Below are 72,089 nucleotides of genomic sequence, written 5' to 3'. Positions count from 1 at the left end.
CTTTCGCAGTTCGATAGCGTCGCAGCCCTTGCCTCGTGGACTGCGACGACTAGTTTTCCTGGTCGCGTGAGCCCGGACGTGGCCGCATCGGCGACAGTGAGCGACGTCGTGGAGACGGTGAACGGCGGGTAGATGGTGCGGGGCGGGACGTCGGTGACATAGGCGGCGCTTGGTCATAATAAGGGCTGCTTGATGAGCTGGTCAGGGTTGATGCGACCCGAGGCGGCTGCACGCGATTGCAGTAGCGTGCGACGTGACCGGCGCAACCGCACGCAAAGCAAATGGGGCGGTTGTCGGAAGTGCGCCAGCGGTTCGCGGGTCCCATCCATGTCGCAGAACGGGATGGAGGAGGCGGCTGCTGATATGAGTGCACTGTGGGCAGCAGTTGGGGCCTGGGGACGACGTCGACGTATGTAGGCGGCACAGCCGCGTCGAAGGCCTGTGGTCCGACGACGGCTTCGGCGTAACTCCGCGGGCCAGCCACAGGAATCGCTGGGGGCGGCCTGGCTACAGCTTGCGCGTAGCTTAGTGGCGCAGGCACTGAGGCGGCTGGTGGTATTCAGGAATGACCTCCGCGATTTCTTGCTGAATCGCTCGGCGGAGAGGAGGCAGAAGTGTAGTTGGCGGCTGGTCAACATGCTGCGGTGAAGTGAAAGCCAGCAGAGAGACCTGGCGGGCAATTTCCTCACGCACGAACGACTTGATTTCGGCGAGCAAGGTGGAGTGGTCAGGAATTGCCGACAAGCCTGCGAGATCAGCATCGCGTGATGGCGGTCGACGGGTCATCAAGCGCTGCCGGCGCAGCTCCTCGTAGCTTTGGCACAGGGTAATGACCTCCGCCACTGTGCGAGGGTCTTTGGCGAGCAGCATCGTGAAGGCATCGTCGTCGATGCCTTTCATAATGTGCCTCATCTTGTCAGATTCCGACATGGTGGCGTCGGCTTTCTTACACAAATCGAGGACGTCTTCAATGTAGCTGGTAAAGGTTTCGCCGGCCTGCTGAGCTCGTTCTCGCAAACGCTGTTCGGCCTGCAGCTTACGAACGGCAGGGCGGCCAAACACGTCGACGATGGCGGTCTTGAAAGCGGACCACGTCGGGAAATCAGATGCATGGTTGTTGTACCACATGCCTGCCACACCCGCGAGGTAGAAAACCAAGTTGCTCAGCTTGCCTGCTTCGTCCCATTTATTGGGGAGACTCACCCGTTCGTAAATCGTGAGCCAGTCCTCCACGTCGGTGCCATCCGCGCCGGTGAAGACAGGAGGGTCGCGGATACGGGGGACACCGGGACAAGCGGTCGGGGCAGGAGGCGGCGTTTGCTGAGCGGCGTCTTGCGGCATGGTAGATGGCACGGTACGGGATCGAAGCTCCAGGGGCATCAGATGGAGAACGAAGTTGTGGGGACGGTACAGCACTCTCCACCACTTTGTAAAGGCGTTTATTGACGGCGGGATCGACGGCGACGATGCGCAGCGACGACAGTAACGACAGAGCGCAGACTCGCAGACTCTCACGAGCAAGAGCACGAGGGACGTGCTCTCCGAGAAGAGGCGAAGAGGGCGACCCACTGGAAGGTGCTCAAGAGGACGGCCCATTACAGCGTTCCAATGCTTCTGTACAATATATATATATATATATATATATATATATATATATATATATATATATATATATATATATAAGTATGAGAGGTGGCACTTCAAGAAAACTTCATTTATTACGTCGACGTTTCGGTCAGAGCCTGACCTTTCTCAAGACTAAATGTTCGTGCATATTACACGGAAATATGCACGAACATTTAGTCTTGAGAAAGGTCAGGCTCTGACCGAAACGTCGACGTAATAAATGAAGTTTTCTTGAAGTGCCACCTCTCATACTTATACGGCAACCAAAGGCAACCACTCCTTCAACTATATATATATATATATATATATATATATATGGTGCAAACATCAGGACTGGAGTTCATACAGCACGACTTGGACAATATAGTAAAAATTGCCATAATAATAATCTTTCTAACCATAACCTTTAATAACCCTTCAAATAACACGCAACCAGAACACCTCGCCAGAACTTCAGCAAATTTGGGTGTCTGCATGGTTGGATTACAGCATACCTTGAATGAAAAAACATACGAGAGGACAGAAATTTCCTTTGAAGTATTGCATTTTCGCCAGAGTTTCTATTTTGCTAAAGGTGCAATGCTCCAGCTTGAAATGTGCTACTTTTGACATGCTTGCACTGTGGTTTTCAAGTTAACAGCAACTGTTAAAAACATTTTACCTTACAAATTCATTTAAAAGTTGGTGTTTGTCACTTTCAAACATATTTTCCCCCCACGCGTTTCACAGCAACAGTCATCGAGAAAAAGATTTGTATTCGCAGTCCTAAAACTTTTTTTACTCACCTGTGAAATTAAGCTTCCAAGGTCACCCTTGCAATGCGTCTCCACAGAATTCAGCACAGGCACAACAGCATCTCCTGCATACAAAATGCATTGCAATACTGCCAGCAAACATTTCATTCAAAGATGCTTTAAATATATGTACTAACAGCATCCACAGCAAGGAACAAATGTTTGCAATTTAGCAGACCAAGGTTTACTCGTCTTTAGGAATGCTAGCCTGTGCCACTCATGTCCATGGTGGCAGGAGTGCACGTTAACTCGATTCAAGTTTGCATGCCACATTCATGCTGCAGTCAGAAGGGTGTGCCACCCTCTGCCACAAGTGGTAATGGCTAACACTTTCAGTGACAGACATAACACATACATAAGTACAAAAGAGAGTGGACGAGAAGACGGCTGGTGCTGCCATAGCTGAAAGGGTAGAGCAACACATGCATTATGTGGAAGGCACATCCAAGACTTCTAAAGGCAGTGAGCTGTCTTTTTCTCCACCTCACATTCTTTTTCTTTAGCATTTGCACAATTTAAATTAAAAAGCTGCAGTAGTTAACTTTGTTTACTTTATTTTCATAGCCTGTTCCCCTTCTGCTAATCTATGCTGCAAACACATGAGTTCGGTGCTCAGAGAACGCATTTCTGTATTTAAATGCAAATCTTGCAAATAACTGGGTAGCATCCAAGGGATGGAAGATGGAAAGATAACCATGGCAAACGTATATGTAGCTATTTCCATTCAGTCCCTCCTGTGCTCTTTGACGTTACACTGCAGATCCATACTAAATGGACCAGTCGCAGTGCTAACACCCCTTTCACTTTCCTACTGTTCAATCACCACTCCTCTTCTGTTTACACATGCTAAAACACATTTGGTTATGCTTTTTAAGAGCGAACAGGTTAACTATTTCATATTAAGAATATTTTTCTACGAACTTCTTTAAAGGGACTGTCTACCGTCCTTCATCGCTTTTCTGTTTTTTACCGCAATAGAAAGCATACCGTCTGAAGTGTCGAACTTTGCAGTGGTTTCTCTGGAACGTGAGTAGAAATTTTTAAAACATCATTTTTTCATCTGCGTTCGGTCTTCTTCCATTGGCGTGAAACATGCCCACAACACTGGTTGGTGGACGCGACGACCATTGTAGTGCCAGTAAAAATTAAAACCGAAAGCACATGTGATTTCTGTAGGATTACTTTATTTTCGCTGAACACTATTGCAATGAATGTAACAGTCGTTTTCAGCGCACTTGTGGTTAAATGAAACCCTATTATACGATTACAGAACACTTGTTTTGCTTTAAGCGCAGTCTATGCGTTTATTTTAGCACTGCTGCCATAATCCAAGCCAAGTCACTTCATCAAAAAGAGACTATAAATGCGCGCCTTCACAGCCAGCACGTGTGAGATACCCTAACAATACAGCGGCACAGTACGACCAGCGCAGAGGCCCGCATGGCATAGCGCATGAGTTGAGGCAGACAAAATCGCAGACGGCGCCGCAAGCAGCGCCACCGGGCGCCTTTTTGGACGCGTGAGAAAAAAAAAAGCAAAAAATTACTGTCTGACGAAACCGAAAAGTGCCTCAAGTGCGTAAAATGCAATTTCAAGTTATACTTGTTTGTGTTTAAGAAAAATGATTCTACCTGCGAGGATTTCTTGTCATACCAGTATATTGAACCACATCGCCGTTGGGTGACGCTAGCGGTCATTCCTTCACGATTTTCAGCATCAAATTAAAAATATGCCTTTTTTATGGAGCAAAAGCGTGCTCGTTGCCGCCGATGTGACGAACTATCTTCTTATTTTCAGCACAATGAGAAAAAGTTTTCCGAGCGGTAGACAGTCCCTTTAACCCTTGATGTACTGCTGAACGAATCTACAATGAAGTTATTTATTGGAAAACCTATGGACATATTCAAGAAGGCTCTGCAATGTCTGCAGTGCCTTTCATGCCTTTTAGGAGGTGTACATACAGACGTTGTACACCGTCCAGAATAAAAGCGAACAACTGTTTTTACATCTACAGTTAGCATAATCTTGCAGTCACCAAGTTCTTATCTCTTTTCACCACAGAGGAATGCCATAACATCTTGTTCAAGCTATGTCTTGAATTTTAAAGTGCCAATGAGGAAAATTTCAGAACTTTACAGATGCTCAGGATAAATACCGAATAGTCGTACTACATCAAATGCTAAGAAATGCTGAAATGTTCTTGTGCTTAACAGTTCATATGCAAACTGTTAAGCACAAAGACATTTTAGTGAACTTGTTAATGCTTTTTTCTCTTTTATATAGTGGCTATTTGTCTTAATGGTATTGAGCTGTAAGCAAATGGCCTTATACCAACTTCAGCTCAAAGCTGAACACTTTCTCCAAGTGCAGATGTCCTTGAAAGAAAGATGTTGAAAAACTGTTGAGACAATGAATTGAATTCTGCAAAGCTGCACATGTGGTGAAACAACATAAAGAAAAATTAGCTATGAGGTAATTGTTACATGACTGAAGTGCTAAAGATCCTATACATCGCGCAAGAGATACCTATTTACCCGGCACCACTGCATGATACTTTCTCAACTCTTCTGCTTCTTCCCAATCTGGAACAGTGCACTCAAGCTACACGTGGTGTCTACAATATATATTCGAAAAAGCAGAGCCATGAATGAGCCAATCATAGCACTGGTGACAGTCACTTCTTGTTTGAATGCTTTTTAATCATGCAATATATTTGTGCGATAAACATATACTCGCCAAGGTTGAAATAAAAACGAACAAGGCATTGACGTTTCGGGCCCCATACGGGTCCCTTGATCACAATGAAGATGTCAGCGTGGGCATGAGGCTATTTATGGGTCAGGTGGCGTAACGTGCGGGTGTATATCTCTGGTAGATTGCCCTCTGTCCTGTTTATCATACGGTTAGTCGACTCAATGTAAAAAGGTTCTAAAAGCAGACGGGTAGATAAATGTATTTCCGTTGCGATGATAGCTGCTGCGTCCCAGTCAATATTGTGGCCAGTTTCGTTGTGGTGTTCCGCCAAGGCATTCGCAGTTGTGTGGCCTTTGGCGACGTCATTTTGGTGTTGTTTCAAACGCCGTTTGAAATTCCCGCTCTCGCCGATGTACGACACGTCACAATCCCCGCACGGTATGTTGTAGATAATTATCTTGTAGATAACTTGTAGATATCTCTAGGAATCTTGTAGATAACAGGTTTCACGTGGCCGTTGCCTTAAGTCGGCGCCGGAACTGCCGGAACTGTACAGCCGGAACTGTAATAATAATAATTGTTGGGGTTTAACGTCCAAAACCATGATATGATTATGAGGGACGCCGTAGCAGGGGGCTTCGGGAAGTTCGACGACGTGGGTTTCTTTAACGTGCACTTAAATCTAAGTACATGGGCCTCAAGCATTTTCACTTCCATCGAAAAAGCGGCCGCCACGGCCGTGATTCAATCCCGCGAACTGCGGGTGAGCAGTCGTGTGCCGTAACCACCAGACCACCGTGCGGTCCGAGCTGTGAGCGCTGTCTAACGTATCGGACATTTCAACATATTAGTATTTCGCGACTGCCCTCCCTTCACGTAGAATGGAGGACAGTCGCCCAGACGACGGGGGCCTCTAGGCTGGCTGACGTGGGAGTGCAAGAATTAGCTGAAATCTGCATTTCTCCCGAAATATGTGACCATACTGTATTACCAAATGCTACAAGGGTATTTTAAATGCGAAGCATTTCTTAGCGAACTTCTGCGACTTTGAGCGTATCTATCTATCTATCTATCTATCTATCTATCTATCTATCTATCTATCTATCTATCTATCTATCTATCTATCTATCTATCTATCTATCTATCTATCTATCTATCTAGCCGCCTACGACTTTGTGCTCGCCTGGCCGTTTCGTTAATCTGATGACACAATGTTATGACACAGCAAAATTGGTGTGTCATAACATGGCCTTATTACGAACATAAATGATAGGTCATATCATGAAAATCATGACACGCAAGTCATGAACAGCATGATTTACATTCCACGGCCTTAGGCTCTTGCGGCCGTTCCGTTAATTTCATATACACCAAAATTGGTACGGCGTGACAAGAATTCATGACGAACATAATGACAGGTCCTAATGTGCAAATCATGGCGCGCATGTCATGTGCAGCATGATTTACATGACTTGGTTGGTCTCTGGGCGCTCGCGGCCGTTTATATGAAGGGATATGTACGAAAACTGGTGTGACGAGACATTTCTGCATGACGAACATAACTGACACGTGGTAACATGAAAATGATGACATGCATGTCATGTACGACATGATTTACATGCCACGCTCATGGCGCACCAGCGGTCGTGTCGCTAGATTGATATACACCAAAATTAAAATTGTGCAATGTGACTGTACGAAGAACATGAATAACAGGCGGTAGCATGAAAACCATGACATCCATGACATGTATGTTGTTAAGCGGTTTATTGGACGGGACTCCGCGACAATTCGCTATGGCGACAGTCAAGGCAAGAGCACGGGCTCCGAGAGCAAGCGGCGTTATAAGAGGACGACCCACTAGGAGCCGCTGGAGAACGCAACCGTTAAATAGTACCAATTGCTTCGCCACAATTACCCCGGGTACGAAGAGGGATCCGTCTGGCGACCTAGCAGCTGGTCACTATGAGCGGGTCATGGTAGGGCTTGAGGCGCTCCACGTTGACAATGTCGCGCCCTCGACGGCGCATGGTTCGATCAAGTAGTCATGGGTTCGATCAAGTAGATGACCGGGGATGTGCGCTCGACGACCCGGTATGGGCCTTCGTATTTCGGCAGCAGTTTCGAAGAGATGCCACTTGCAGTGGTAGGGACCGAGAGCCATACGAGCGCTCCAGGGAGGAACGTAGGCTCAGAAGTGGTGGTGCCATCGCGAATGCGCTTCTGCAGCTCTTGTTCCTGCGTCGTAAATGTCTTGGCAAGCTCGCGACACTCTTCAGCAAGCCTGGCTGTGTCAGAAATAGGCGCACACTCAGATGGATCCGGCTTGTATGGAAGTATCGTGTCGATGGTGTGCGACGGGTGCCTTCCGTACAGTAAGAAGAAGGGTGAAAAACCAGTAGTGCTCTGAGGGGCGGTATTATAGGCGTAGGTGACGAAGGGCAGAATGGCATCCCAATTGGTGTGATCGGCGGCGACGTACATTGACAGCATGCCGCCGAGCGTGCGGTTAAAGCGTTCGGTTAGGCCATTCGTCTGCGGGTGGTAAGCAGTAGTTTTGCGGTGAACAGCATGGCACTCTTTTAGAATGGCTTCCATGACTTCTGATAAGAAGACACGGCCTCGATCGCTGAGATGCTCTTGGGGTGGACCGTGACGCAGTATGAATCTGTGTAGTAGGAAGGAGGCAACATCGCGCGCTGTAGCCGCTGGGAGGGTGGCGGTTTCAGCGTATCGCGTTAGATGGTCAACAGCGACGATGGCCCAGCGTTTACCAGCCGAAGTCAGAGGAAGTGGTCCATACAAATCGATGCCCACGCGCCCAAACGGACGGTTAGGGCAAGGTAATGGTTGTAGACCTGCTGGCGACACGTGCGTTGCAGGTTTTCGGCGTTGGCAATCGAAGCAGGAGCGAACGAACTTCTGCACGTAGCAGTACATCCCACGCCAGAAGTATCGTTGTCGAATGCAGTGGTAAGTTTTGGATACCCCAGAGTGCGCGCAATGCGGGTCAGAGTGGAAGGCTTCGCATATTACAGAGCGCAGACTGCGGGGTATCACTAGTAGCCACTGGCGGCCGTCGGCGTTGTAATTGCGTCGGTGCAGGAGGTCGTCACGAACGGCGAAATGGTGGGCTTGAAGACGCAACGCGCGAGTGGATGGTGTTGCCGACGGATCAGTGAGCCAGTCGATCAGCGACGTCATCCATTTATCCTTGCGCTGTTCGGTAGCGATGGTGTGAATGTTGATTGAAGCAACAGCCATGTGAGGTACTGAGCAGGGGGCATTGTCGTCAGGCAAGGGGGAGCGCGAGAGGGCGTCGGCGTCAGCATGCTGGCGTCCGTTGCGGTACAGCACGCGGATGTCGTTGTCCTGCAGGCGAAGTGCCCAGCGCGCGAGACGGCCTGAAAGGATCCTTCAATGACGACAGCCAGCATAGTGCATGATGGTCGGTGACGACATCAAATGGGCGACCATACAAATAAGGTCGAAACTTTGTAAGGGCCCATATGATCGCCAGGCACTCATTTTCCGTGACTGAGTAATTGGTCTCGGCTCTGGTAAGCGTACGGCTTGCGCATGCCACACATATTCGGGGAACCCTGGTTTGCGCTGCGCAATGACAGCGCCGAGGCCTACACCGCTGGCGTCCGTGTGTACCTCCGTTGGGGCCGTAGGATCGTAGTGGTGTAGTATGGGAGGAGACGTCAACAAACGACGGAGCTTTGCGAACGCGTCGTCACACTCGGACGACCACGAATTTAGGGGCCCGTTACTTCCAAGGAGCTTCGTCAGCGGCGATATGATGGTGGCAAAGTTTCGTATGAAGCGTCGAAAGTACGAACACAGTCCTACGAAACTGCGCAGTTCTTTTACGGACGTAGGTTTGGGAAATTCGGCCACGGCCCGAAGCTTGGCCGGATCGGGAAGGATTCCGTCCTTGGACACGACGTAGCCGAGGATTGTCAGCTGCCGTGCTGCAAATCGGCACTTCTTCAGATTCAGTTGGAGGCCGGCGTTGCGCAAACGCGTCAAAACATGCCGCAGACGTTGGAGATGCGTGGAGAAGTCCGGATCGAAAACCACGACGTCGTCCAGGTAACACAAGCACGTGTGCCATTTCAAGTTGCGCAGAACGGTGTCCATCATGCGCTCGAAGGTCGCGGGCGCATTACACAGACCAAACGGCATGACGTTGAACTCGTACAAGCCGTCGGGCGTGACAAAGGCCGTCTTCGGTCGAGCGTCATCCGCGATGGGTACTTGCCAGTACCCCGAGCGCAAATCAAGAGACGAAAAGAATTCGGCTCCTTGCAGGCTGTCAATTGCATCGTCGATTCGCGGCAGCGGATAAACATCCTTGCGAGTGACCTTGTTGAGCCGTCGGTAGTCCACACAGAACCGCACGGAACCGTCCTTCTTCGCAACATTCTGCGATTTACTTGTATGACGCACGTGTTAGCTAGTTAGAACCAGAACTCTGATCCTTCAAAACGTACGTCCGCGATGCTGTGTTGTGACGACCAACTCGTCGCGGTGTGCGTATCACGCGTCTTCAGTCTGCCTCTAGCTGCTCACTTCGTGTTACACGACAAGCACCGCGGTCAGAGCCTCTTCTGAGCTTCATAGTCAAGGTTACTATGGTTCTCCATCAGGGCTACGCAAAACAACAGCAGAGCAACATTATCACACTTTCTCATGCGACCGGCTGTGGAGAACGCGGGTACTTCGCTTACCCAACACGCTCGCAACATCCCGTATCCAGCGCTCTCGCCTTTCTTCTTCGTACGACAACTATGGAAATCGGTAAAACTGAACGTTGTTATTCAGTCTTTTACGTCCGTGGCAATTCACAACGCAACAGTGCGTCTTTTGCGGCGTTTCTTCGTAGCGTGCGGAGGGGTCTCGTCTGCTGCTGTTTTCGCCGTCGTACTGGCGAGTGTTCCAGCAAGCACTTCACGACGGTTCGGTGGCGCGTCCGACTAGCGGAGAGCAATTCACAGCTTTCGTTCTGAGTGTTAAATGCGCAAACACACGCGATATTAAGCTCAATCGTTGTTTCGCACTCGCTAGTTGCACCTGGTCCCATAGCAAACTGTGCGAGGGAGTCGGTCTATGCACTACTCAATACTTCTCCGACAGGTGGCGCCACACGTCTTGGAAACGCCAGAGTCTGACGTCTATGGTGGATGGCTGTTGGCTGCATACCGAGATACTGACAACTTACCTGAGAAGGCGTATTTGTGCCTTCAGGAACGGGGTCTTCAACATTCTAATTGTAGTCATACCACCTTTGTTTAGAGCAGGCCCGTAGCCAGGAATTTTTTTCGGGGGGGGGGAGGGGGGGGGAGGGCCCGTTTGTTGAAAGCCTTGACGATTTGAGAAAAACGCCTATTTTCATTATTTATTTTCGGTAAAACACCATGTATCATCAAAACTTCGGGAGGAGGAGGCGGCCCACAGACCCCTCCCTCCCCCCCCCCCCCCCGGTGCCTACGGGCCTGGTTTACAGGATAACTCTTTGCACGTTTCCTAAGGGTTTCCGTCGCTGGCTTCGAGTACTGCTTACCCATTTATCACACATCGCAGTCTTCGTTTTCGAATCTTCTGTGAACAACGTCCACACCGCGCTCCTCTTGCGATTGCTTGGCATTATGACCTTACAAAGGAAACAGTAGATACACCTATGTGAAATAACGCAATATAGCACCCAAGCACCACGTGTACTTTGCCGACGGTTAAACAGCGCACGATAGAAGAAAGGTCGGGGTGGGGCCGCCTCCTGCCCGAACTTGAAGCCTTGGGGAGGGCTCGGAGGCAGACGCCGTAGGCGATGGAGATCAGGTCGACTTCATTTCTGTCTCTACGGGGTATGGCCCCCGCCGGCTTCGGGTTCGTTCTACTAGCGTACAAATACGCGCTGTAGTGAAAAAGAGGAAATTCGCTCGACTTCAGCGTCTCGACATCGCTTGCCTCACAATCATGCGCTCCGGCCAAGGGGCGGTGTTGGAGGTGGGGGTGCGGTACTCGATTAATCGAACAGTTTGAATCAATCAATTCGATTAACTGAAAGGCGGACGTCGATGACGATTAATCGTTTTGCGGCGTACTTTTAATTCATTAATCGTTCATCGATTTTACCATCCCTAGTGTTGCGCGCCGGGCGAACGAAACACCGAGCGCTAACAGCATCAAACAAAAAGAAACAAAAACAATGTAAGATTTGTGATGATCTCATATTGCGATTATGACACATCTGGCTAGGCAATCGATTTACTAACTGCACATAAGCGCTGCACACAGTGCAATCTTTGCACGTACGCTCACACGATCATAAGCATAGTTTTACGCATTCCTCATTCTTGACTCCTCTCGGACACGGCCAGTAACATGTATGCGTTTGTAAAGCGCATGCTGTTACGGAGGAAGCAAGTATTTCGGCCATGCCTTCGTAACGGTTGATCATAGATCGAAGCTGAGTCTGCAGCGAGCTCAATAGCGCGCACAAACACAAAGAAATAACGCACAAAGGTCATTCTGAATAACTTGCCATAGGTCCTTGGCTTCAAAAGTGCAGTGACCGACGACTCCGCAATAACTGCGCGGCCGCCGGCCAATATGGCTACTGCAAGCAACGGAACGACGCCGCTCGACACGCACGCTCCCAAGTCCGGATTCTGACGTGCTCCTCCGCCATGCACGTAGTTCGGCAGGCTCTGCGGTGCTAATGCGTGGTTACTACAAGCAAAAAAGTGGAGCGATGACGCTACGCGGGTTACTTCAAATGTGTGTGCAGAAATAGCTTTTGCGAATTTGACGCTTAGGCTGTTCGTCATGTTGACCATGGCTAAGGGCTCTTTTCGCTGTTTAGTTCGTGGCCAAGTGGGCGTGCTTCCCCAATCTGCTGCTGACCCGAAGGCCGCGGGATCGAATCCCGGCCGCGGCGGCCGCATTTTCGGTGGAGGCGAAAATGCTTGAGGCTCGAGTACTTAGATTTAGGTGCACGTTAAAGAACCCCGTGGTCAAAATTTCCGGAGCCTTCCACTACAGCGTCTCTCATAATCATATCGTGGTTTTGGGCCGTTAAACCCCTACAATTATTATTATTATATCCCCTATCTGCCTCACATCATTATTTTTCATTCTGTTACCCCTATTTTACTTCGGCGCAACTCCCATAACTTCTAATTCTTGACGATCAGGAAAAAATAACGGTTTAAGTCCTTCTTTCCCACTTCGGTGAGTGTTCGTATTTCGGGCTTGGGTGGTAAAAGGGCATGTCTTAACTGCTAAAAGATTCTACATTGGCGAATTTGTGTTTACAGTGTAGCTTGCAAAAACACGCCCTCCGAGATCTGTAGCTTCACCTTTTTATTTATTCTGTTTATTTTATTTTTTCGTTTTTCTGTGAGCGGGTTCACGTAATGTTGCGGATGGGGCGAGAGTATTAGGGAGAAAGGAGAGCAGAGCACTGATCTGAGTAAATGAAAGCAATAGAAACGGAAGGAAGAAACGGGCGCCCGCGGTTCGGCACCTACCGCGCGTCTGCGTCTCCGGGATGTCCCGTGGAGTCGTTTACGGCCGCGGGGGTGCGACCGTTTGTTTGCGGATATATACGTCTGCAACCGATGTTAAATTACCTCTACATAGAGAGAAAATTCCAATTGGCGGTGCCAATCAGACACAATTTTTGTTGGGCAGACAAACCGCGATATTCAGCTCGGAACAAGTTGCAGCGATCGTAACTGCAGACATATGTCGCGAACAGGCATTTTGTTTAGGAAAACAACAGATGTTTTCCTAAGCAAAATGCCCTTCAGATGGCGGCGTGTTCTAAAGCGGAGGATGCGCACATCACCTTTCTTTTGAATCCTAAGGCATCTGTGATTTATTAATGCCTTAGACAAAATTGGAAGTTGTGCTAATGTAGGCAGTGGGGTTTTACTTTTCTGTATGCAAATAACTGAAAAGAAACGCCACGCTTTATCAATCGGCAGCCCGTAACAACTGAACCACAAGGTTTAAGAACGAACCAGGTCTGAAGAGCATGCATGAATGGTGGTGTTTAACACAATGTACTGTAGCACTGCATGAATGGGAGCACCTGTCCGTAGTTTCCAGAAGGTTTCACTGTATTTCTTTTCTGCTTTTTGCCAGTTCTTAGCAAAACCAAGAAGTCTCTGAATTATTACGCGTAGAAGTTTTGTAATGCTTCAAACAAGAGCAGCTTCTGTACCGTCGCGAAAAGTTTTGCGGTTTTCTTCAAACAGAAAAAAAAACTTCCTTGGTGTTTCCTGCATACTGCTTGTAAAGATACAGAAATTTTTTAGAGTGCAGCCAACCTCGAAGTTATGAAGCAAGCAACGTGTGTGAATCTCTCTCGACAATAACCCCAGACAGATGATTTTATCTACTGTAAACACCATGAAACAGCGCCTTCATCTGTGCGTCGGAATGGACAGAAAGCAATTAGAGCACATGATTCGGGGTTGTCGCTTTGGGACTCCCTTTCATGGGTTCCACTGCGAAACTTGTCAAGATGGGCGTAAACAACACCTGCTCCGCGATACTTCAGCAACGGAGAAGCATGGTTTGTCTGGCGCCAACTATACCAGCGGAAAGTGGTCAAGTCTATATTACGCACTTTGAAGCTCTATAAACAGCTCCCTATACACCTGCCAATTTCTGCCTTCTTGGAGTGAGCGCGCGCCGGCTCGCGTGTGGGTTCAAATGGCCATTCCTCGCAAATTGCGCCTGAGCTACGCGCGTGTTGAGAGGCGTGCGCGTCGTTCCAGCTTTAGACATTCCGTGTCGGGATAGTTCTTTGAGCTATGTCGCGCCTGTGAGCTGCGGCGCTAATGCTTTCCCTTCGCGGACGACGCCGGCGGACCACTGTTTTCTCTGTGAAAAAGACAGTAAGAGAAAAGACCGGCGGCTGGCTTCACTGGAATGCGAGCAGTGTCGCACCTGTCTAGCTGACCGCGCAATCGATGGATAACATGTGGGTCGTCGGCCCACTTTCCGGTGCCCTATTTATAGCTGGACCGTGGTTGTCCCCGAAGAGAAAGCCCGAGCCGCTCGGTTGCGCCGGAACCGAGGGACATTAGATGCGCCACCGGTAACCCCAATGGGCACTGGGCCGCGCACCGGAAGCGAGCCACGCACCGCTGAACCGAGTACCGTTATTGTGTGCAGCACTGTTCATTCACCAAGATCTATAATCAGTAAAGACCTGCAAGGAATAGTTCACTTTTGAATGCGAGTGAAGCAGAAAAAAAAAAGATCTTTTACTAATACACAAAAAGGGAGACGTGCAAGGCTTGAACTATAGATAGAACATCGAGAAATCTGCCGGATAAAAAAAACGCTTGATATGAAATTCATATATTACGGAAAGCTATTTTACTCGGCAGACATACCAGCGGTGCTGAAGGCATTGGTTGGCAAGGAGTACTTGAGGCGTATGTGAATACCATAGCCAAGATATAGAGATTTCACAGTTACTCTGCTCCCCTTGAAGAAACGCAGGAACATGCCGATCGATAAAAGGGTCCGTCAGTGAAACAAGCCCTTCATTGTTATTCAGTGCTTGTCTAGAAGTATTTAAAAGACTAAATTAGGAAGCAATGGGAATAAAGTTTAAAGAGTATCTTAGAAATTTACGGGTTGCCGACGACATCGTACTCTTCAGAATGACGGCAAAGAGTAAGGTAAAGGATGTCCACAAGGGAAAGCGAGGTCGGGCAGTCAAACCCTAGAATCAGCAGAAGAGTACCCAGGTCGAATGTCAAACAGCAGATTCTGCGGTGGAAATCCGCCCAGGTATTCTCAACTCATGACCGCCGAGTACCCCACTGCCATTTTAGTGACTATGGTATTGGTCAGTGGGTACTGCTAAATGGCCAGTCATGAGTGGAGAATATCTGCCGTATGCGCGCGAGCTTAGTAAAATGTAAAACCATTGCATTTTGCCATTTTTAACATATGGGCGGAAACCTGAAGAATAAAAAAGAAACTCGAGAAGGACCACAAAGCGTGCGGTGGCACAAAAATTCATAAAGCCATAAAAACAGTGGATCAGAGAACGAACAGGGGTAGACGGTATCCTGGTATAGAGGAAAAAATGCGCCTCACGTCTTGAGGACGGTCAATTCGAGAGATCGAAACGGATTCCAAGAGCTAGGAGGACGACGACAGTAAGGCGGAGCGATTAATTTAAAGGACCCCTGAGAGCCAAATTTTTGTTTGTGACTTCAATTACTACCTTTGTGTGCGAAATCAACAAAATCAATCGTGAACGCCGTTACTTGTTGCATAAATAATGCTATAGCGTCGTTACTTATAACCACTTTTGGTCACTTCAAAATGACCGATGAAGTCATAAGAAACTAGCACCCCACCGCGGTGACTGCCGTAAGATCACGGGCGCTCATGATTTGGTGACGTTCAGGACTGGGCAGAGTCGAAGATACATGTATCTTAGATACTCTCTCAGATAGACTTTGGGTATCTTGTATCTGTATCACGATACCTTCCGCTGGTGGGGTATCAGTATCTGTATTTCTGACAGATCGTACGAAGTAGCGTGTATTTTACTATACAAGATACATCTTTCGCATAAATGACTAGAGGTAATTAAGTGACTTCAGGCGGTTCACCGTTAATTTATTTTCATACTCTCAGGGCCCGAGGGCGATTACGCATTATCGCGTATTTTTTTACAACCGAGCAAACACGATGACTTTGGCACATTATTGGAACAGTAGTAACAGTAATTGTAAAATGTTAGTAATTAGTGTCTGAAGTATACTTCTTATGGGGAATGTTAAAACTTGAGAAAAATCAGACGAGCCAGTGCTCATAGCATGCCTGTCACTTTCTTTGTGCTCACGCAAAGGCTCCGTGCTGGAAGTGACGCTTCGAGGGGGGGGGGGGGGGGCATATTGATGGAGCTGCGGACACGGGCAACGTGCGCCTGTTAATAGACAGTGTTAGTTGAATGTCTGCACCAGCTCTGCGGACGCAGCCTGCTAATGGCTGGCAGCATGCGTCCGCCGAGCTGTTGCGGACGCCCACCTAAAACTGTCAATCAACGAGTGGAGACCGTTACGCACGTCTTTCTACAGGCTCCCGTTATATGAGCGATGCAATAAATTATCAAGGGCGATTGTTTGCGGACTGTAGGTTGTGTCTGCACTGCTGGAGGCACATTATGTCGCTTTGAGATTCGGTTTCGTGTAAGCCCCAGTGACATTTGCAGCGATATTCAAGGGTCAGCGTGCGTCCACTTGCGGAAACGTGAAAAAAAAAGTCAGTCCGCGTGGAGAACACTTCGGTGCACTAAAGAAATGTAATGGCTTTTCTTTATTATTGATTATAGTTTGAGGCGCAGATTCAGTACGACCATTCCAACACGTACGCGGCATTCGGTTAAATTGGACACGCCTCGTCGGGAAGGTGAAGAGCTCTAGATAATCCGATTTTGACGAAGCGCGTTGCCGGGCCACCGCCGTGCACGCTTTTACCCCCGTTTCTGGTTGATGTTTTCAGGGTTTGGCTGCATATGCGTTGAGGTTTTGCGTTATAATAGAACAGAATGAGCATAGGTGGCTCTGTGGGTGGTATGTACGGCGATTCTATATCATATGATATGTCTGATCTCAACGCAAACGGCGTCCGCGAGCGTTCGGGCGCGCGCACTTGCATGTGTTTATCTGAGTTTTTAAAGGGCCCCTAACCAGGCAACATATAAAATTGTAGTTAGACGCTGGAAGTTGTTATGTGTCGAATGAAAAGCATTATGCCGCAAGAATATGTCAAAGCGGTTCATTACGAGCTGAGAAAAACAATAATTTGTAGAGGCGCAAAACCATGATGCGAGGACGCGGTATGAAACGGCACTCGCCCCGTCTAGCCTTCGCAAGCCAAAATCTCTTCCCTGCCCTCTGCGGCGTCGGAGCCGGAGGATCACATGGCGCATACGCATCAACACGTCATGCGCATGCAAGGTCACGTGCGCATGACGTGCCCGAGCCAGCCCGAGCATGCGAACAGCGTTGTGTCGGCGTCCTCCTCTGTGGTGTACTGCCTGTTTCTGCAGGACAGGCATGAACGCTGCAAAATTTGAACGTGCTCGAGACTAGCGGTATCAAGAACCAGTGCCGCATGAAAATTTAGGTACGGGTTATGATAAATGAGCCTAATGAGCGCTGCAGCGAGGTAGAAAATGACAGAGTTTCGTTGTCAGGGCTGGCGTCTGCTCGACGCACAAACCGCGAGAACACGAACACATGCGAAACGGAGGTAGATTAGTCCCTCATCTCTCTGCGATTCGCAGTAAAAAAAAAGAAAAAAAAACACCAGCATATTCTGTTTGTGTCTTAGTATTTCTTTCAAATTTCATTAATCTATTCAAGCAACAAATTACACAAGCTACACATTTCGCATAAAATTATTAGCACAGTGTCACGTGCTACTGTGGGCAACGTCAGAGCACAGAGGTCTACGTAGAGGAGTGACGTCAAAGCACTGACAACAACGTAGGGCCCTTCCTTGTTGTACGTCATCCCCTCCTTCCCGCGCGCCCGCCAGACGAAGAGCAAGCGGCGTTCAGCTTGAAATTTCACTCATTTCCGCAGCCTTGGGAATTTTGGCAGACGTGATCGTAAACGCCCAGTGTATGCATTGCGCTCGTCAGCTCAAAACGGTCAGACCTGGTTAGGGGCTCTTTAAGGACGGATTACGTTTGTGAAACACACGGTACATAACCCCTCACGGTGTGCGAATTCCTTCGACTGTTGAGCGCCGCCAATCGAGATCGCCGTCGCCTGGCCGGTCTACGTCATCTTGCTGCCCTCATCGTCTTACGCTCCTTTCAGGAGCCGGTTACTGTTTCCTCGCAGGGGAAACTAGGAACCGCGACTTGTGGGCTGAAGTCGCTGTCCGACGAACTTTCAAAGAACCTCCCTCGACGCAACGACCCGACGACGACCATTCCGGTTTTTCAAGGTTTTCCGACAGTAAAAAGATCGTTTCTGCCGACGTCGCCGTGTTCGCAGACAATCATGCTCTCACCGCCCTCGTTGACACCGGTGCCGACTATTCTGTTATGAGCGCCGCACTGGCATCTGAACTAAGGAAAGTTACCACACCGTGGCAAGGACATCAGTTGCGCACGGTAGGTGGCCATCTGGTGATACCGACTGGAATGTGCTCGGCACGTGTTCGAATACGTGCGTCCACATTTACGGGGTTTTTGCTCGTGTTGCCTGTGTGCTCTCGGCCAGTAATCCTGGGAATGGACCTTCTTCGTGAATACGGCGCAGTCATTCACCTCCGTGAATTACTTGTGTCATTCGAGGAACCTCTTTGAGCTGCAGCTGAAAGCACCCAATTCCCGAAGACAGCGCTACGTGTTGCCGGTGATTCTGTGACTCTTTGTCACTGTGGAACTGGGACAGGACGGGGCCAACGCTGTAATTGCGGAGGCATATTTGTCTTTCCTTCTTTCACGACAAATCTGCGTTGTGCGAGGAATCATTCTGCCTAGCAAAAGACGAGCACACCTGCTGGTCCCGAGCTTCAGTAACGAGTGTCGTCACCTTACCAGACGGACTACCATTCTGGTCAAAACTGCGTAATAGGACGGGACACGAAGAAAAGCAAGACAAACGAGCGCAGAATGAACTCGTTCCAACTAGCCCAACTCTCCACGCTGCGGACTACCATTGCATACTTTGAGGAAATTGCCGACGCCCAGGGTTAAACATTAGCTTCACTTTCGTCGGGCGACCATTCTGCCGAGGCCTTGACGAGCACTCTCGACGTATACAAGGGTCTACCCTCAGAACAACGAGAAAGCCTTTTGCGTATACTGGGCTCATATCAAGACTGCTTTGCTACAGCGTCGAAGGTCAACAGACACCACTTGCTCAGCATCGTATGATCACCGAACCCACCGAAAGACCCATTCGACAACATGCCTATAGGGTGTTGCAAAGGAAACAATACGCTATACGCGATCAAGTTTAGCATATGCTTAAAGACGACGTCATCCAGCCATCGACCAGTCCCTGGGTTTCACCAGTTGTGTTAGTAAAGAATAAGGATGGTACGTTGCGGTTTTGCGTCGATTATCGGAAATTGAAAAAGGTCACCAAAAAAGATACCTCTTTATATCTGCGTTAAGTAGCCTTAAGCCTTGCTGCAGAAATTTAGGGAATGGGGATTGAGGTGGGTGGTAGGGCTGAGGGGACCGCAGTCTTCATTGATGTCTGTTCGCCCTGTCGTCCTTTCGGCGAAGTACTGGCCGGGCCCCTCTGGTTCCCGGAAGAACTCGAAGAAAGACTGCTAAAAAATACTTTTATTCTCTACCCCGAGTAGATGATTCCTTGGACCGTATACGCACCGCTAGATATTTTTCCTCCATGTATTTACGTAGTGGCTACTGTAAATCGCAGTTGACGAGTATGACCGCGAAAAGACGGTTTTTATTACTCCTGACGGCCTCTACGAGTTTAAGGTCCAGCCTTTTGGTCTATGCTCAACGCCAGCTAATTTTCAATGGATCGTGGATAGGGTTCTGACAGGGCTGAATTGGAAATCATGTCTTCTTTACCGTTAGCGCACCATGAGCATGGCATGTAAGTCATACTGTACATGAAATGCATGCCATGATTGTCTTGTTACCACCGGTCATTTCTGTTCGTCATACAGTCACGTCACGCCATACCAAATTTGGTACATATCAAGATAGTGAAACGGCCGCAAGCGCACCATCAGCGGGGCAAGGATGTCATGGCGTACATGACATGCCTGTCATGATTTTCAAGTTGCCACCTGTCATTTATGTTCGTCATACAGAAATGTCTCGTCGTGCCAATTTTGGTATATATCCATCTAATTAAGCGGCCGCGAGCGCCCCTAGATCGTGTCATTTAAATCATGCTGTACATGACATGCGTGTAATGATTTGCATGATAGGACCTGCCATTTATATTTGTCAAACACTCTTGTGACGCCATACCAATTTTGGTGTATATTAAATTAACGAAACAGTCGCAAGAGCACCAACAGCGTGGCATGTAAATCATGACGTTCATGAAATTCGTATCACGATTTTCATGTTATGACCTGTCATTTATGTTCGTCATGCAGTCATGCTATGCCATACCAATTTTGGTATATGTCGCATTAAGGAAACGGCCAGGACAGCACAAAGTTGTAGGGGGCTAATAGATAGATAGATAGATAGATAGATAGATAGATAGATAGATAGATAGATAGATAGATAGATAGATAGATAGATAGATAGATAGATAGATAGATAGATAGATAGATAGATAGATAGATAGATAGATAGATAGATAGATAGATAGATAGACAGACGCTCAAAGTCGCAGAAGTTGGCTAAGAAATGCTTCGCATTTAAACCGGTTATTAAAGTCACAAAGGTCCACCCACCCGTAAAAGTAGGGTCTCGGAATGTTCCTCTAGACTTCACGGATCCTAAAATGTACAAAATTGAGGCGTACGCACTCGAAAAACCTCCGGAAAGATGGCACCCCGCAGGGGCGTCTGCGCGAGCAGGGGTTTGGTGTGTAGCGATACCACGCACCCGAGCTAACGGGGGGTTTCGACCCCTCCCACGCCCTGCCGTACGTGGCTTTGCCGTGTCCGGGGAAAATCGGATCCTGGCGGTTGAGTCGACACTGAGTGATTGGACCTTTAAACCCCCCCCCCCCCCGGCAGAGGCAACACACCCCTCGGCTGACCCACCCAGGGGAAATCGGTTGGATGGTGGGTGTCCACCATCGCCGCCGAATTTCGAATGTTTATACGGCACACTTTTCCCTCACTTCGTGATCGCCGCCTCAAAAGCTGGCGCACCGATGAATCATTCACGTTTGCCCAGCCAAAGCAGTCTTTCCCCAAATACCACGTGATACACAGCGAGCACGAAACGAAAACCGCCTGAACTATTTCACCATTCCTCGTGTCAAAGTCTCTCACGGAAGGTATCGGTCTAGGCTATAAAATAACGAAGATGGGAAGCGGGGATCTCCTTCTCGAGGTTTCTCGAGGAGCCCCAATACGACAAACTATGGAAACTTGTGGCTTTTTGGCGATATTCCTGTTTCAGTTGGCCCACACTGGTTAATGAACACAGTACGTGGTGTCATTTTAGAAGACGCCCTTCTTGAACACAGTGAAAGTGAATTACTGGGGTGCTATGCAGGATGGCCCGAGCTTCTCGGACACACGAGTTTGCTCCGAGCTTGCATTACGGCGGTCATGACAGGAAGACACTGCTGAGCACGCGATAGCAGCGTTGATAAAAACGGTTACAAGAACAAGAATGGCATCACAAACGCATGTGCGGCATTTGCGGCGGTTTTCAAAGGAACACCGCGTGCGAATGCGTCAGCGCCGCCACTCAGTCAACATTTTGAGAGTGCTGCGACGTCAGCGTGATTGTCGCGCTATCTTTTTGCGAACCGATCATCGCGCCTCCCACGGGCGTGTTCGTGGGCGTTTGTCCTCTTTCGGAGAATTCTTTCGTTCCACCTGCAGCATGGAAATTTCCGCTCTGGAAGGCAACAAGGGCGCACACGCAGCACTCTGGTGCAGCTCGTTTCGCTTCTCTGGAATATTACAGATAAATAAATGTACAGGTTACTGCTATACTGACATCACACGCCTGAAGATTTTTCTGTAGTAGCGAATCGCAAGAAAAAATGTCTCCACAAACAAGTAAATAGTAATATTTCTTGCCGCAAATCCCACAAGTGGCGCTTGCTTTATAGCTGTGATTGGTACGTGGTGAGAGCGGTGAAATTGAATGCGAGGCATCGTAGCCACGTGATGATATAACCTTTAGTTCTTCGTGCGTGTGTGCATAGTCTGTGCGGTTAAGCTCATAGATGAATCGTGCCGCTCGCTAGCGTTATGGCGTGAGCACTGCTCCTCGGCAAGAGGAAGCGCGGTGGGCGGACCCGCTCTTCGCCGCGGGCGTCTGTCAATCAAATTGATCGACGCGCGAACTCGGGCATAAACTCATTGATTTTGAAAAGGCCCCAGTTCAACTCGTGACTGTCATTGTGCCGGTATGCCTGTCAAGTGTTTCATGTGGTGGACGCTACTGAGCAGCTTCTTTGCATATAAAATAATTTGGTCAGCTTGCACTACTCCTGCAAGGCTGGAGCCATCGGATGAGCTTGTGATCACCTAGCTTCTTCCATCTTTTAAATGCGGAGCATTTCTTAGTCGCACCTGCGGCGTCGGCGGCGCCGTCCACACCCCCACTGCGCATGCTCGGCTCGTCTCGTGCCGGCAGCAAGCCTCTCCTCTCCCTCCCTCCTCTCCCTCGAACGCGGGCGGTGTGTATATAAGCGGCGGAGCGCGCGTTCGGAATTCAGTCAAGGGCGTCTTTACTTGGCTTTCGCTTGACTTGACGCTTTGCTTGACTCGAGTAGATGCGATGGAAGCAACAGCACCTTCAATCAGCGTCCCACCACTCGTTGAAGGCAACGTTACCCCACCCTCACCATCGTCGGCGTCAACAACAGCAAGGAACGCAGAAGACAAGGCTGCGAAGAGACGAGCATACGACGCTGAACGCAAGCGTTTGAAGTGAGCTGCGGACCTGGAACTTCGTGCACGCTTGAGCCGTTCAAATCGTACTTGGTGTGCGCATCGTGTAACAATTCAGCATTCCCAAACCATACCCAATTACGCAATATTCACGCGATACCCCCCCTGTAAGGCCGCTCTATGGCTGCGAGCCGTTAAGGAGAGAGGGCAGAGGCCCTCTAGCTAGCACGCCGATGGTGGCTGCGGTTTTCGCGCCAAGGAATGAACCGCGAGTTCGCGGAAGGCCGAGAGGGGTCTGCGCCGTCTCCCGCTGTGTTCGGGAGCGTTCAGGACGGACGAGCCGTCTGCGGTGGCGCCATGCGGGCAAGTGCGTGCTGCCTCCCGTTTGGACGTGACATCTGGCCCAGAGCCGCGGCGGCCTGGTTTTCGAGCTCCAGGAATTCCGGTCAAAACACGGACTGGGTCCGAGGCGCTGGCCGCGCTGTTTGAAGGCATCTGCCGGCCACGGGGACACACTGCAGAATACCCCCTGTGGTGTCATGTTCGCGCCGAGTCGCAGGCGACGGTCTGCTTGCTGGCCGAGGAGTGGAATGTGTAAGCGATAAATTCTGCGCACGTGGTGTTGGCTCCTGACACCGTGAATGAACACGCGTGGAAGAGAAAGGAGGAAAGCAGTGTTTCTAGGAATATCTGGGCTTTCCGTTTAGGCCCTGCCCGGTGGGCGGGGGGCCAAGAAATACTTACGCTCTGGTTGGCCTCCGTGGTCAAGGGATGGACAAAGAGCGGCCACCGCCCATTTTCTTTGTTCTTGGCAGGAGATATCGAGCTGCACGAGTACGGCAGGACAGTCTGGGCTGTAATCAGCGTTGCTGATAGATCGGTGAGGCTCCGTACTATGTACGTAAGGCTAGCCTGGGCTGAAATCATGTGTTGATAGATCAGTGAGGCTAGCGGCGAACGCAACGTAAGACAGTCTGGGCTCTAACTTCTTCAATAAGTAGAAGAGTGAGACTGTGTGTTATTCCTGTTTAATCTCTTGTATATTTCTAGCTCAGTTGTATCCATTATTTTACGTTCACATAAACTACTAAATTCATCTAACCACCACTGCTGCCTACGTGTGAATGCATCATCGCTGCCGATCATCAACGAAGATCTCCGTGATCAACGACGACGAAGGACCATCGAAACTTTACTGGCGCAGCCCGACAGGATCGGCAAGCCACACGAAGAGCAACTGCAAGGTGTCCATCGAGCCAGAGACGCCGACTGCAAGGAGGTGCCAGCGAGTCCCATCGCCATCGAAAGTCGTCGGGAGCCGAACCACAGCGGAGGCCCCCAGCAGAAACGGGTGAGCGGGATTCCTTACGCTTTGTCTAAGTTGGCATGGCTGTTGCTCTGTGAGGCTAGAGATGATCACGCGCAGAATGGCAAGCGCTGTGGGGTCTAGTGTGGGCGAGGATGGTGCATCTGAGCAGAGAGAAGATCAGAGACAGCAGGAGCTACCGAGCTTCAGAGAGACTGAGTCTGAGCGGTCGGTCACCGGAGGTGGTAGTGGGGCGCTAGGCGCTCTACAAGATCCGGATAGGTCAGATCCAGAGGGAATGGCAGTACGATGCCTGCAGCTCGAGCTCGAAAAAGTACGCCTACAGCTTGAATGTGAACGCGTAGCCCTACGCAGAGCAGAGATTGAGCAATCGAGTAGGTCGCCTTCGATGTCGGGAACGAACGACCGCCGCCATACCGGCATTGACGGAGTAGCACAATGCGATAAGATGCTGAAGGCATACAGGTTGCCGTGCGACGCGGATGTCCCGATGTGGTTCGATGAGGTGGAAAAACTGTTTTCATCCTTCCAGGTACCGGAAGAGAACCGAGTACACTTGATAATGCCTGCGCTGTCTGAGCGAGTCCGCTATATGCTGTGTAGCTTGAGTGAAGAGGAGTGTGTGGATTATGAGATCGTGAAACGTGCGGTACTAAATGAACTTAAGCTCACCCCAGCTGAGTACTTAGACAGGTTTCAAAAGGTGACGAAGAAAAGAGAGGAAACATGGGCTCAGTTCGCTTCTCGGGCCAGAACGTACTTCGCGTATTACCTGCAATCTCGTAATGCGGATACTAAGGAAGCGGTTGCTGAGCTAATGGTCGCTGACCGAATGAAGGCGAGTTTGGGCCCGGAAGGTCTAGAGTATGTTCTTTTGCGGGAGGGCGAAAAGTGGTTCAAACCTGTAGAGGTTGCTAAAGTTCTCGAGACTTTTGAACAGGCGAAAGGAAAGGGTCGAGCAACTAAGACGGTTGGAGTGCCAACTGCTCCGCCGTTAGCCAGGCAGACCGGCATAGAAAAGGCCAATGTAAGGTGCTACATTTGTCGCGGTCAGGGTCACGTGGCTAGGGATTGTCCTCAGGCCTCAAGTAAGGAGCAGCAGGCGAAGTTGACCACTGTGCCTAAACAGAGAGTCCACAATGTCGCCATTGTTGGTAAGTTACCGCCACCCGAGCAGGAAAGGGTGCTGAGTGCGAGGGTGGAAGTATTCGAGCGAAGTGCTGGCTCGGGCCGGTCGAAACTGGAACTTATCCCGATCACGTGCGGTGGCATAACTACTGAAGCTGTGCTGGACACAGGCAGTGAAATAACGGTGATACGTGAAGGGATACTTCCGCAAAGGGTAAAGGATTCATCGGGCGCAGTAAGGCTCCAGTCGGCGTTTAGAAAAACCATCCAAGCAACTTTGGCTACATTGCCAATAGCTTTAAACTACCCGGGAGGGGTGGGACAACCACAGAAGGTTGATCTGGTGTGTGCTATTACTGACCAGCTCGCGGATGGAGTTAACTGTCTGCTGTCAAAAGAGGATTGGGAGTTACTGCATGCACAGGAAGACAATGGGAGTGAACGGGAAAGTGTTACGCATGTCGTCAGTGCAGTGGGACTTCGATCAAGTGAAATGAAAGACAGCGATACAGCAGTTTTAAACTGTGGCCGCAGTGAAACGGTTGATGAGGTTCAAGAATCGGGAGAAAGTGGTCCCGCTTTTGCCGATCAGGTCACTAATCAGCGAGAGCAATTTAGAGCTGAGCAGCTTTCAGATGATAGTCTTCGAAGGTCATGGGAGGATGCAAGAAAAAAGAAAGCTGGCATGTTTGTGGCAGACGGGCTCTTATACCATCAGGACGCTTTAGCGGGAGTCAAGGTCAGACAGTTAGTCCTGCCGGTTGAAAGGCGCAGCGAGGTGTTGGAGCTGGCGCATGAGTCCTTATGGGGTGGACACTTGGGGTCGAAAAAGACCAGGCAACGCATAAAGTATAGTTTCTTTTGGCCAGGAATGGAAAGGGATATTGTTGAGCATTGTAAGACATGCCATCAGTGCCAGACGCGGTCTGATAGAAGGCAAAGTGACAAGATACCCATTACGCCACTCACGCGGCCGGAACACCCATTCCAGGTGGTTAATGTAGATGTCATCGGCCCTATCGATGTGCCGTCGGCGAGAGGCCACAGATATGCCCTGTGCCTCGTTGATCTTTGCACTAGATGGCCTGAGGTGGTGCCACTCCGATCGTTGACTGCAAAGGCCACATGCGAGGCATTACTGGAAATTTTTAGTCGCACCGGTGTTCCGGAAATGCTCTGTTCTGATCAGGGCACAAACTTTAAGTCACAAATGACACAGCTGATGTTGGAAAAATTGGGCTGTTCACCAAGGTTTTCCACCCCTGAACACCCCGAGAGCAATGGCGTGGTGGAAAGATGGAACAGGGTTCTCAAAAATATGCTGTATCATGTAATAGAACGTGACCAAAAGAATTGGGACAAGCTTGTCCCATTTGTGCTGTGGGCGTACCGCGAAGTGCCACATGACACCACAGGGGTGTCGCCATTCAGGCTGTTGTATGGCAGAAACCCGACCGGGCCTCTATCAATTTTGCAACAGACCTGGACGGGTGAAGTAATTGTGCCGGCAACTCTAAGAGAGAAACCATCGAAGTATTTGCAACAACTGCGTGAGCAACTAGATCTTGCCGCGAGCGTAGCGGAGTTGACAAGCACTGCACACCAGGGCAGATATGCTGAAGTGTACAATAGGAGGGCGCGAAGTAAAGAATTTAATGTTGGAGACCAAGTGCTGCTATTTGATACAGCTAGGGCAACAAAGATGGCGGCCAGGTGGTTGGGGCCGTTCACGATAACAGGTAAAGAGCGGGAACACTCTTATCGCCTACAAATGAATGACGGAAAGTCCTCGGTGGTACATGCAAATCGGCTCAGGCCCTACTATGCTAGAGTAAGCCACGTTGGGGTGGTCTTCAAGGAGGACGAAGAGTTTGGTGACGTGGAGTACGCGCCACAGGCGCTGCCTACTGCAGATAGAGAGAGTGTGATACCCCCCGAAAAGCTGGATCACTTGCGTCCTGACGCGCGGAAGGAGATTGAGAGGGTATTTCAGAAACATCGCTGTGTTTTTGATGGAAAGCCTGGGATGGCTCAGGTAGGTCGGCATCGTATTGAGTTGGAGGAGAGTTGTAAGCCCAAAAGGACATTCCCTTACCGAGTTCCAGAGCTGTTAAAGAAAGTGGTTAGTCGGCAGGTTGAAGAACTTCTTGATCTGGGGCTCATATACCCAGTGGAAAGTGAATTCGCACACCCGGTTGTGTGTGTGGGTAAGAAAGACGGGTCAATGCGCATGTGCATTGATTATAGGACGTTGAATGCTGTCACGCGCGTGGATGCCTTTCCAATGACTAATCCGCGAGAGCTAATTTTCAGAGTGGGGCGCGCAAATTTCATAACTGTAGTTGACCTCAGGAGAGGGTACTGGCAGGTGCCAATGGATCCCCAAAGTGAATATCTCACGGCGTTCGTGACACACGATGCGCAGTACGCGTGGAGGGTAATGCCCTTCGGTTTGAAGAACTCAGCAGCTACCTTTCAGCGGATGGTTAATGCATTGCTGTCAGCACACCAGGCTTATGCATCAGCGTACCTTGATGACATAGCAATTTTTTCAGACACATGGGAGGAACACCTTCGCCATGTGGACACCGTGCTTAGGATTCTTGGTGATGCCGGTCTGAGGGCAAGCTCTGAAAAATGCCAGGTAGCGCAGACACATATCCGTTATCTAGGACATGTGGTTGGCTCGGGAACTCACGGCCCAGACCCAGAAAAGATAGCTGCTATCAAAGGCCTTGTACCGCCGCGCACAAAGAAGGAAGTGAGAAGCCTCTTGGGGCTTTGTGGGTATTACCGCGAGTATGTGTCGAACTACGCGGACGTCGCGGGCCCGCTCACAGCGTTAACTAGGCGGGGGGTGCCAAATGAAATCCCATGGGGAGAAGATGCCCAGGAGGCGTTCGATAGCTTAAAGACGTCGTTGTGCCAGGCTGTCGCCATGAACACTCCTGACCCTCATCAGCCATATTGGCTCTTCACGGATGCGTCGGCCACGGCAGCCGGAGCCTGTTTGGCTCAAATGTCGGCAGACGGGAAAGAAAAGCCGATAGCGTTCGCTAGCCATCGATTTAACCCGACACAGGGGCGCTGGTCAACGATAGAAAGGGAGGCGTTTGCGATAATATGGGCGCTCAAGAAATTTGACTATTGGCTCTTCGGAGCAGTGGTGAATGTGGTCTCTGATCATAACCCTCTCTCCTACCTGACCACCAGCACTCCGCAGGGAGCAAAGCTAGCTAGGTGGGCACTTTCATTGCAGCGATACAATGTCACGGTGCGCCATCGGAAAGGCGCGCATAATGCCAATGCGGATGCACTGTCAAGGCTTCAGAATGGCTCATGGGAGCCAGCTCAATAACGAGCCATGCTAGCTTGGACGGGCGTGAATGTTCCCGTTCACCTCAAGTGTGGTGTGTGCTGAACTATAGAACTGCACGGTACTCTTCGTGGTGCATTGGACTCTTTGTAGATATATGTAGCTGTATCTAGAGCGCTTGTGCCACGTGCATACTAGATTTCTTTTTTGTTTCTTTGCGAGTGTTGTGCTTTATAGTGAAATGAAATATGTCGTGTTACCTTGCCTGTATAGCCCATTTTACATGTATGCTTTATTGAGTGGATCATTCTCAGCGTTATTCCGCACGAAAGGGCTGCTTTTCATGGATCTGTAAATAATTTTTCATGGAGCCCGGACGTAATGCTTCCGCGGCCTTTGTTTAATTTGTAGTATAGCTGAGCACGTTTAGAGCCCAGTATACTCTTTAGGAGGGGCGTGTAAGGCCGCTCTATGGCTGCGAGCCGTTAAGGAGAGAGGGCAGAGGCCCTCTAGCTAGCACGCCGATGGTGGCTGCGGTTTTCGCGCCAAGGAATGAACCGCGAGTTCGCGGAAGGCCGAGAGGGGTCTGCGCCGTCTCCCGCTGTGTTCGGGAGCGTTCAGGACGGACGAGCCGTCTGCGGTGGCGCCATGCGGGCAAGTGCGTGCTGCCTCCCGTTTGGACGTGACATCTGGCCCAGAGCCGCGGCGGCCTGGTTTTCGAGCTCCAGGAATTCCGGTCAAAACACGGACTGGGTCCGAGGCGCTGGCCGCGCTGTTTGAAGGCATCTGCCGGCCACGGGGACACACTGCAGAATACCCCCTGTGGTGTCATGTTCGCGCCGAGTCGCAGGCGACGGTCTGCTTGCTGGCCGAGGAGTGGAATGTGTAAGCGATAAATTCTGCGCACGTGGTGTTGGCTCCTGACACCGTGAATGAACACGCGTGGAAGAGAAAGGAGGAAAGCAGTGTTTCTAGGAATATCTGGGCTTTCCGTTTAGGCCCTGCCCGGTGGGCGGGGGGCCAAGAAATACTTACGCTCTGGTTGGCCTCCGTGGTCAAGGGATGGACAAAGAGCGGCCACCGCCCATTTTCTTTGTTCTTGGCAGGAGATATCGAGCTGCACGAGTACGGCAGGACAGTCTGGGCTGTAATCAGCGTTGCTGATAGATCGGTGAGGCTCCGTACTATGTACGTAAGGCTAGCCTGGGCTGAAATCATGTGTTGATAGATCAGTGAGGCTAGCGGCGAACGCAACGTAAGACAGTCTGGGCTCTAACTTCTTCAATAAGTAGAAGAGTGAGACTGTGTGTTATTCCTGTTTAATCTCTTGTATATTTCTAGCTCAGTTGTATCCATTATTTTACGTTCACATAAACTACTAAATTCATCTAACCACCACTGCTGCCTACGTGTGAATGCATCATCGCTGCCGATCATCAACGAAGATCTCCGTGATCAACGACGACGAAGGACCATCGAAACTTTACTCCCCCCAATCTGCGACGCATTTACTCGAGTTCCCCCCGTGGGAAGATGCGGGCGATTTTTTTTACGTGGCTCGTCTACTCATTATGCTTGGTCTGCTTCGGTGTAATGACCGTGTCAATTCGGTCTCAATATTGTGCTATTGATTAGCAAGGTCTTAACATGATATTGAATAGTCCTTTCTTAATTGTTCATGTTTTAATTGCCACGACATTAATTACCCTGGTTTAATTGGCAATGTGTTCAGTAGCACAGAGGTAATTAGCATAATACTTATTAGCACGGCAGCGGTGAGTGAGATCTTAATTACCTTGTTTTTATTTACGAGTCCTAAATAACGCCTTGTTAATTAGCATTAATTTTCGATGTTTTAATTACCGCGCCATTTATTACTCTGGTTTAATTCGCAAGGTCCTCAATAGTACAGGTGCAATTAGCATAATCCTAATGAGCACGATCCTAATTAGCCCGTCCCTAATTGACGTCGTGTTAATCACATTAATTGATAATGTCTTAATTACCACAGCATTTATTACTCACGTTTAATTCGCAAGGTCGTGAATAGTACAGAGGTAATTGGCATAATCCTAATTAGCACGAACCTAATAAACACGATCTCGGTGAGTAAGGTCTTGATTATATTGGTTTTATTTACCCGCTCCTATTTAGCATCGTCTTAATTAGCATGATCCTAATTACCTTGTTCTTGGCTTTACACGACTTCATTAGCATGGTCTTAGTAAGATATGGCTTAGTTAGCTCGGTCTTAGCATGATTTGGCCTAATCAGTTTCGTCATAGCACGTCCTGACTTAGCTAGGTATACCGCCCAGCCAATTAGCTAATCAACCGGTCGCATGTGCTCGGGGAGCGAGCAGACCATGAAGAGAACGGGCGCCGGCCGAACAACGTGCTAGAATGTACAGGCCGACGATGCTGATTATGCACGTGGCCTCGGCGATTAGCTCTAGCCGCGATGTTGTAAGGTGCTCGGTCGGAAGTAATCTCAGAGGCCACGGTGCTGATTATTCTAAAGGATGCGTGCTGCAGACATTAAACGCTTGAAAATGAATTCAAACGGCCCGCGCACACAAAAATATAGTTAGTAGAACTTTCTGCCACTTTTCCTGCATGGGTGCACTTCTGCACTCAGTGGAACGACAAACAAATGAAAGAAGCTGCCTCTAGTTTGACGACATCACCCAACCTTCTCGACCGCCCTTGACGTGACGCCGCGTTCCATCGTAACTAATGGAACGGAGCGTGCGCTGAGGGATGGATTTCACCTTCTCGTACTGTTAGCTCGTTCAAAAAGGGGTGTCGCCAGAGCTCGGAAAGGTCCCGAGTTTGGCGAAAGTCGGGCCATCCTGCATAGCACCGCTGGAAGGATGGCAAGAGCAGAACGTTGTCTAGGTTCTAAGAATAATGATAAGGTGAGACGATAAGCAAATCCCTACCAAACACATAGTTATTTCTTTCTGAATCAGTGATTTACCTGAGTCACTCCAAACTGGTTACTTCAAGCTTCGGGTCCGACCGTGCATACCTAATCCCCGTCGATCTTTCAGGTGCCAACGATTTCGACATGGGTAACAGGGCTGCAGAGGGCGTGCTACTTGCGCAAAGTGTACGTCCAACGACCACTTATCTGACGCTTGCACTTCAGCAACCCGCTGTGCCAACTGTGAAGAAGACCACCCCGCCTACTCGCGATCGTACCTCTCGTGGATAAAAGAGAAACAAATCATATAACTCAGAGTTAAATTCAACCTATCTTTCCAAGAGGGACGTAAGCGCTTTTCTCTGCACAAACAGGCCTCTCCTTTCTACAGCGATGTGAAGCGTCGGGGCGCAGCGCCACATCTTTCGGCGGCTGCAACGGCCACACGTAGTGTGACTGCAGTCACGCCATCCGCGCCCCTGGTTGGAGCAGCAAGTGCTGTTCCGCCCCTTGCCAATGAGGGCCAGCAGACTACCACGTCTGCCGGACCCAGGGCCACTGCTTCTGCAGTTAGGCCCGAAAAACCCGGAAATGTGCCTCCTGAGCTGGCGCTATCTACCTCCTCAGAAGTAGGGATGGATACCTCTAGCTCTACTGCGGCGTCTCAGACGCCCAAAGAACGTCGATGCTCACTCGAGCGCATTAGGAAAGAAAAACTCCGCATCATGGGGCCTGACACGGTGTCGTGAGCGATAGGTCTCGTTAGTTCACCTTCCATAGATGAACAGCATAAAACACATCAGAAAAGATACCAAAATACTGGGAATGTTGGAGGCTTATTCCACAACCTAGATGACACTAAGTAACTCCTGCATAAGTTCAGTCCAAGGGTGCTGCGCATCCAAGAAACGCACCTTAATTTTTCACACACGAACTTTCTTCGGCACAATGCCATTTACCACAAAGACCGCGATAACGCCCTCACTTCGTCGGGTCGTGTGGCAATAATCGCAGATAAGGGAGTCGCTTGCCGGCATTTGCAACTTCAAACGCCCCTAGAGGCAGTCGCAGCCAGCGCATTACGTACTTTTTAACAAGCTGATAACTGCTCACTATTGCATCGCTATACATCCCCCCGAACTATGCTCTGTCAAAAACAGAATTTGAAAGTTTAATGTGTGAACTACCCGAACCTTATATTGTCGTAGAAGATTTCAATGCTCACAACACGTTGTGGGGAGATGGGCGTTGGGATGCCAGAGGACGTCTAGTAGAAAGCTTCCTCTTTTCTACAGGTTGTGGGGGCGCTCGGCGGCTGTGAGCGCATAGAAGACAACGACGATCGCGTGTGCCCTCGTGTCACGCGGCAGCCGCTGGCAGCAGGCAGTTGCGGCCGAGGCTCGATGCAGTAAAGACGTATCTCTTTGGGTCTTGGCCTCATCTCTTAAGGGCTCAGGGCTAGATGCAGCCGCAAAACCCTACGTCTGGCGCCCAACGGGAAGGACCCCGCCCCGCCATGTTCTACCCGATCATCGCCTGCCGGATCCCAGCAGCTCCTGATTTCGGCCCCCTGCACGGCGATATCGCCTTCGCGGAGCTATGGGCGCTGAAACGGGCGTTCCTGGGCATGGCCGCCTACGGGGTCTATGACCTGGTCCTACTACATCAGCCGGTCGAGACCATCGTGTGCCTCTGCCTTTCCGGGAAAATGACCCCCGACGATCAGCGGCGTGCCATCAACGCCCTGGAGCACCTTGGTGCTTCCTTCGGCGTCCCGCTGGCCGTGCAGGTCAAGGAGGCTCTGGCATGCTCGTGCGCCGCGGCGACACCTGGCGCCGACGACGAAGGCGGCGACGACGCGTGCGCTGGCGAGGGCCCGGAGAACGTGAACGCCGCGCATTCCGCGGCGGCGGTCGAGATCTCCGGGAACGAAGCCGATGACTTCCGAGGCGGCGAGGAGGAGACCGGTGAGTGTCGCACCGGCGAGCGGGAGGTCGCCGAGGTCGGCATGGCGGCGCACGCCATGTGTGCAGACGCCGTGCGTCGAGACGACGTTGTGGACCAGGAAAGAGCAGCCAATGGCGCAAACAGTGAGGTTGAGAAGAAGAAGAAAAGGAAGAAAAAGAGAGACCACGATGGGCGGCGCAGTGATGTGGAGGCCACGGAGAACGCAGGCGACGAAAAATGCGCTGAAGTGGACGAGGTGAGCGTTGCTTATGCGTACGTTGACTGCCACGACGGCAACGAAGAGGCGGAGGAGTCCCGGGATGGCGAAGTGGCGGCCGTGGAGGAAGGGAAAGACGAGGACAACGCAGGAAGTGACGACGGCACTGGAAACTGGGAAGGAGTAGCCAATGGTGATGCAGTGGACAAAGAAGACGAACTCGCACAGCATGGAGGCGTCAGCGGCGAGACAGCCCCAAATACGAAACGCGAACCGAAGAAGAACGTTGAGAAGGATGGTGGTCAGGAAGAAGAGGGTCAAGAAAAGAACGAGGTAGGGAGTAAGAAGGACGAGAGTGAGGATGACGAAGAAGCAGCAGCCTCTGATTAGGTGACTCCAACGGCAGCCGCCAACGAGGATGAGTCAGCTGACGGCAAGGACAAGAAGAACGCGGAGGAGGCTAACAACGACGGGGATTCAAGCAAGGCTCGGCAAGCAGATACCGAGGATGCCGACACTGATCACAAAAAGGAACCAGACGTCAACAACAGTAAAAGAGCAGGCAACCACAGACAGCGGCAACAAGGCGACAAAGCGTCGGACGCTGAGGACAAGACGGGCGGGCAGAACGAGCTCAAGAAACGGAGGTCGCCAGCATTTAACGACTACCACCTGGAGGAGTGGCCGCCACCCCAACGTGACTGGTCCTGGCGGCTACAACGGAAAAACACGACACAGCGAGTGACACAGCGCAACATCTACGACAACGGCACCAGCAACAAGCAACAACATCAGCGCCAGGAGGTCTACCGTAACTACTCTGTGCCCGTTAGCTCGGTGGGTGTGTGCTGCACCGGGCTCTCGCGGTCCTGCTCTCGCGGATGAACGTGGTCGTCAACCTGAGCGAGTCCGGTGAGCCTGCACAAGTCAGCGGCACAACCGCTGCACAAGTCAGTAGTTATGACATCCGACAGCTCATGAGGTCCTACAAGGAGTTGTGGACGGACAGTGCTGGCAGGTGGTCGTGTGTGCCACGCGTAGTCCGCCGTGGTCAAGGATAGCCAGGACACTTGCGCGGGCTACCTTTGTGAAGTTCGCGTCCTTTTCGCTCACCTTTTTCCGAGGGAAGGGGGCAGTATGGGGGCGCTCGGCGGCTGTGAGCGCATAGAAGACGATCGCGTGTGCGCTCGTGTCACGCGGCAGCCGCTGGCAGCAGGCAGTTGCGGCCGAGGCTCGATGCAGTAAAGACGTATCTCTTTGGGTCTTGGCCTCATCTCTTAAGGGTTCAGGGCTAGATGCAGCCGCAAAACCCTTCAAGGTGCATGTTTACTGAATAGGAAGGAGCCAACTTTCTTTAGTATGCAAACAATACATCCTCATCTATCCATTTAAGCATTGCATCAAGTTCACTCGTGCCATATCTACACTGGAACGTGATTAAAAGCACATATGGGAGTAACAATTTTCCCAATATCATAACGTTAACAAAAGACGATCAGTGCTCTCCACGCGTTCCGCACTAGAAAGTGGAGTCAGCCGACTTGAAGAGGTATAACGAACTCACTCACATGACCTGGAAAGACATCTCGGCACTTCTTACACCCTTGTCACACGGGTAGTCTAACCACAGTTAAGTACGGCGGCCGTTAAGTCTAACGGCTGTTGTACCTTGTCACACGACATCCCTAACCGCAGTTAATCCGCTAACGACCGTTTTCGTAAACGGAGGTAGGCAACCCCTGTTAGCGCCGTAAACTGACAACATGGCGGCCCCATGTCGGACACGAGCTGCTCGGCTCCCAGCGAAATATCGAGCCAAAAGCCTGTCAATTGGACCGTTGCGACGACGGAGGCGTTGATGCGAATTTGGGAAGATAAATTACCGGCTTTGAGGTACGAGTTTGTCCGTGCTGCAAAAATCTCGTGTGCATTTCACGAGATTGATACATGGCTGCGTTCGTTCATTGAACAGGGCTTCACGCTATTTGATAGACGCGCATCAAAACACGCTGCTGACGCGTCCATAATCAAGCATGAAGCCCTGTAAAAGGCGGTGTTATAGCGTTGTTGCACGAACGTAACCATGTATCAACTAAAGAACGCTTGGAAGCGCTGCAAACGTGTGACAGCGCGTCTGCCTGGTTTACGGTAACTGTGGTTACATCCGCTAACTGCGGTTGGGTATAACAGCTGTTAAGCTTACCCGTGTGACAAGGGTATTATTGATGATGCAGTTTCACATTTGACGGCGTTTATCGGTGATATGGCCTAAATCTGCATCCCCGGAACCAATGGATCACCTTTAAAACGACGCGTTCCCTGGCGGAATGATGAATGTAAGGAAGCTCGCAGAAAACAAAACAAGGCTTAGAATGTTTTTCGCGACTCTCCAACAGCCGAAAACTTGATCAGCTTCCAGAACATAAAGTCAGAAGGTAGAAGAACGCGCCGGCGTGCCAAAAGAGAAAGCTGGCAAAGTTATGTCTCCAGCATAAATTCGTATACCGACGAAAGAAAGGCCTGGAACAGGGTAAACAAGATAAAAGGTCGAGAAACCCATCTTTTGTCACTAGTAGATACGAAGATGACGCTCTTGAAGATCAGGCTAATTCTCTAGGGGCACATTTTTAATACATTTCTAGTTCATCTCATTACTCAGACACATTCTTGAGGTACCAGCGAAAAATGAAGCGGTTGCCTCTCCATCGGAAAGGAAATAAAAATGAACCTTATAACCGCCCATCCAACATGACGGAGCTACAGGCTGCACTAAAGTGCTGTAATATATCAGCCCCTGGAAAGGACCGAATAGTCTACAAGATGAACTGCCACTTACACCCTGCCTGGAAAGAAGCAATAATAATTGATATTCTTAAAGAGGGTAAGGACCCGTCCTCCGCCAGTAGTTATAGGCTTACAGCTTTCACAAGTTGCCTATGCAAACTCTGAGAAAATGATTAATCGGCGAGTGCTCCATTTTCTTGAAATAAACAATCTAATAGACCCATTACAATGCGGTTTCAGGGAAGGTAGATCCAGAACACATCACCTTGTTCGCATTGAGACTAGTAATTCGTGATGCCTTTGTGCACAGCGAGTTCTTCTCATCGGTGTTTTTAGATATGGAGAAAGCATATGACACAACCTGGCGTTTTGGAATTCTCTGCGATCTGGCAGCAATGGGAGTCCAAGGCAACATCCTAAACGTGGTTCATAGTTGCCTGTCTCGCCGCAAGTTCCGTGTTAGAGTTCCTCCTGTCTCGTCCATTTGCGCAAGAGGTGGGTGTATCACAGGCAGGGGCGTAGCCAGAAATTTTTTTCGTGTGGGGGGGGAGGGGGTTCAACCATACGTTATGTATGTTAGTGCGTGCGTTTTTATGTGTGCGTATATATATACGCAAGCAAAACTGAAAAATTCCGGGGGGGGGGTTGAACCCCCCAACGCCCCCCCCCCCCTGGATACGCCCCTGATCACAGGGTGGTGTACTCAGCTGCGTTTTATTTATTGTGAAAATGAGGTCGCTCCATAGTGCAATGCCAAGCACAGTGTTTTATTCTGTATATGTGGATGACATCCAAATGGGTTACAAGTCATGTAATCTCAGGACAAATACAGCTTGGCTTAAACAAACTGTCTAAGTGGGCAGATGAGAACGCTTTCAAACTAAATCCTAAAAAAAGTACATGCGTCCTCTTCACAAACAAGAGAGGCGTGCTACAAAGCCATGAAATAAATCTTCATGGCGAAAGGCTATCTGTGAGCCTCGAACATGAATTCCTGGAGCTCATTTTAAACTCGAAATTGACTTTTATTTCACACTTGAAATATCTAAGAGCAAAGTGCCTTAAGACAATGAATCTTCTGAAGCTCTTGTCCCGCACATCTTCGGGAAGTGACAGAAGGTGCCTTTTAAGCTTGTACAAATGTCTCGTACAATCGCGCCTTCACTACGGGGCTATAGCCTATAACTCTGCTACGTCTAGTATACTGAAAATATTAGACCCTGTTCATCACATGGGTATCCGTCTCGCTACAGGTGCCTTCAGGACTAGTCCGGTACAAAGCCTGTACGTCGAATCTGATGAATGGTCGCTACATTTACAAAGAACATATTTAAGCCTATCTTATGCCTTCAAAGTAAAATCAGATGTACATCGTCCATGTAACGCAATTATTGAGGACTTATCCACAGCCAGGCTGTTCTGCAACCGACCAGCTACTAGACGTCCACTGTCTCTCCGTTTAAAAGCAGTGGCAGAATAAACGGGTGTCTCTCTTCTAGATAATGTCCTAATAGCCCCCACTTGGCTTCCACTGCCATGGGAGTGGCAGAGTATCCAGTTTCTTAGCAATGAACCGCTTTTTGATTCTGAAACAGTACTAAAGTTTTTACTAGATGTAAACAAGGTACAAATAATCTGGCCTGGTCATTCGTAGCACAGCCTCGCTTAGCGAGCTGAAGCTTTAGTTAAAGAAAACTTTTTATAGCACAAGCCCTCATCTTCAGACTTCAAGTACCCCCTCGAACACGAGTGCTTTCCATAGATTTTAGGCTATCATCTCACTGTAATGGAGATTTTATGCCCATAGCTCACATCATTGGTCATTCTCATAGTTATATTACTTGGATGACTTCCGCAATTCACAGCAACCTGTTTTAGGCCCTTATACGGCCACGTCGCATCTACCATTTGCAACTCATTCATTGATCGCATAGACTACACTGTAAATACACTACCACATGACATGGCGGTCTTTGGCCATAACTGGCCCTTCGGCCATTAAACACAACACACCATCACAAAATTAGCAAAAAGCTGGAGCCGAACGCAGCACGTGCGCAAGCATGGAACGCCCACCACGTCCCCAAGTGGCGCATTTTGCCATGGCGATGAGCCGTGACGTAGCACTCTCCCGTTGCGCGGCCAGTTGCGCGCCTGCAATTCCTTCCCTTCAGACTTTCGAAAGTGTTCCATGGATATACGACGCACGGTTAGGACTGCCGAAGAGCATCGTGCGTATGAGCTGCGAAGGGAACAGCAACGGCAGTATGTACAACGACGTCCTGCGCAGCTTGGTCAGGACACAGCATTTCGTACCTTAGAGACCGAGCGCAAGCGCCAGACGAAGTCAGACAACGAATAAATTCGGGAAGCTACAAACGAGACAGAGGTGTCAGTACGATGAAAACTAAGTTAAAAACTTCAACGCGGCCAGTTCCAAATTCAAGGGACAGTTTCTGCACTAAGCGTTTGTATTCACGTGTGACGTGCACGATCACTTGTGATTCGAGAAGGATCTGTCTTCGATCGCAAACGTCAGAGACGAAGCAACGTGAGCGCTGCACTCGAAGGGCTAGCGGAGCCGTTTCATAGACAGGGTGATTTTTTTTTAAACACTACAGATTTTTTTATAAAAATGACATGACTGTCGGGGCCCTGTCATCTTCCCAAACGAACTCTATGCCGAGGCGTAAAAACTTTGCCTGTGCTAAAGTCACACTCAAAAGAGCAATTAACAAAATTTGTTAAGTTTTTAATTATTAATTTTAGGGCAGTTGTTTATATGTAAGAGCTGTAGGACGTGACAATTTATGACATGCCCATTTTTTTAAAAATTGCGAGAAACGCACGTAATTTGAGATAATAATCACCGAAATGCAAGGCTACGATCTAGGCGAAACTGAAACAGCGCGGACCGAGTGCGCAGGAAATCTGTCATCCCTGTTACGTCACACCGGTAGCTCACGTGATAATTATTGAAAAAAGGCACGTCGCAGCAGAAAATTACTCCATTGAATGTAACTTTAGGTGCGGCAAAGTATTTCCGCCTCGGTGTAGAGTTCCTCTGCGAAGGCGACAACGGCCTAGCTGTCATAGCATTTTTATAAAAGATCTGTATTATTTATAAAATCACCCTGCATAACATTGAAGAGCAATGGCGTAATGGGTGCACACCATGTGATCGGTGTTTGACAACGTTGCCCTACGTGAGGCGTAACTTACACAGCTTCGCTGAACAACATCTTTAGAGGGTGCATTGGCGGTAGATTTTCTACCTGAAAGGCACAGCACTTTTGTGGTGAGGCACAAACGAGGTGGAGCTCACAACCTGGGACATTCGCAAGCCCAAGCTTCGAGAGAGAGGATAAACACATTTACTCCGAGAATATAGATTCGGAGAAGCGTCCTTAGTTCGAGGTGCCTTGAGTATTAGAGGTACAGTGCAAGGGTTGCAGACTGAGGTTGGTAAACCGACGGTTAGAAGTGCGGTTCGGTGCATTCTAAGAAAAAAGGAGTGCATGCGCTACTCTTTTCAGCGAGTCCTGACTTACCGCGAAAGAGACACGCCTCCCCTCTCCCACAACTCTCCGATGATAGTGTAGTGATCTCCAGAGAGAGCTGTTCCTAAAAGAGTCAAAGGACTTTTTTCTCTTTCATACAGTGTGTAAATAAAATCGTGTTCCTGAGGTGCGGGTAGTTATAATACAGTTTTTGGAAAAGTTAAATCTTACGACGACGTTTGAGACTAGGCATGCTGAGGGATGATTTAATATAAGTTGTAGGCCATTCATAGAATGAAGCGATAAAACCAGCCACGCGATTCTGCCGTCAGTGAGGCTTCTAAATTACTCAACATTGCGAAAAAAATAACCAACACGGTTATCCATTACTGCCTAATGTACACTGTAAGCGAATGTCAGCCGATATGGCAGTAAAACGACATGTCCTCTAGCGCATTCCCCGATGGGAGTTTCATATACTCCTGTCAGGTGGAGTAAAAGGTTTACTCCCTTATTGCACGGAGCTTTTGGGTGTACTAATGGGAGTATTTATTTACATCGACCAAAGAGTGCATGTTTATATCTGTGAAAAAAAAACAATTTTTTGACGTCGCGCCAGAGATTGCGCCAGGTTATGGCTAATTAATTTAGATATCGAAGCACACACCATCGAACACAGATCCAGAAACATGCACACAACGTTTCCTAACTATTACAATACACATACTGAACACTACTTGCACTGCAGAACCCTAGATTGGTCACGGGGTACATATAGGCACGATATTTTGACCTCCCGTGTAGCTCCAGTGGGACACTTCTGTTCCGCGTAATTAAGGAATAAATATTCATGGCATAAGTGTAAATTTATAAATTTACAGTAGGCTTATAGATAGCCTTGAAGCGCACTCGTCTGTTAATGTAAACACCGCCTAACTTTAAATGCCTTTACGGTGAAGCTGTATACCTCTCTTTGTTCTGAAAATTTCGTGGCGTCAGCACAAACCTCCTGTAGCGCGTGTGTGCTACAGAAATAAAGCAAATCCCACTACCCACCAAAAACCTTCGCGTGCTCCTCTGCTAGCAGATGCGTGCGTTCCTTGCGTGTTCACCTCGGACGCCATAGCGTTTCTCACAATTATCTAGAGGGAAAACTGGCGCTGGTAGCTGTTGCACGCATGGGAATGCTGGGATATGTGAGCTATGGACTTGGCTCGAATTGGTATGGTTCATGAAGAGCCCGGACACCTCGAAGACGCGTCTGGCTTGAACGCGTTGCTTGCGTCAAAATGGTTGATTTCGTACTGAAGGAGCACGTAGTAAGCTATTTCTTTATCATTACACAGGAACAAGTTTTATTTAACTTTGGAAACTTATGCTTTGATGTAAAATTTTTCGAAGCATAAAAAGTAACGAACGGCCACTAAACTTGGAAGGCAGACGACAGGGCCAGCGTTCACTCTGCGACTGCTTGTCGCCTGTTTCTTTCTTGCGTCGCTTGTTTATGCCATAAAGGTGAGTGGACATTTATTTTAGAATATAGGCTAATACGCGTGATTGAGATGCACTTATAAAAGATTTGTTTCAGAGAAGCTTTATTTGCGCAGTTGTATCCGCTTTTTAGACGAAGCCTCGCTCAACACCAGCCAACACAAGCCTCGCAGACACACATACCGTCATTCCCATCGCGCCAACGGCGCCCCTTAAGAAATTTGCATAGACAGTGGCGCCAGATTTCCCTCTAGGTATTACTGTGAGAAACTCTATCTCGGACGCTCAGGAAGACCATTCGCAGGGGTGGACAGATGAGCCAACGAACGCAGCGCAGCAATAGAAAGAGCGAAACGAGCAAAAGCGTGTAACTCCGCTGGCGTTCGCTGTATACTCGTCCACAACTGCAACGCCACAACTAAATGTCGACCTCCGAGTGATTTAGGGGCCATTTAACAATTGAAGGCAAACGGCATATCTTTCTTTGTATTCAGGCATACACCTAGCATATAGCTCAGTATTCGTTTCAATGAAGAAAACCGCAAAACAAGCATCAAAACAATATGATGAGTAATAAGGCGCCTGTGAACAATCGGAACACCCTCCCACGCGTTCCCGGTAAGATGTTGCAGCTGCTTTGCACTTCACACGAGGGCTTGAAATAACGTCAAACGGCCCTTCCTTCTCCACGCGTGATTCCTGCTTTCATGTATAAAAGGGAGACCCGTCTAGCAACTCACTCCTGAGACTGCTATGGGTAGACCACGGAAATGAAAGGCACCAGATGAATAGCGTTATTACAATGCTCGACGAAAGGGGCAAATTCGTCTTGCTGAAAATGGTCGCGGAATCAATCATGGTCTACCACAGCGACCACAAAGCAATTATCACTACCATTACCCCCCCCCCCCCCCAATCAGCATGTGTGGTCTTCGATAGAGCTGCGCTGGACATTCACGTTGGCAGGGCGGGATGGCGGCCAATTTTTTAATTAGTGAATTCGAATTATCCGCTGGCACTCTGTCGTATGGGCCGAATCCGCACTAGCAATGCTGTGCGCGAGTCCGTAAAATGCACCTAATTGTGCAAAATCACAAGCGGCCGTGCACAAACATTTCAGCGGCACACATTCAGCAACACCGGCGACGAACAGTGGCGCCCCGCCGCGACCGGGTTCTTGCGGACGGCGTTGCTAGGCCTCTCCCAGGAGCCCGGCTACACGACGAACGACCGCTGGTGATCACCATATGCATGCTGCTGTGCAGTTTTCGTCGTTGCCATTGTACTCTCAAATAAAAAATAGGTGGCCGCTATCCGCGGTGTCTAGGCTACGGAGTGATGCACATCCAACGAACGAAACGGCTCGCATTCGCGGTTCGCTTTGCTCGCAGTGCATCGGCGGCCGCACCCCAATGGACCACAAACAATCCCCAGTACATCCACTGGATGATCATCGCCGGATGTTCGAGAGTCGGACATCCGTACACATCCCAGTGATGTACGGCGGACATCTGACGGACCATCCCGCACAAACAAAAAGGCGTTAAACTGGACGTCCTGGACACGTCTTTCACGGACATTGAGACGTCCGCCGGACTCAAAAATTTGGACATGAACGTCCAGGGGACATTTGTCAGATTTTAAATGCGGACATCCGCGATAATCCGGAATTCCTGAAGCCTTAATAAAAGACTTCCATGCATCATTCAGTTCCACATTAACAAGCCTAATATCTAAATTAACAGTTATGACTATTCACGTTAATATACAGTGCCTTTATCATGCATATCTCGGCTGATTTGGTGCATGTGGAAGTAGTTCTCATATATTTATGATGACTGCACACCAATGTAACTTACATTAAATAGGTTGAATGGGCTCTTGCTGAGGATGTTGTGTCTTGAGGTAATATGTTTACACCCACGCAATTTTTACCAGTAAGAAGGTCTTTTAGTTGCTTTGAGGGCACATATTAGTGAACGGAACAGCACAGTAAAGAAAGTGAAGCATGGTGCATATGTTGTTGGGAGTACAGCTTCTAAAGCATTGAAAATGGAGAAGTATGAGTTCGTTTTTGTTGGTGTGTCGCTTATCATACTTCAGCTTTTGCCATGCTTTAGAGGTTGTAATGTATTCAAGAATCAGAGCACCAATTATATGCGCCATTCTTCACTTGTTTTACTGTGCTGTTGTGTTCACTAATAAGTACACCAAGGCAAATATAGGACATTCTCACTGGTAACAGTTGCATGAGTGACAACATGTTAGTACAGGGCACAAGATCCGCAGCAGAAGCACATTCAACAACACCCATAGCATCCCCAGCAAGTTCAACATAGTTAATGTTAACTGCATTGGTACACAGTCATCACAAAATTATATAGCTTGCAAATGCATGAAATAAGCTGAAATATGCAATATAAAGGCACTGTGTATTAAGTCAAATGGTCATCACAGTTAACGTAGATATTAAGCTTATTAATGTGAAACCAAATAATGCATATAAGCCTTTCAATAAGAGTTGTGCAGCTTTTTGTGACGATCTGACTGAGGCATAGACTTGCACATAAAGCAGATCAACAGCATTTTTATTAAAAAGCGTACTGCAAACACATCTCTTGTGTGCATAAAAACACCTGGCACAGCAGACCCCGACATCTGAACACATTCGCTAAAGGCCGATAAGGACCCACAAGAATTGAAAATAACAAGAGAAAGTGTACATGTTAATTTCAGCATCAGTAGAGTAGCGAAGAAGAGAAATAATAAATGCACCTTGAAGTCACTTAACACAAGATAAAGTCTAGTGTTCCTTTACTAAGCAATCTGCCCTTAACTTGTTTTACTTGTCCACCTAAAGTAGTTATGTTAATATGTTTTTCTGAAGGAAAACAAAATTACTAGAATAAATTGACTACGCTTATACCTGAACTGCAATACCGCAACCTAAAGGAACAGAATAGAAGAGAGGAAATATCGGGCACAAGGAATACACACACATTTTGTACAGACATGAAATGGCATGTTTCCAACAATGAGCAGTAATCCACATGATGCAAAAACAGATGGGCTCTTTCAATGAATGTCATGAATATAGACTGATTGCAATGACACGTTATCTGTAGGCATATCCAGAGCAAGGACTCCACAGAAAAGTAAATCTGTATAAAGTAGAACTATGGCATGCATTATACAGCAATGTATACACAATGTCGAAAACTGATTGGGATACTTCGCTAAGGCACACCTTTCCTGTAGCAGGAACATGTTTTTGGTGCAGCACATCAGGGTGTCGCAACGAAATGTTTTTGTTCCGGTTTTAGTTTCGTTCCACCGCAAAAAGTTCCCTTCCGTTTCTCTTCCGGAATGAAAAAAAAAATGTTCCTTAACGGTTCGTACCGGTCTTTTGTGCATAAATTCGAAGTTGAGGTAATCATAAAAAAAAACATTGGATTTGCGATGTTGTTACTTGCTTTCTCTTAGGAAAGTGGGACAAGGGTAAAACACGTTCTTCAGAGGAGCGGAAGTAACTGTACCACGAATTCCTACCAACTTGCACAAAGCGGTATTAATTTCAAAGACATAGTATTTATTTTCTCAAAAGACAAATACGATTTCATTAGTGGGCTCAATGCTTTGTGTCAAGGGAGTGAGCACGATATCAGAAGCAGCACGTCATTGAGTGTACTCTCTGATGTCCGAGACCGCTGTTCTGATAAAAGGATCGCCAGGCCTGCGCGGAACACGCAGCACAGTCGTTGCGAAAGCTGGAAGAGCGGACTTTGTAGAGCCCGTTGTAGAGTCTCTTGGGGTAACTAATACAAGTACACATGCAAGATACCCACTACGCCATAAATCATCGTAATTTTTCTGAACTAGCGAAGTTCCCACTGTGCAATGCTTCGTCATTTTTCGGAGTATCGTGGTACCCGCCACACATCTGTAAGGCTTATGTGCACTTTGTGCTGTGACTAATGATTATGAAGAATTATGGCTGATCACTTTGCAGTGGGTGGGAAGCAGTGTTGCGAAATTGGAGCCTTCATTGCACTCCAATTCCATTCCAGGAAATTAGGACTTGCCGCAATTCCATTCCTTTCAATTCCTCCGCGAATGGCCGGGCAGTTTAATTCCGTTCCTGTAATTCCTCAATGTAGGAGAGGAATCTTGATAGCTTTATCGAGTTAAGAATGAACGCCCCATAAAGCTGATGCCATCAGATGCATTAAGAACTGCAAAAGTACGCAAAACACGTTACCAAGGTCGAGGGATAGTAGCTTGGTCACATACTCGTGCAGTACAACCACCCTACTAAATTCCCATAGGGGCAGTTCTTCCGCTATCTATAGTATTTGCATGGTCAGCATGTTTGAACGAATGGTGATGTTTGAATAATGTTTAGGCTTAAATGTGTTCATGCTAGAATGACGACATAGCCTATTTTTATGCTGAAAAAAGTAGTGTTCAAGAAGACTAAGCAGTTTTGCCACGCGTCTAAAGCGGTCGTGAATATGGAAAAAAATGTTTGGTTAATAGAAAACAGAACCCTCTAAATCTGCTGGTATTAGTTGGAACAGTGCACCTGTCGGGCACCTTGCGCCTTTGCATCGAATACGGAACACTGGGCCGCACTGCTCATCAGCACTGACGCTTGTCAAGCGCGCCTCGTAAGCATGGATGCGGGGATAACTTTCTGTGTTCGGTTGTGCGATGGTATGCAATGTCTTCCTTGTCGCAAATGTTATTTACGTGTGTCAGGTACTAAACTGCTCGTGAGATAAAGATCAGGCGGTGCATAGAGTATTCGCCACTTTTGTGTGGGGGTATCAATGGGAACCAACGCGCTGGGATAACTTGTTTCTCCATTGAGTATCTGCTGGGATAATGCATTTGTTTGTAGACTAACTTATGCCTCGGTTTGTAGTAGGCACGTTGCTTATAAATGTAATGTGCTTTTAATCAGCTAAGTCATGTTAAAAATACTGCTTTATTGTTAAATTTGAGGCTCTGGCTTACTAATGTTTGAAGTTTGAAAAACAGCACGTAGGACGAAAACGTGCTCTATTTTCGGAAAAAGACGTAATTCCATTTTCATTCTATTCTATTGCGTGCAGAAGGCGCTTAATTCCATTCCAATTCCATTCTTCCGAGCGTTGTCCCCATTCCATTCCGAGGTCGCGAAAATGTGGAATGATTTCGGAGTCATTTCAATTCTGGAGTGGCAATTCTGCAACACTTGTGGGAAGCATTAAACCACACACTTTGCGCTATTATCATTGTGTGATGACTGGTTGTTCTTTTACTCTTCTGCCACGCTATATTACACATGTTAACACGATTCCTTGCCCGATATGACGCCTGTATAGAGTATTTTTGCGAAGGAGTTACAAGCACCAGCGTGGAACTCTGGTGGAAGACCCGACTTCCACGCAGAGGGCGCTGGTTATAATCCCATCCGATCCTAGAAATTTGTCTCTTTTTTTTTAATTTCGCGCGATAGCGGTCACGGGACACCGGCGGCGGCGGACAACTATGGCGCCAAAATCAGCTGTGATCTCATAACAGCTTTCGCTGTAACAAACTTCAGCGCCGACAATGCCCTCTCAACTTTGGGCTACGTGACAGGCGCGCAAAAGTCCATTTGCTTTAATATAACCATCTCTGGTTGCCACTGATTTCGTTTTTCGCACAATTTCAACATGTCTTTGCTTTGGAATTCCTGCCTGAGGTACGCGCTAACACTGTACCGTGAGATATGCTCACATTGCACGAGCTCAGTTGTTCCGGATTGCAAAGTTTTCTCGTGAACCGAAAAACGATTGAAAAAATTTCGGTTTCACTCCGGAACGAAATAATATATAAAGTTTCGGTTACGTTTTCGTTCCGATCAACAATATCGTTTTTTTTTTTTCGCTTTTCGTTTTCGGTTTTTGTTCCGTTCCGGCACACTGCAGCACATATACCGGGTGTCCCAGCTATCTTTAAGGCCCGAACACACGTTCGCGTTGCAGCGCGTCAACGCGTGCCTTTTTGACACGGCGCCGCGCCCTCTCCGAGGGCGCGCAGCTTCGCGTAGCCGTGCGCCTTCTTTCCCCATAGGGTGAGGGCGCGGCGCCGCGTCAAAAAGTCACGCGTTGACGCGCTGCAACGCATACGTGTGTTCAGGCCTTTAGCCGAGGGTTGAAAAATACAATATTAGAGGCAGGCGAGTGAAATCAGTTGCGAATTCCTGACAGCCGCCTTGCGCACCACAGATGATTTTGTGTTTCGGAATTGATTAATTTGTTATTTAGGATTAATGAATTAAATAGTTAAAATTGACTTTTGGGCAAGAAAGGCGAGTTGAAAAGTTCGAGAGCGTCTTCAGAAACCCCCATTGCATTATTTGCGATGAAGAAAGTCTCACGCATACCATTTTTTCCAAGCTGCAAAAAGAACCACGTGATTAGCGCATTCGCGCGCAGCAAACATGCTACTCTCAGCTGTGGTTTGAGTGAACGAAATCAGCTGCGGCAGCGACTCGCCGGCTCCACTGCAGCGGTAGGCCGATAAGTTGGCGGTGGTTTCTTGGCCCGCGTCATCCAGTTGGCGCGCGTGACGGTGCAAGTTGTAGCGATCGCGGTTGATATCCCGGTTGTCCGCCAGTGTAGGTGCAGTCGCGACACTTCAACACTCATGTAGATTGTCATCCCAATAAGTTTCAGTACCTCTAGTGGGAGTTACTTCCTCGCAGGAGCTGTCACGCTAAGAGTAGGTATCTGAGGCTGAGAGGATTTCTATCCAAAATATTCATCAAGGAGTATATGTCAGTGTTATCAAACACAGTCTTGGCAATTTCTGCAATAAAATAAACGTAACAAATCTAGCGCTCATCAGCTCCGAGGCATGTCAATCCATGGGCACCAGGTTGTCTCGTGCGAGAAAACATCACACGACGCGGTGCATTAGGCGAAATATATTGGGCGTACTTTGTCGAGGCTCTAAACACAAAAATAAAGCGACAGTCCTCAAATACAGAGCACGTTTTATATATCGAGCGCAAAGTCGAAAACGAAAGTGACATGGGAGCGCTTCTTGAAGCTGAGACATCAGAGCTGGCGCGTCTTTTCCGGAACTCAAAATAGATGATCCCCCGTCCTTACTCGAGTCATCACCACTGCCGGGATTGAAAAAGTCCGCAGCAGAAGCGGCCCAAGTCCTCACAGCAGCATTCAGCACATAAGGGGCGCGCCGCCCGCGACGCCAGTCTCTCGCGCAACTCTAAACAACCTTCGGTTCAATTTTCGCCTGCAGCACGGTTGGAGAACGCAAAATGCATACAAACTAATTGAAACTGAAAGAGCCAGTTAATGAGTAGGCCAGATGGCGTTTGTGGTTTGTAAGGCGCTGATTTTACATTTAGAGGGAGATTTGAAGTCATCGGAACTCGGTGTCCGATGACCTATGGCACCGTACTGAAACACTTAAAGGACTCGTCTTCATTGCACCTATTTTTTGTTCATTATCAGTCATGCAATCGCCAGTACAATTTTTGAAAGAGCACATGCCTTTACGAGACGTACATTTAACGACCTAAGATAATTTGAAAACGTTGAGTCTCTGCACATAATTACAGGACATTTACGCTTTATTGTGGTACCTCTGTGCCTCTGTCTGATTGACGCGAAAAGATATTTACCTTAAAGAACTTGCCTATCCTTATAGTATGAGGCTGTGCACATAGACGAAATTTCTGTATTTATTCTTTGCGGCTTGCTTTAAACTGTCAGCTGTTAGTTCTGAGCTTGGAAAGTATTGCTGCTGTTAAACTTGGCCACAATTCTCTATCGCTGCCATGATAACTGTTTACATCTTCAATTATGAGTATTTGTTGCCCTCCTTGTCAATGCTTCCTTCACGAATAATTTGCGCGCTGAATGTCAACTTTCTTGCCGAATTCCGAACATGAATAAAGCATCTGCACACGTTTGTGCCTGCGCGCCCAACATAGCGAAGCCAGAGATATTTGTCGGGGGAGGGGGGATTCAACCATTCTTTATGTATGTTCGTGTGTGTTTGTATGTGTGCGCGTATACATACACATGCAAAATTGAAATATTTGGGGGATGGTGCTTGAACCCCCAGCACCCCCCCTGGCTACGCCACTGGTGCCCACCATCCATTCTGTGTGTCTCAAATTTGACGATGCGGTATGAACGCACTCAGGCACAAGAGTGTGCCATGCTCAAGAACTGTAGAACAATACGAAAGTAGAGTAGGTGCCTTTAGACACGTGAATGACCGAGACTTTTCCTGTTGCAGGGGAGCCGCGTTCCCGTTACCCTCGCCTGGCCTCATATGTTGCAGTCCTTGTGCCCAAGCATTTGGTCCTGGGGGTCGGATCCCAGGAGCTTTCTGAGGAGCGCTATACTCGTCGGCGAGTCGGCTCCAAGCAAGAATCAGTCGAGGTTCCTGATAGGCCAGTCGGATCAGAGCCGAACGAGTCGTCGGGGGAGTCCACCGAAGAAGGCCTTGGTGGTGGAGTGACTCGGGGTCAGCAGGGCCTTGTACACGCCCACAGACTTCGGCGACCAGCTATCGCTCTATCGCAGGGAAATACGGAAGCAGGGACTCTCTGGATACCACGCGCCTCGAGAGGGGTAGAGCCACCGCTGACGACCACGCACTGGCGCGGTATGGATGGTTATCCACAAACTAAAAAGGACGGCACAGCCTGGAAAATTGGCAACCATGATAGGCCCGCCAACTTTGTTGCCCGTGCACGTATACGCCGGGCCGTTACCAAAACACTAGCGCCGTCGAGCACGACAGCCGCCGCCACGGGCTTCATCCCCATAGCGGGCCCATTCGGCGGCGGTCAGGAACTCGCCTACTCGGCCTTCTTAGATGGCGGCTCTTCCACGCCTTTTCCAGCAGGCTTCTCGAGCTACGCCAGCCCCAGCCGGCAACAAAACTCCAAGCAGGCCTACGGCGGCGGCTTCGACTACGGACGCTCGACCACGAGCGCATTTTCCGCCGGCTACGAGTCTCTGGGTAGCGGAAACTTCCAGCTAATCCGCGGCGGAGTCTACGCTGATAACCAGGCCAGCTCTAGCCATGTCCCCTACTATGTGCAGGGACCCAGTAGTGGTTACCAAGCCTATTCATACGATGAAGACACTGGTGGGCCTGTTCTGGGCTTCCAGGGTTTCGAACATTTCGGTAGCCCACTGCACAACGCCCTCAGCAAGAACACTCACGTAGTGGGTGCCTCGACAGAGCACAGGACACGCACATCAACACCCAAGCCACTAGCTACAGGCGAAGACCACTTAAGGGCCATGGAATAGCTCAGAGTATAGGCGATAATTCTGCGGCCAGAGACATGTGATCGAGGCACCTCAGACGACTTCTTAGAGGTCCGCGGTAGCTGCTGTGATCACACTGTCCTGCGTAAGCGTCGTAAGCACCATTTTAGGCCCATTCCTGCAGACCTTTTAACCAAACCAGGCTTAGTTAATTCATTTGGGGGCTTCAAACATTCGGGACAGCAAGAGAATTGTTCTTACTCATACCAGGAAGTGTCTCGTGCTGCGCGTCCTCGAGGTCTGCCAAGCTTGTCAGCCTTTTTTGTAGACTGGCTATAGTGGCTGAAGCTTCTTATGTTTCCAGACAGCATGGCTTGAGTAGCATTTAGAGAAGAGTATCGACTTCCTGCTCGTGCATTTTTCTTTGGAGTTGAACTTAACGAGACGCCTATATGGAACTCTGCTACGTGACAGTGTACGGTTGTGCTATATTACGGAGACATGTGATGGCTGCGGCGGACGCTGACCTTATTTTGTTTTGTGTCATAACATATTTTGTGCTGTTTACTAAAGAAAACAGCCCGGACTATGCGAGCCATCTGTCGTGAATTGATATGAGACATGAAACTACAACGTCATATGCGTTCCAAACAAGGCAACAAATTCTTATTGGTAACAGCTCACGGGTGGCTCATTGATGCCATAGAAAATGTACGAATCTATTGAAGCTGCTTTTAGGTAACAACTTTTTGGTGTCAGCAGTGTATGAAGTTCACACAATCACATTAGATGTCGGGCGTTCTGTATGGCATCGGCACCGCGTTTACTTTACGTTGGATACTGAAATGCGCAAAAAACGGATTTTAAGCGGCAGTCACAATTACAACCCCGTTGTTAATTTAGTTATATCTTGTTTTCTTTGGAATAAAATTTCGGAGTTCATTTTTTTGTCTCCATTGTTTGGCAAGTGCTTGTGCGACTATTGATCACTCTACAAACCTAAATATGCCGCAACATGGCCGTCCTCACTTTTGTTTATCATTGTAAGTGAGAGTGGGGGGAACACAAACAGATTTGGGCAGATTTGAAAAGGAGCCACAGCTCAAACTAAAGGTAGCCAGAAATAGACATTATTTTATCGCGAATTTGTAGCGAAATATAGCAGACACGCCATTATGAATAGAGTTTTTATTATCGAACAAGAGATATCATTTTGAATAAGCAAATACAAAAAAAATAATAGCCCAATATTTCCCCTCTCGCTGGGTCTTAGAGCTACTAGTTGTAAATGAATGACTTATAATCAGTTTAGTGCGTCTGTATTTAGTTTATGCAGAGTATATAATCTTCTTGCCAGAGACAGAGCAATTTAGAAACAATTCAGCCAACAAGTCAGTAAGAAAGTGAAGCGTGGAAGCAGTTTGTTTTTAGAAGCCGCAGAGCGAAACAGTTACCGTAACACAAGTCCTACTTGAAGTAGTGAAATCTGGTTGAGGATGAACAGACCAACTTCACTTTGTTGCAGATATCTGTCCTTGCCACGGTCACAGGAAAACGCGCTGCGCATCTGCATTAGAAACTGGCGCGCAGCGTCAGACGGGAGCCAGCGTCAGTAGCGTGCTAGCCTTGACGCGTTTGCCGACAGGCACGCAACTTCGTCACTCTGTCTTTGCAGGCGCACAGGGCCCGTATTCTCAAACGATCGCAAAAGGCGATAGTATCGCGTTTGGTGACGTAGAATTTGATGCGTTCGATAAGTAAAAAAAAGACTTGCCTGTGACGTCATTGTTGCAACTGGCGGTTGGTACTACGAATGTCTCACAACACGGGAGTGAGCGCACTGTACGAGCGCAGAGCAACCCGAGTACGGCGTTTTCGAGCGTGTGCTGCTGCTTCTACGCAGTGGCCAGGCTTGGCCGGCTTGGCTATGGCTACTTGAAGTGTAAGACGTGTTGAAAGTGCTTTCAACGTTTTTTTTTGTTTGATTATTTAATGCACAGTATAATATTTAAAGAATGCAACTTTGCGTGAAACGTATTTTCGTTGAGAGTTTAACACGGCATGCTCGGAGAGTTCAGCTGTAGCGTGCAGCCGCAGCGACATCGTCTCAAGATCTCAACATGTTGCCGGCTCGCGATAAGCCACGCGAGCAACGCACGGCTCATGCTCCTGGGACGTTCAAACCACGAAAAACACGCGCTGGCAAAGAACGAGTGCTGATAACACCCCAAGGTAATGCTCGATGAAAGCTTCAGCGTAAAAAATGCTGCGTATACACCTTTTCAAATTCTCACGCCAGGGAGGCGCCATATTGAAATGCGCGCCGTCTAACGTGCAAGATTGGCGAAATCGCCATCTTGGGCTGCGCGTACTCGAACCGGCGCTAGCCGGCGTGCTATCCGTTGGTGTGAGGTCCCTGCTAAAGCCTGTGTTTGCTGATTTTTCGTTTCTTTAAGCTGTTTTGTTTGGTATCGTCGCTGCCATTGACTTATTCGTCGCTGTCTGAACCGTTCAGCGGCGCGCATTCGCCCGTGCGACGCAAGAATTAGCTCCGCGTCTGCGAACGGCAGTGCTTCGTCGTCGGTACCAGTAGCAGCCAGCGTAGTACCAGGTCGATCACGGCGTGAAGTGTTAATAATCGGTAACTAGAGCGTTCTTGCAGCTGTCTACCGCTTTCCTTTAGTGGCGTACTAAATGTCTACGGATTATTCATCAGTTTCAAACCTCCGCGCATACTCGTTCGCGGCGCGTAAGTTTGTCAGCTATAAACTGTAAGCACCGCACACTCCTTCTTCACAGATACAGTTGACCTACATTCACCCCGACGACGTCGAAGACTAGGTCGAGGAGACCTGTGAGTGGCCAGAAATACCGCGAGCGAACATTGTTTATATCTCGTTGAGGCGAATGCGTGGGGTCTTCGCCAGGTGTGCAACTACGAGGCACTGGAGTCGCGCAGCTACGTGCAGTTTGACTGTGTGGGTCAGTTGCTGGCGCACAATGTGAAGGAAACAGTCGTGCTGGTGAAGGGGAATGTGACACCGTCGCAAGCCGTGAACAGCAGGCCCCATCGCGCGTGGGTTTCCGCGAGGCCGTCCGCTGAACTACGGCGCGCGCAGGCTGCACATGCGTAACCGGGCAAGGCGGAGTTTGCAGCCGTGTCGGCCGCTGTGTTATGGACGATATGAAGTGTGAATCCGCAACATTCTCACGAGTTAGTAGGTGAGTCATCAGTGGCTTGCGTACCGTTCTTTCCTATCTAGGATGCTGCTTGGGAACGTTGTTCTCGTCGTTTTTCTCGCTGCCAACGAAATGCCGGGAACAGAGGCGTGACCAGGGCGACACGCGCAAGTTCTTACTATTTAGTGAAGCCACCCACTGCTGCCGCAATTCAGGCGACGAAGGAAAACGATGCTTTGGGACGTTAAACCCCAGATATTATTATGAAGGAAAACGATGCAACGCGAACATGCCACGCTTGCACTCATCGCGTGGCGTACATGCGCTGCAGACACACGATTGCACCTTAAATATTTCTCTTCCGCTGCTTGTTCGTTCACCCATACACGACACAGTGATGACCAGATGACTTGCTATGCGAATGCAGTAAATTTTCTGCCATGGTAGCCACTTCGTATCGGACACAGGCGCATAACACAGTCACACAAACGCGTACCGAAGCAACACACACACAGCACTGGCGCAGCCCAAAGCACGGAAGTTTTTCCGATTTACCGACGCCACCCATTTCTTCTGCAATTCCGGCGACGACGGAAAGTGATACAGCGAGAACATGTCACACTTGCAATCCTCGCGCGGCGTGCTGGGCTGCGGGCACACAATCACGCCTAAAATGTTCCTTTTCCGCTGATTGTTCGTGCACCCGTGCACGACACAGTGATGGCCAGACGATCGGTTCTTTGAATACGCACCATTTCCGGCCATGACAATCGCTTTTTATCGCAAAGAAGGGCCTAATTCACACACGACATCCAAGCGTACCAAGCGTACAGATACAACATGCGCAGCCCAAAGCGCGATGGCAACACTGAAAACATACCCTCGACCCCTGCAGCGCACTGGTGCGAGCATGGGTGCGAGAGTGCTCCTGTGAAAAGGTGTATATCCACCGAGGATTGAATACTAGAAGCTACCGCCTACGTCACTGAAATGCTAGACTTCACCACGAACCGACGGTTAACGGTGCCTTCGCTTATTGCAAATATGTCGAGAGCACCGTCGAGCACCATGACGCAAAATTGACGTCGGCGGAATTACCAGATGGCGCCCTAACTTTTCCGGTTTGCTCAATAGCCAATCAGCGCGCACCAAAGGCGATACTTTTGCGATTGTCGCCTTTTGGGAATACGGGCCCAGCACGTTGCATTGGGAACTTGCGGCATAGACAATCCTACTTTCGCAAATAGCGGACGCTTCCCTAGGCTAGAGTGTACTAGAACAGGGCAGTGCTCGGAACGAGCTTCCAAAAGTGAAGCCCAAACAGGGTCTATCCGCTTGCAGCGCTGCGATCGGTAGTCTGCAATGCGTCGTCGTTTGTAGGGACCCTGAAACGTTTTTTTTTTTTTTTTTTTGAAGTTTTGTCAGCGTTTAGGCAATAGCATCCCCAAATCATTCGCACCAGAAATTAAGGGACGCACCGTGTACCAAGGCCGCTACAGAATATATATCTATACCCTCCTCCTCACCACTGCCTTGCACCCTCAACTCACAGACACGCTGGCATCGCCGGCGATCGCAGCGCTCTCATGAGCTCACTCGACGGTTTCAGCCACGGCCGGTCTGGAGGAACGCGCTCGCTCCTTCCTTTACGGCCTGCGCACGGGGGGCTGTTTCTACATATGGCCGCAACGTCGTGGGGGCGCTACGAGCCAACCCGCTCTCGGCCGTTGCGGAGGCTGGCGCGCGCAGGGAGTGCTTGGCTTCATACGTACTGTGGCACTTTCTGAAGTTACTCTATATGGCATGCATGGTACCAATGCAATAGAAATATGGTAGCAAGTATATATGACAGTGACTCTGGTAAATTCCGCTTTTCAGAAGGGGTGGCGCAGGCCATTCATACGCCCGCTTCTGTTGCTCGGCAGAGCATCGACGCGGTTATAACAAAGCCTTATTTTCGTTTTCTGTAATTTCGAGAATAAATAAGAGGACGAATATTGCATTTGGTGCGCATGGACGATCGTGCGTCGCGCCAGAAAACTCGGCCGTATGATCCGTCACCTACCGGCGTAAGAAATGACGCAAAACTTATTCTTAGGGACAAAGGGTTTAGGAAACCTTTATTTCAAATGCACATACCGGTCATCGCTGTACGTGAAAATCACAAAATTGCACATTTTTTGTTGAAGGCATCATAATTCGTGCTTTAGTATTGAAATAAATATTTCAAAAAGATGAAAGTCACTGCATAATGGCTACGACCACTGTTTTCCGCAAGTAGCTTTGAGTCGCAATCACAGTAGCAGGAATAATAATAATAATAATAATAATAATAATAATAATAATAATAATAATAATAATAATAATAATAATAATAACACACATTGTTCAAAACAGAAATAAACACACAAGGTAAGAATAACATGAAATAGCACGCACTCATATAGCCTCAGACAAGCACTAAAGTACACAAAAACAGAATAAAAGCACAAGTCACACCACACTACGCTGAGTCCCTGCACACATACAGAATCCCAAGCCCACACGAGTCCACGTGCAGTCTTCAGTGCGCATGTGAAGACATGAGAAAAATATTCAGATGAAATAATGCACGCCGGAGACGAAGAGGAAACAAAAAACTGTCAGAGAATCCTTTCAATGGGAAACAGAATGCCCTCCTTGGTACTGCAATATATTGCGCATGAAGAATTGAAAAAAAAAAAGCACTGCTGGTAAAACACTGTAGTGACGATCCCATATTTTACCGCCATGTCATACTTCTAGTCGCACCGATCATGCTTACCATGTCAACCATAGTTACCTCAGTGGCTCGACATAAGGATGAGATTACCCGTCTCATTGTAGAAACTGAGCTCAAGGACGCACTCGGTGATATCTGCATCAGCATGCATGGTCATCCCAAAACCACGATATGGTTATGAAGGACGCTGTAGTGGAGCTCTCGGAAATTTCGACCACCTGGGGTTCTCTAACGTGCACCTAAATCTAAGAACACGGGCCTCAAGCATTTTCGCCTCCACCGTATATAAGGTGGTTGGGTCTTAAAAAGAGATTGTTGCGGCTAGTAGCGCTGCGTGTGCGTCTTGTTTTGCCGAGCGCCGAGAAAGCCACACTGTCCCCACACACACCTGTACTTCCTTCACCGCTACCCACAACCGGAAGAAGCAATTAGAACAAGAAATTGGCTGGGCACAGCTAGTTTACAATACGAAGCGCATGCGGCGCAACGCGCTTTGGGGGGTTGGCTCGCGACGCCCTCATGCGAAGCGCGCCGTCGTGACTGTATAGAAAAAGTTCCATTGTACTCCCGGCGGCTGCTCAGGCCGTAAGGAAGGGAGCGAGCGGCGCGCCTCCAGACCGGCCGTGTTTCAGCTTCGCCCAGTCGGCTAGAGTGGCCTAGAATAGAGGGAGTCCAAAGCGCCGGCTCCCGCGTGGGCCTTTGCGGTGAACTCCCGCGCCGCGCCGCTGCTGCGCCGGACCCGTTAGAGTCACTGTATATGCTACCTTTAGGTAGCAGAGTTGCGCATAGGTCCGGCTAGCAACCACAGCTATGCGGTGAAGTCGCACTTCGTTTTTGTAGGCGACATGCCTACCGTGACGCCGATTAACCTGTCTGGCGTGTCGAAGACCGGCAATAAACATTGGCTGTCGATAGCGAGTGTTAATTCAGTTCGCTGCAGCGGCGGCGTCGAGAAATAAAAAAATTGGCCCAAGCGGCAGCTTCTCCGCAATGCATGGTTGCTAGCGGCGTTGGAAGACAGATGCGCAACTCTGCTACCTAAAGGTAGCATATACAGTAACTCTAGGACCCGTGGGCTTTCCGCGCTCGGGAAGCGCGCGGAAAGCGAGGGGCGTCTGCTGCGCGCTGTAGTTTTTTGCGCCGAGTTTCCACACAGGGCATTTGAAGTCTACTTAGCTTTTATAATGCCGTGCGGAATGGAGCTTATCCATCTTCAAACGTTGTGTTAGTGCTGGGACAACAACAGAATGCAAAAAATCATGTGTCAAGCGGTATCAGCCTCGCCTAGTTCCGGTCACAGAGTTCGCGAGAACGTTGGTGCGTGCGTAAAAACGCGCAAAACGGACACGCACAAGCAAAGAACAAAAAAAAAACTTCTTCGCACGAGTAATCGGGCAATAGAATCACGCACGCAAGAATTAAGAGTAACAAAAAAAGTAAATTGCACGCGCAGTCAGCTGAAATACCCGCAGTGACCGCTTCACACTACGAGCTTTCCACTCATGGTTCCTAGTGGTTTGCTAGCCATATGCACACCGCTTTATTCGACAATTCATAAGCCTCTACTAGCACTTTATTATGGACAGAGCACACCGGGAAGACGCAAGGGAAAAAAAAAGAGACGGCCATACGACCGCAATGCTATTGGCGCAATGCTGTTGGCTTTTGCTTCTGAGGTAGCGTACAACAAGGCTCACCGTGCGCAAACATTTGAAAGAAAAGCAATGCCAGGTAAACTAACCTTATTCCACAAGTTTTCGCATGAAAGGCGTAATATGGAAAATGCTTTACAAATATCCAGATATCATGAAATAAATTTAAAAATACCCCCATTCCGGCTGTATAAGGGAAATAGATGCCTGAACGAAAATACGATAAGAAATTGACAAATAGAAGTGTCACATCTCAATCACTTCACAAAATTGTTCAAATATATATATATATATATATATATATATATATATATATATATATATTATATATATATATATATAATATATATATATATATATATATATATATATATATATATAGATCATCATCATCATCATCAGCCTGTCTACGCCCACTGCAAGGCAAAGGCCTCTCCCATGTTCCGCCAATCAACCCGGTCCTGTGCTTTCTGCTGCCACGGTATACCTACAAACTTCTTAATCTCATCTACCCACCTAATTCTCTGTCTCCCCCTCACGCGTTTGGCATCTCTTGGATTCCAATCAGTTACCCTTAATGACCACCGGTTATCCTGCCGACGTCCTACGTCGGCTTCCCAACAATATACCATATTCATACTAACAATCAGGTGATAGAGAAATGCGCGGAATACAACCAACCCTATACATGGCCTTCAGAGATTACGAGAAGGCATTCGATTCGCTGAATACATCAGCAGTCATGCAGGCACTGCGGAATCAGGGCATCGACGAAGCCTATTCAAACATAATAGGAGAAATCTACAGCGGATGCACAGCCACTATAGTCCTCCATAAAGAAAGCGACAAATCCAAATAAAGAAGGGCGTACGGCAGGGAGACACGATCTCTCCAATGCTATTCAACGCGTGTTTACAGGAGGTTTTCAGGGCCCTAGATTGGGAAGAATTAGGAATAAGAGTTAATGGGCAGTATCTCAGTAACGTGCCATTCGCTGATGACATTGCATTGATGAGTAACGCGGGAGACGAGTTACAGCTCATGATTACTGAACTGGATACGGAAAGTAGAAGAGTAGGTCTGAAAATTAATATGCATACAACTAAAGTAATGTGGAACAATCTTGGCAGAGAACAGCGCTTTGCGATAGGGGGCGATACACTGGAAGTTGTAAAGGAGTACGTCTACTTTAGACAGGTAGTAACCGCGGAGCCTAACCATGAGAGTGAAATAACTAGAAGAATAAGGATGGGATGGGGCTCATTCGGCAAGCATTATCAAATCATGAATGGTAGTCTACCACTATCCCTCAAGAGGAAGGTATATAACATCTGCATCTTGCCGGTACTTACCTACAGAGCAAAAACCTGGAGACTTACAAAGAGGGTTCAACTATATATATATATATATATATATATATATATATATATATATATATATATATATATATATATATATATATATATATATATATATATATATATATATATACATATATATATATATATATATATGTAAAGAACAAGGAGAGAGTACGACGCACGTTGGTTTTTGCGGTATGTTTGCTGACGTTTCGGCTGGTGGACCAGCCTTTGTCAAAGTATATATATATATATATATATATATATATATATATATATATATATATATATATATATATATATATATATATATATATCGCTGAACGTCGTATGAAACGTTCGCGCGAGATGCGTGCATTGCTGCAAGCCATCACCATACGAAATGAATACAGTTTCAAACAACTCATTCTCAACTTCTGATATGTTCATGGTTCACCCGGTTGAGAGACTTTACAAAAAGATTGGACGAGTAGTTACATAAAATACATTTGTTTCCGTGGCAATTCAGTGCGCGTCAACAGGGCACCCGACCGCAATTTCCCGCTTTTTCCTGATGCCATACATCAATATAATGTCCACCATAATTTCGTGCTGAAGCTCCGGAGTACTTAAACAGCGTGTCTGGTCATCTCTTTAATAAATATAAAGAGATTACCAGACGGGTAAAGCAAGCCTCTTTTGTCCCGCCAACGCGTGTAATCAGCTGCTCTGAGCTGAGTCACGTTTGTTTTCGGGCGATTGCTCGTAACATGAAGTGAGGCATACACGATGTTGCACTGTTATCGTTTTATTTAATTTGGTTTGTCTTATTTTTTTAGGCTAAAGCCTTAGATGCCTCATCAAACACGAAAATTGACCGTCGGCGTCCCGCGTCGCCAACACGAGTGATGCACAAAATCATCACGCCATGACGTCACCATTACGTCACAGGTCGACAGAACTAGTGACGTAATTGAACGTGACGTCATATGATGACACCATCACATCCATCACGTCATATGATGATATCCGATCACGAAGGCAATGTAAAAGCAGGTGAGGGGCAGAAAGCTTGCAATGCCTTCGACCTTGTGGGCAGTCCGAAACCACGTTATGTGCAGAAAACTTTCGGAGAGGCGCGAGGAAGGATCAATGCATCGATTGACCGAAAACATGGCTTTTGTTTTCGAGTCGCCTCAGGCGAATGCATAAGGGACCGTGTTTTAAATGCGAAGCATTTCTTAGCGAACCTTTGGCACTTTGAGCGTTTCTATCTATCTATCTATCTATCTATCTATCTATCTATCTATCTATCTATCTAGCCGCCTACGTCTGGGTGTTCTGATGACCGCCCCCTTAGCTTGGTGTACACCAAAATTGGCATGGGAGGGTAAGAGGATTTGATGAATATGACTGTCGTGTCATGACATGAATAACATAAAAATCATGTCGCGTGCGTCGTCAAACCCTTTCCACCGGACACGTGTGGCACCTACCCGTTTACCACGGGCCGCGGTGTACGGGTATGCGCCACAGGTGATTGACAGTTTATATCTACCCAGGAACGGCGAGAACAGACATTGATAACTTAAATGCGAGAGCGTTAAGAAAAACCGACGTCGGCAGCGTTGAGCCGACAAATGGAAATAATAAAAATTAGAATCCCAGCAGGAGTCGAACCCAAGCATTCTGCGTGGCAATCAGGTATTCTACCACAGAGCCACGCCAGGTCTATAAACTGGATAGGAAAAACAGTCTATGCAGGCGTATTGTCCGTGCAACGTCAATTGTGGTTGTGGTGCTGGCTATCTATTTTTGCAAGAAAGCAATAAACACTACATGATTCTCCTACGATGTGTACTCCTACGATACAGGCGTCATATCAGATTAACGTCGGTGGTTCCAGCGTTGGCTCCGCTTTTATAGCAGTGTAATAAACATTGCATTTGCATTCCTATGATTTAGAAGCTATATTGAAGCATTGCTCGACCCCGGAGGAATACATTAACGAAAGTTACGTATGATATTCCCATCATCGCACCGTAAAGTGCACTTAGTCCGCAAGAACAGCGCAGTGTCCTCTTCATTTCTTACGAGGCTGGGCGTCATCCTCATGCTAACCGAGGATGACGCCATATCGATTGATAGCTGCTTTGTAGACTAGGCTACGTAGGTCACATACACCCAGGTAGTCTACGAATACGACAAGCGCCATCCACTGATGTTGGCCTACGTAGCACTATCCAGGCCTGCCAGCCTCGACGGCTTGTATGGACAGACAGTTTGTCGACGAAATGACCGAGGCATTCACATTTTGCAACAGCTGTACTATACCTCATACTTCACTACACATGGACTCCTCGTCACCGCTATCACGACCGGATCCGATAACAAGTCATGACCAGCTGCGGGTGCTCACTGATCACGGTGATGTTGACCTTGTTCAAGAACTGTCAAGAACCTCTTCCACACATGACCAGGGGTTCGTGAAACGTGCGTGCGTTCTCCATCATAAGGGACAAGTATAAGCACTGCATATCAGCTTACCGCTTCTGGTGTTGGTACTACCCACGTTGCCGTGGCAGCGTTACCCAACTGTAAACGACTTTCTTTATTGTGAGGTATGAAAAAAAAAACCTCGGGCCGCACCATAATAATATAGCAGGCCTGTAAACAACTAGTTATATAACACATATGCGGATCTTCAACATATATGTGTGCGTATCACATTATACAAATCATTAGCGTCGTTTTGTAACGTTTCGCTCAGTGAAAAAAGTTACGCCACAATCACCTTCCCGCCGAATGCTTCGCATAACATTGACTCCCACGGTACGTGGGATCTGCCCAATTTTTTTTTCATGTAATTTTTTGACATACATTTTACCTATGTGGTGAGTTCTTCAAAATGTACGGGTAAGTCTTACACGTTGACATTGATATTCAGAATTATTTCTGGCTAAAGAAAACGGGTTTGCGCACCACACACCATATTAATATTGTTTTTCGTTACGCAAATGGCAAGCATGTCAAGTTAGTGATGCCATGACCTATCGGTCGTGTTAGGCATACGTCCATTCGTGCCCCTCCGTGCCAATTTTCGTGTATACCAAGTGAACGAGACGCGAGTAATTTTTTACTTTTCGTACCGCGGCCACGCCGACTGACACATTCGGCTTCGCATGAAATGGCTTGAAACAGCAGAGCACGGGAGGCAGCCTTGTAAAACAAATCGAATGCACGAAAAAAGATAGGATATGAAGTGTGCAAACGCGTTAGCATGAGCTAGTTACTAGGTGCACATCTGCTACGTTCTCCTGGTTATCTCCAGTTTATTCTCTCCTGCAGCAAGTTTACGTTCGTCATTCCACACGAAAGTAAGTTAAGCGCCTTCTCTCACGATGAAGTGCGCGCAGTATGCGTTCCTCAAAGAGCCGCGGAAGTGTGGGCCAACGTGGTGACAAACCAGCTGAAAGGATATACACAAAATTCCCGTTTCACAGCACACATATGCACAAACGCGTTCTCTGTGTGATGAGTCGCTGCAGTATTATGTTGCAGTGACGCAGTATTAAATATTACCCAAATTTCCGCAATTTTAGCTAACAGCGGCCATAATATCAGGCGCGTAGCAGACGCTCGCCGCAGAGAAAGCGCACGATGGATGGATGGATGGATAAGGCTGTACCCGTTAGATCGGGCGGTGGCTCACGCCACCTAGCCGTAATACAGTTAAATACTAGCACTTGACTGTAGCCACCAATCAGATAACCTCCTCCTGGTTATTTATACCCGCTTAAAGTCTATTTTACCTTTACTGTCCCTAAACCCCAATGCTTTGAACAACTCTGCGCCCTTTTCTTCAACTGTAGGGTGAAGCCCTTTAGAGACCAGTATTAAGTGTTCAGCCGTTTCCTCCTCCTCTCCACACGCACTACATAACGTGTCTTCCTTCGTATTTGGCTCGGTACGTCTTGGTCCGCAGTACTCCCGTCCTGGCCTCAAATAGCAGAGAACTACCCCGGGAATTATCGTAGATCTCTTCCTTCGCAATTTCCTGCTTGAAAGTTAGGTAGGTCTCCAGTGCTGATTTCATACTCATCCCTAATTTCCACATGTCCCTCTCAGTTTCTTTCACCTTTTTCTTAACCGATAGTTCCCTTTGGTTCGGTCTCCTGTCGTTTTCTAAGTATTTACTTGTCAATTTGCTGGTCCACTTCCTCCATTTTGGATCGACATTCCTCATGTACAAGTAGGTGAAAACATTCCTAGCCCAACGCTCCTCCCCCATTTCTCTCAATCGCTCCTCAAATTTTAACTTGCTGCTAGCCTCCCTGCCTCAAATGTTGTCCATCCCATGTCACCTGGTACCCCCTGATTTGGTGTATTCCCGTGTGCTCCCAAAGCCAGCCTACCTATGCCACGTTGCTTAACTTCTAATCTTGCTTAAATATCTGATGTCATACACAAGACCGCATTGCCGAACGTCAGACCAGGAACCATGACACTTTTCCAGATCCCTCTCACAGCATCACACCTGTTGTAATTCCACAGTGCCCTATTTTTCCTTACAGCTGCATTCCTGTTACATTTAGTCGCCACGTACCTTTCGTGTTCCCTTAGATACTCAGCCCCGCTGCCGTGCCGGACCCGCGCCACGGCTCTGGCACGGCAGCGCCGCGGCGCAGAAGTTCACCGCAAAAGGCCCTCGCTCCTCCCATGTATTCGCGCTGCGCTTTGGACACTCCCCCTATTCTAGGTCACTCTAGTCATGGCCTCAGATATTGCGCGCCGACGGGTTGCGCGCAATCTCGGACGCCCAACAAAGACGAAGCTCGCGGAGTGGTTGATATCTGCTCCGACAGGTGCCGCCACACTACCAGCAGATCTTATTTTATTCTCCTGTACGCGACAACTTGCGAAAGCATGCGGATAAACAAAAATAATTCGAGTACGATCACCGATAAGCGTAAACTCGGGCAATTTGGTTGTGTCTTCAGGGGTGAAGTTACAGCCACAACACGTGGATCGTGGCGAACGGATAGCGAGAGCGCGACGCTCATTGCAGCGACGAGCTGAAGGGATTCCGCTCGCCAGATGCCTCACGAAAATTGCACGATGTCGCAGCTTTACAAGTCACCAATTGCTAGAAATTGCTAGATATGTGGTACACAACACGGCTAGGGCAATTGATTGTGTCCAAGAAAAGAAACCTCGAGATAAACACTGTCGCTCAGCTCACGTCAACACGGAGCACGTTGTAACACAGGCAGACGACGCTCGCTGCCCACAGGAAGTTCAGTGACGTAAACTGGACATATCCAATAAGATCAGCCGCCTGCGTGACGTCGCGCTTCGACGACGACGCGCACCGGAAATGGGTGGTTTGAAAACGCGTTTGGCTGAGCCCCTGTGATCGGTGGCGATTCGCAGCTTTAAAGCCTTGTAATAAATTACACGGTTTACGCACAGAGCTTAAATTGGTCTGTAAATGATCATTAGGACTTGCTCTACCGGCCCAATGTGTTCGTACAAAATCGTCAAAACCGTTTCAGGGTCCCTTTAAGAGATGGGCGCGGCTCCATCGAAGTGGTGCAGGGGTAGTATACCCACTTCCTACTCAAATGGCCCGGGTTCGAGTCGCAACTGTAGATGGTGGGTTTTTATTCTTATTGTCACGTTTTATAACTGTATTGTTTTTCCTTTGTTTCTTAAAGCTAGCTTCAGTTGCTATGCGTTGGTACAAAAAGGAACGCAAAATGTGAAGTGAATAGAAGAAACGTGACAATGTGCGCAGCTATTTGCAGCGCCACCATCCGGGATTGAACAAAAACGTAAAGTATGACTTTTGAGGATTTTGGCGAATATGAGACTCGAAACGAGATTTCACATTTTGCGTTACTTTATTTGCAGCAATACGTAGCAACATAAGCTAGTTTAAGAAACAAAGAAAAAGCAACACAGCTATAAAAGGTGACACTAAGAATAAAAACCCTATATCTACAGCTGCGATTCGAACCCGGGCCTTTTGATTGGGAAGCGGGCATTCTACCTCCACACCACTTAAGTGGAGCCGCGCGGAACTCTTAAATGACGACACATTGCAGACTACCGATCGCAGCGCCGCAGGTAGATTGACCCCGTTTGGGCTTCACTTTCTGTACATTGGTGCTGAGGCCGTTCCGAGCACTCCCATGTTCCATACTTGGGGACAACTTTCTGTGGCAATGAAGGGAAAGCTACGGGGGCGGAGCTAAGTGCTCTGTGTTACTGCGCCAAAGTAATCCCCGATGAACTTGTTTCGTTTTCAGTTTCGGCGTGACAGATGCGTATTTCCTGCAGTTCATTTCTTCGCATGTGCTCCTTGGTTGATTGCGTGGAACCGTGATTACCGAGCGTGCAGGCATATTGGCGTTTCGTTCCTTACGCTTAATTTGTCTGTGCCATTCTGTGTCGTCCAGAAATGACGTGAATATTGTCAGCGCTGCAGCTTTTAGGGCATGCACTGATATGTAAACTCATCTAGAGCTGAAAACTGACGCGTGTAGCGTTCTTACATATTGCGGGCGCGGTATACCGAGGAGCAGCTCGCACATCCTGCGGCGCGAAGTGAAATTCAGTTTGGATCGCGGTGAGTTACGCCGGCATCAAAAGGCGTCGGTGGCCCACTGCCCACACGCTCCGCGGCTCAGCAAACGTATAGCGGCGAGCTCGCACCGCTGCAGAACCCATGAATCCTGTGCTCAATCCCAACCGCTGCCCGTTTCCGTCTCCTTAATTAAAACCGTACGGGCATGCGGTCATTTCTCACGCTACTGCATGGCGCCGGTTATGTACACCTCAGGATAGCAATCGTATGTTGCACTTGTTAGGTTACTTACTTAGAACAGGAAGGCGTGTAAACCTCTGCACGTATGTAAAATGTCATGCTTTCGAACATCTACACGATTAGCGCTGGTTCTAAAGTTCAAAAATAAATGGTCACCTGCCATTTCGCCAGCAATAAATGGTTCCTGACATCGTAAAGCACATTTCATCAGCTAACTTTGTCCAACGCCAACATTCTGAGACATACTCTGCCTGGTAATTACACCATCCCTCTTCCCTCCACATTACAATTTGGATTTTCGTGGCTGTGGCCGGTATTCACACACACTATTCCTGAACCAGCAAGGAAACCCCTTGAACACACAGGGCGACCACGGCCTGTTTCAGACAGTTTTAAATCTGGACACGGCGAGTATTTGTCAGGAGGAATAAATTGTGCTACGTGAAAAATTGCAGCAGCTAAAACAAGGTGTTTTGTTATATATTTCCTGCATAATCAGCAGGCTAAAACCTAAAAGTCGTTCAAGTAGTAATGCACACACACACGCACACCAGTCACAGGAATAAACCTTTAATACTGTGTCCTTTTCTTTCAAGCCAACTTAATCTATCAAAGCGAGACAGCCGTGTATTTTCAACCAAACATTTATGACTCCGTGAGCACTTATATGAAGTACCTGACTACAATGTACAGTAAAAACTTCATAAAGACGCGCACATTACTACGCATATTTCCTTAAGACCTCGTCATTTGGCCCTGTAAAAACGCACTTGAAAAAGTATTCGTGCTCAATGTGCCCATTTACTTCAGTAATTAACATGTGCAATCGAAGAGACAAACAAAACTTGACCAAGTGGGTACTAATTATTATCCACGTGCGTAGTGTAACTGATGGTGGTATTTTTTTCCAGATGAGTGAAACAGTTACAAATGATGAGACAATGCATTTATGGAAGTAACTTTCATCTCGCAGCTCTTGAGCTATAATTCATCCAGTCTTGTCAGTTCATCCACCCTTAACAGCTATTTGGAAAGGCTGTTTACAGTCTCTTGGGTTGTAATCAAAATTTTCGCACCATTTCTTTCGGGTGAAACAAGATATGTCATGCATCACTCAGCACTACTTGCACTCCTCAGCTGCCGTTTTATGTGTGAAGTACAAGTGCCACCCATAATTGACAATCAAAAAACTAATTCATAGGCTGACAACAAACATACTAAATGATTCCTAGGTGCTGCATGCAACCAGAATCAAGTAAACGGATACTGCACATCGTCACTTGTTAGTCGGCGTTTGTGGTGTCTTGACTTCCTTCATGTGTCCTTGTTTGCACACCCTGTTTTTTAGAATGGCAGAGCATACTTACAATCTCTTGGGCATCAAAAAGGAATACATAGCATCTCACAAACAATCAGCATCACATGAGCCAGCGCACACTGGGTTCACCAGAGTTCCTCTATATCACTCACTTCACTGACACTACTGTCACTGCAGCTGCTGGAGTCAGATCCCAGAGTAATTATGATGCTGTCGAGCGTGCTTTCGATTGCACCATCCTGCTCCCAGGCCTCCTCTTCAAAATGCACCACATGAGCGCAGTCGCGCGCCCTGTTTTCTGGAGTCACAAGGGCGATGGCTTCGTCCAGAAGTTTTTCGACTCCAGCAAGAGTGAACGACCTGTTGCTGGCTGCAATATACCTCTTGACCTGACTCCATATCATTTCAATAGGGTTTAATTCACAATGGTAAGGCGGAAGCCGAACAATGTCATGACCAGCAACCTTGGCCAGGGCATCAATCGGGCATCCAGAAAAACGGTGCTTGTTTTGGTTAACCAGCTGAATGAGCTCGGGCTTCAACTGGTCATTAGACCACGGGATGTTTTTTTTTTGAGTTAACCAAGACTGAATCTCGGCCTTGCGCGACGACGTCAAGGGCAACTTTTCGAGCTTAACACTATGGTATGTAGCCCTGTCCCTGACAATTACGCTCCGTGGCTCAAGTTTGGTTAAAGTTGTTCTTTGAACCATCTCTCAAAACGTGGGCTATCCATTTCACTGTGGTAGTCACTGGTAACACTCTTTTTCGCCCGGAAAACGAGAGCTGCCCCATCCACGAAGCCGTTTTCACTTCCAGCATGGAGGACAATGAGCCGACCACCTTTGCCGCTCGGTGCGCGAAGCCCAGTTGTGAGACTCTTGCGGAAGGCGTCCTCACGTGACGACATAGTGGCGTCCTCCCACACCTTTTCCTTGGTGTGCCCAGTATTCACCCAAGAGTCGTCAAGGTAGTATATAGCCCTGCGAAAGCAAGGAAAAATTGTGCCAGGTTTCTTTTTTTAATGAGAGGGGTCAATTGACACAGAAGAAATTTATGATCTGCGCCTAATATCATTCCACCGGGCAGGCAGATATTTGCAGTTTTTGGGTTGTACGGGAAAATATACAAATAAAAATATGTTCTCAGAAGGTAGCTACTCACATGAATAATAAAATAGCTTCATTCAGAGCTATTCATACTTCATTAGAACACGTCGATACGTACTTGTTCCTTCGCTTGCTTGCCCAAATAACAGGCAAAATACAAAAAATTGGGCATGTCCTACGTACCGTGGGAGTTGATGTTATGCGAAGCATGCGGCGGGAAGATGACTGTGGCGTAATTTTTTTTTTACTGAGCGAAACGTTACAAAACGACGCTAAAGATTTGTATCATTTTATACGCACACATATATGTTGAAGAGCCGCATATGTGTTATATAACCAGTTCTTTACAGTTGGGTAAAGCTGCCACGGCAACGTGGGTAGTACCAACACCAGAAGCGGTAAGCTGATATGTAGTGCTTACGCTTGTCCCTTATGATGGAGAACGCACGCACGTTTCACGAACACGTCGTCATGTGTGGAAGAGGTTCTTGACAGTTCTTGAACAACGTCAACATCACCGTGATCAGTGAGCACCAGCAGCTGGTCATGACTTGTTGTCGGATCCGGTCATGATAGCGGTGACGAGGGGTCCATGTGTAGTGAAGTATGAGGTATAGTACAGCTGTTGCAAAATGTGAATGTCTCGGTCATTTCGTCCACAAACTGTCTGTCCATATAAGTAGTCGAGGCTGGTAGGCCTGGATAGAGCTACGTAGACCAACATCAGTGGATGGCGCTTGTCGTATTCGTAGACTACCTGGGTGTATGTGTCCTACGTAGCCTAGTCTACAAAGCGGCTATCAATCGATCTGGCGTCATCCTCGGTTAGCATGAGGATGACGCCCAGCCTCGTAAGAAATGAAGAGGACACTGCGCCGTTCTTGCGGACTAAGTGCACTTTACGGTGCGATGATGGGAATATCATACGTAACTTTCGTTAATGTATTCCTCCGGGGTCGAGCAATGCTTCAATATAGCTTCTAAATCATAGGAATGCAAATGCAATGTTTATTACACTGCTATAAAAGCGGAGCCAACGCTGGAACCACCGACGTTAATCTGATATGACGCCTGTATCGTAGGAGTACACATCGTAGGAGTATCATGTAGTGTTTATCGCTTTCTTGCAAAATTAGATAGCCAGCACCACAACCACAATTGACATTGCACCGACAATACGCTTGCATAGACTGTTTTTCCCAACCAGTTTATAGACCTGGCGTGGCTCTGTGGTAGAATACCTGATTGCCACGCAGGATGCTTGGGTTCGATTCCTGCTGGGATTTTAATTTTAATTCTTTCCATTTGTCGGCTCAACGCTGCCGATGTCGGTTTTTCTTAACGCTCTCGCATTTAAGTTATCAATGTCTGTTCTCGCCGTTCCTGGGTAGATATAAACCGTCAATCACCTGTGGTGCATACACGTACACCGCGGCCCGTGGTAAACGGGTATGTGCCACACGTGTCCGGTGGAAAGGTTTTGACGACGTACGCGACAGGATTTTCACGTTATTCATGTCATGACACGACAGTCATATTCCTCAAATCCTCTTACCCTCCCATGCCAATTTTGGTCTATACCAAGCTAAAGGGGCGGTCATGAGAACACCCAGACGGCGAAGAGCAGACTTTCCGGCGAAGAGCAGACAGGGTAAAACTATCGTACCGTTGCACTCTTGTCTTTCCAGTAACTTTTGCTGGTGATTCAGCCGCGAAACGAAGCCTTTTACGCTTCGGGGACTTCAGGGTACCCTTTAGAACATCCGCCTTGAGCCGTGCGACAGTACGCTCGCCCACGCCGGTAAGCTGGCTAACCGGACGGAGAGTCGCAGTTGCGTTAGTCTCACTTGGGCCGAACACGTTGCCAACCACTTGCTTGGTTTGTTTCGACAGCTTTTGGTACTCAAGCTTCTTGAATGTCCTGTGCGGCGAGCCCATTGGCGAGCAACCGCAGGAAGAAGGCACAGGCGACGCGGAGGCCATTTTTTTTTCTGAAGGGTGATGGTGAATGAAGAGAGCCAATGCGACGCCAGTGGGGAACGCGGCAATTAAAAAAAGACCCGAAAAAACTAAAATATAACGCTATTTCACATAATATCACTAATAATTTTCTGCCATTATCAATTAGCGGATAAAAATTATAACTGCACATTTTTAAATAATTAGGTTACGCACAAAAAAACTTTTTTTTTCGTAACTACTTCCAGCTGCGCAGCGACACTGACGAAACGGCGTGGTTCGGCTCTGTAGCCTTGACTGCATTGCCACAGAAGGTTGTCCCCAAGGTTAGTACACTCTACGAAGGCCCTGCAGCACTGCTGTCAGCGCAACGAGCGGCTAATCGGACCGGTAAAATGTTCCGCGATTTGGGAGGAGGATCATACTGTAACATTTGAGGGCAATCTGTGGTGCGATCTTGTACGCGTTACAAAATAAACACGGAGGTGTGGCAGTACATCCAGCCGCACGTGACCACACGTGACCGCACGCGATTGGTCAATGCAGAGCCGTGACGTCTGTCGCGGTTCAAATGGGCCATTTGCGTGCGGCTGGATGTAATGCCACGCCTCCGTGTTTATTTTGTAACGCGTACAAGATCGCACCACTGACGCTGCGATCGTTATTGACCGGAAAGAAAGGCTTCGGATTGGCTAGCTAGTGAACTGTCTACAAGTCGTTTTCTGCAGTTTCAGTTTCGTTCCGCGCGCTGCAGCTGTTGCCACGGGTAGTGTGGTGCGGCGCAAAGCACTGAAGCGGTGCCTTCATTGTTGAATGTGGCTGAAGCGCACTAGGTCTCTTGGTTTGCTGCGGCTTTAAAGGTTGTATTTGCCAGTTTTAGCAAAGCGTCGTTCACGCACCGCTCCGAGCAAATGTAATGTCACATGCCAGTGCATAAAACTTTATAGAGTTCACGTTGTTTTATTGCGATGGCAATTATAAGGACACTCTCAACGGGGTTTTGCCGTCGCCATCGCCTTCATGTTCCGTATAAAGTCCAAATCGATAACATCGCCCTGCGTCTCGTATGTTCTACCCACGGGTAAAGGTGAGCGAGTAGAGGCGACAAACGCGGCTGAAGCAGCGCCGAAAGGAGCCGGCCATTTCCGTCACACGGAGGGCGCATGCGATAACATCACCCCGCCCGTGTTTGCTAGGGCTAAGGAGCATGGACACCAGGGGAGGAGAGGGGGAGCTGCGTCGTTCGTGTGAACACTGATCATAAGGGCGCGGTGCCGAGCGCTGGCGCACGCGTTATCTCGGCAGACATCACC

General features: G+C 48.3%; 3 protein-coding genes across 3 annotated transcripts; all 3 read left to right on the top strand.

The window, feature by feature from the left end:
* Nucleotides 1-22,967: 22,967 nt before the first annotated feature.
* LOC125757544 (uncharacterized) lies at nucleotides 22,968-32,151 on the top strand. The gene is made up of 5 exons (XM_049413117.1): nucleotides 22,968-23,069; nucleotides 23,911-24,057; nucleotides 24,185-25,624; nucleotides 27,020-27,196; nucleotides 31,777-32,151. The coding sequence occupies exons 1-5, from the start codon at nucleotides 22,968-22,970 to the stop codon at nucleotides 32,149-32,151; spliced, it is 2,241 nt and encodes a 746-aa protein (XP_049269074.1).
* Nucleotides 32,152-33,029: 878 nt separating this feature from the next.
* On the top strand, nucleotides 33,030-34,451 carry LOC119383486 (protein starmaker-like). Its single transcript, XM_037651649.1, has 2 exons — nucleotides 33,030-33,921; nucleotides 33,973-34,451. Exons 1-2 carry the CDS (start codon nucleotides 33,030-33,032, stop codon nucleotides 34,449-34,451), a joined length of 1,371 nt encoding a protein of 456 aa, XP_037507577.1.
* On the top strand, nucleotides 34,448-51,514 carry LOC119383481 (uncharacterized). The gene is made up of 2 exons (XM_037651635.1): nucleotides 34,448-34,478; nucleotides 49,643-51,514. Exons 1-2 carry the CDS (start codon nucleotides 34,448-34,450, stop codon nucleotides 50,668-50,670), a joined length of 1,059 nt encoding a protein of 352 aa, XP_037507563.1. The 3' UTR covers nucleotides 50,671-51,514.
* The last annotated feature ends 20,575 nt before the right edge of the window (nucleotides 51,515-72,089 follow it).

The sequence above is a fragment of the Rhipicephalus sanguineus genome, chromosome 1 (genome assembly GCF_013339695.2).
Source record: "Rhipicephalus sanguineus isolate Rsan-2018 chromosome 1, BIME_Rsan_1.4, whole genome shotgun sequence".
Classification (NCBI taxonomy): domain Eukaryota; kingdom Metazoa; phylum Arthropoda; class Arachnida; order Ixodida; family Ixodidae; genus Rhipicephalus; species Rhipicephalus sanguineus.
The sequence above is the reverse complement of the archived record's forward strand: the minus strand, read 5'-3'. Positions and strand labels throughout refer to the sequence as shown.

Coding starts and splice junctions, on each gene's coding strand:
- LOC125757544 (XM_049413117.1), top strand. CDS start 22,968: ATGAACCGCGAGTTCGCGGAAGGCCGAGAGGGGTCTGCGCCGTCTCCC. Junction 23,070..23,910: donor TCTGCGGTGGCGCCATGCGG/GCAAGTGCGTGC, acceptor TTACTGGCGCAG/CCCGACAGGATCGGCAAGCC. Junction 24,058..24,184: donor GAGGCCCCCAGCAGAAACGG/GTGAGCGGGATT, acceptor GCATCTGAGCAG/AGAGAAGATCAGAGACAGCA.
- LOC119383486 (XM_037651649.1), top strand. CDS start 33,030: ATGGCCGCCTACGGGGTCTATGACCTGGTCCTACTACATCAGCCGGTC. Junction 33,922..33,972: donor AGGGAGTAAGAAGGACGAGA/GTGAGGATGACG, acceptor CTCCAACGGCAG/CCGCCAACGAGGATGAGTCA.
- LOC119383481 (XM_037651635.1), top strand. CDS start 34,448: ATGAACGTGGTCGTCAACCTGAGCGAGTCCG. Junction 34,479..49,642: donor CGTCAACCTGAGCGAGTCCG/GTGAGCCTGCAC, acceptor TTCCTGTTGCAG/GGGAGCCGCGTTCCCGTTAC.